This window comes from Elaeis guineensis, chromosome 8 (genome assembly GCF_000442705.2).
Source record: "Elaeis guineensis isolate ETL-2024a chromosome 8, EG11, whole genome shotgun sequence".
Classification (NCBI taxonomy): domain Eukaryota; kingdom Viridiplantae; phylum Streptophyta; class Magnoliopsida; order Arecales; family Arecaceae; genus Elaeis; species Elaeis guineensis.
The window spans coordinates 137,923,856-137,995,944 of NC_026000.2; the positions used below are offsets into that span (position 1 = coordinate 137,923,856).

Here is a 72,089-nt window from a genome sequence, read left to right on the forward strand (position 1 = left end):
CCTTCAACCATTACCAGGACTTTGATCAGTTTGATCCATAGATAGGAGCACAGAGAAACAAAGACTGAAGAAAGAGATGGTTGGAATATGGCTAATGGTGGGATATGAATGAAGAAGACCAGACTCAGATCTTTCCTTTTTCTTTTTGGTCTTTTTCTCCGGTGGGCCGTCTGACTTATACTCCTCATCATGGTGACATCATGTCGACAAACCAACCTAAGCTTGTTAATTATCTCTTTGATAGAGTTAGCTATGTCCGTAACAAGAATCACACCATTAGGTTAAGCTCAGAGGATGAACAGTCGTTGGCACACTCTAATCACCAGAGTATAATTTTATTGTTTTCCTATTTATTTGATATAACCATTCTTTTTTTTATTATTATTATGCAGCCAAATGTTCATTCGTTCCAATCTCCAATATTATGCCTCCTCAGATGCATGGTTGGGTGCACACACGAGTGCACGTCTATTGAGCACATGCGTGTGCATGGCTGCATGTCCCCCTTTTTTGCTTGCGCACGTGTTTTAATTAGAAAACTCTAGCTAACTTGTTCGACAATACGCTCGACTCAAGAATAAAAAAATCTCTCAAAAAAAAAAACTTAAGAATAAAAAATTAAAAAGTTATTAAAAAAGTTGATGCTTAAATACTTTTACGCATTAAATTAACCAAAATGTGGAGTCGCTATTTTTGTGTTTGAGATCTATTGGGCAACCTGCCGGCAGCTTTTGATGGTTAGCTTTTCTGAATACTAGTTTTATAAACAACAAATCTATGTGCATGAGAGCAGATCTATGAATATCTTGGAAGTTGATCTTGTCTGGAAGGAATGAGATGATGGCTTCACAATAAGAGACTCGTTTTCCTCTGAAAGATGAGTTTCATATAGCTTGTAGTTGATTTTGCCAACAATTAACACTATTTCATAGTTGTTTGACATCATCTAGCAAACCGATCCGAGAAAATTTTCAAACTCAATTTATTATTTTCCTGATCATTGTCGCTAGACAGAGTCTAAGTTAGCAACCAAACTTGGGATTATATATTTAGTCGTACACGCAAATAGATAAGCATCCACATAGACAAGACGCATACAATTGTTTATCTCATGTAGAATAGATAGTCAAGTTGTTGGTGTGGTCCCTCCTCATCTGGGACCCACATCATTTAAAATAAAAAAATATGGTAGTTTTCTTTGCACAAACCCCTTTCCCTTCTTGGAGTGCAGAAACATCGTCAGCGAGAAAAACAGCAGGACAACAGGGATGAAGAAAAAAAATCTAAGATCATTGCCCTATTTTGTTGGATGATCAAAGAGTTGATTATATTCTGATTTTTGCTAAAATTTTAGTATATTATTTCCAGCACTGAGAGATATAAATTGAATGGTTTGGATCATTGAAAACCCTTTTCTATTGGATATTTCAAGCATCCAAATTTGATGAAACCATTCCTTTATTTTGTTGTTTATTGTTGAAATCTATCTTATTAGTGATGGATATTTTTATTGTGAAAGTCAAGATTCAATCTTGATGATATTTGTATGGCCTATATATAGTTGAACTAAAAAGGATTTATTGCAATCTCATTACTTTAAATATATAGTAAAAGATTTTGGCTGAACTACATCTCATGATTTTTCTCTTAACATCAAAGGATTTTTCATGTTAAAAATTATGGTGTCTTTTGTTTACATAGATTGCTTGATTATGTTGCTTGTTAATTATTCAGATAATTAAATTGTAGAAACTTTTTTTGTTTAATGAATTATAGTGATATCTCATTTAATTGAACAAAGAGAGAAAAGAAGTTTGTTGTATATATTATTATATTTCTTGAATGCAATTTCCAACAAAGTGGTATCAAAGTAATTAAGGTTGCTAGTATCTGAATTTTTTTTATGTTGATTAAATAAAAGAACATAAGGTTGACGGTATGATTAAACCCATATCTTCCAATTATTCAATCCCAAAGCCTCAAATGAAAATTTTACTATTTTACAAATACTTATATGGTCTTATCAAAAGAGATAGTGCATGCCAAACTAGGTGATAAAATTCAGCAAGAGTGAAAGAAAATAAATAAGAAGACAACTTTAGTATATTGTTGCTGTCGAGGTGGTCGATAGATAACACTATTTTTCATTATGTTGCTATTGAGGCTAATGCCTATTAGTTTATACAAGAAATTGGAACCTTTACAAGCAAAAGACTATACCGAAAGGACCTATTACAATCTTAAATAGTGGAAGATTTTAGATGGATTAGATTCCATGATTTTTCCCTTCGCATCAAAAGGTTTTCCAAGTTGACTAGAAAGGACCTATTATAATCTCAAATAGTGGAAGATTTTAGATGGACTAGATTTCATGATTTTTCCCTTTGCATCAAATGGTTTTCCACATTAAAAATTATGTGTCTCTTGTACATGGATTGTTTGATTATTTTTTGTTAACTACTTATGCAAATTGTAAAGATTATTGTTGCTCGGTGTATTATAGTGATATCTCATTTAATTGCACAATGAGGAAAAAAAATTATAGTATTATTATTTCTTGATTGTATTTTTTCAACAAAATTATATTAGAGTAAGGTTACCATTGGTTGAAGTTTTTTTTGTTGATTAAATGGTAGAACATATGGATGGCAGGGTGGCAGTGTGGTTAAATTCTTCTAGTTATTCAATTTGGAAACTTCAAATGGAAAATTTGCTATTTTGTAAAGAATTATATGATTCTATTGAAGGAGATAGTGTCAAACCAAGTGACAAAATTTAATAAAAATAAAAGAAAATGAATAGGAAGATAGTTGAGTTAATCAGGCAATGAATAAATGACAGTATTTTTCATCATATTGCCAATAAGATTAATTATAGTTTATGAAAGAAATTGAAGTGTATCTATAAATAGAGAACTACATAAAATAAGGTATTCATGATTAGAAAATTTATGAATATGAAGTATAAAGAGAAAAATTTAATGGTCGAGCATTTGAATAATTTTCAAGATGTGATAAATCAGTTAGCTATTATGAAAATAATATTAGATGATGAGTAACGAATGTTATTATTACTTAGTTTCTTATCTGACAGTTAGAAAACTTTAGTTGTATCACTCAATAATCAACTCTTAATAGTGTGATAACATCAAGAATGGTAAAAGATAATATGCTTAACGAGGAAACCAGAAGAAAAAAAATAGAATGTGATTTTGATCATAGGAGTAATATTAAAAAACTTACAAAATTCTAACAACCGTGACAGGGAGAAGGTCCAAATTCAAAAAAGTGATAAAATTTTTGGATAATTATGTATAATCCAATAGAATCATAGGAGCAAAGGCCAGACCAATCCTATGTTCATAAAATTCCTAGAAATAGTTTTGGAGTAGGATGGCCCAAATTCTATAGGCAAAAAGAAAAGAGACCTCATTATTTTTTTTTTTTCTTGCTGCAGATATAGGCTATGAAAGGCTAATCCTTATATTTTGAAATAATAAAAATTTTGCTTCCAATACTATAGCTCCAATAGGATTTTTCAAATATGTTCTAAGGGTATCTTAGAATTACAAAAATTTTCACCAGAGAAGAATGTCATTTTTATATAATTTTAAGATAAGATAAATGATGGCATCTGTGGTGCATACCTGGAAGTTGGATGAAGGATGAGGATGTGTCACTCATATATTGGATTGGTATCTTGGGACCAATTATTAGTGAACTTTATACCTAACCTTAGGGCACATGACGGTCAAGTCAGAGAGGTGACCGGGCAACAGTAAAATGAAGACAGAGAGCTCAATCGAGAGAGAGAGAGAGAGAGGAGCAAGCCTGTGGTTTCGAAGTCGAGAATGGAGGTCCCTTGCACTGTTGCCTTCTCCGATTTATATAGTGGAGCATGGTATGGCGCCGCCATTAATGGCACGGACAATTGAGGAATTGTCAACTCACTGTAGACTGTCAGAATCGCCGTAAAAGTATCATATCACCGTGGGGCTGTCAAATCACTAGGGTTGACAATGCCCTAGGCGGGATAATGCCCCTAGGTGGCAGTGCCGCATGTTGCTGTCAGGACTGACAAGCTCTGGCGGCTGTACGGCGATCGGAGGAGTCGACCGACCCTGGGTCGGTGGCCAGCTGTGTGGCGTCGAGTGGAGATTCGGGCCCCTTTGTTGGTCAGCGAGTCTTACGTGAGTCGGCCATCAGACTTCCAGGTTCAGTCGGTCGGAAAAAGTATGCCCGACCGACACATCCTCAGTCGGTTAAGGGTCGTGAATTGGCTGGTGATGGCGTTCGTCGGTCGATCGCTCCGGCCGTCGGTCGGTCGGTCGGTCCCTCCGGCCGTCGGTCGGTCGGTCGGTGGGTATTCTCCAACAGTTGCCCCCCTCCACTCCTGAGTCGGACGGTGAGCTGGCCGATGCATTTATTTGGGCAGCAACCCCGGGCGAAAAGGAGTGGATTCGTCGTATGCCAAATTTCGATCGTACCGCCGGTTGATACGATATCAGGCATCTCATGAATGCCGAGCGATTCGCTGGCGTCAGATATCTAGTCGGTGTCAGATGCCGGCAAGTCGGATCCCGATACCCTTGTGTCGGGTACCTGTACTGCGCCTCGTGATATACGGGGGTAAGCCGGATATCTTTCGGCCGACCGTAGCTCGGTCGGTGAGTCATGAATGTGACTGAGGTCGCATTGTGCGATAGACGGTGGCAAGCCGAATATCCTTCGACCGACCGTAGCTCGGTCGGGAGTCGCGACGTCGGTTGCGCAGGCATTCCGCCTTTCTTTGGTCGGGGCTCGATCGGCATATTAGCCGATGGTCTGGCCCGAAAGTTCGATCGTAGGAGGAGTGTCAACTCCCGTCAATATAGACGTATCGGTCCTCGTGAGAGTCCGATGTATCGTCGACCGTCGAAGGAGTGTCAACTCCCGTCAATATAAATATATCGGTCCTCGCAAGAGTCCGATGTGTCATCGACTGTCGAAGGAGTGTGACTCCCGTCAGTGTAGATATATCGGTCCTCGCAAGAGTCCGATGTATCGTCGACTGTCGAAGGAGTGTGACTCCCGTCAGTGTAGATATATCGGTCCTCGCAAGAGTCCGATGTGTCGTCGACTGTCGAAGGAGTGTGACTCCCGTCAATATAAATATATCGGTCCTCACAAGAGTCCGATGTGTCGTCGACTGTCAAAGGAGTGTGACTCCCGTCAGTATAGATATATCGGTCCTCACAAGAGTCCGATGTGTCGTCGACTGTCGAAGGAGTGTGACTCCCGTCAATATAAATATATCGGTCCTCGTAAGGGTCCGATGTTTCGTCGACTGTCGAAGGAGTGTGACTCCCATCAATATAAATATATCGGTCCTCGTAAGGGTCCGATGTTTCATCGATCGTCGAAGGAGTGTCAACTCCCGTCAATATAAATATATCGGTCCTCGCAAGAGTCCGATGTGTCGTCGACTGTCGAAGGAGTGTGACTCCCGTCAGTGTAGATATATCGGTCCTCGCAAGAGTCCGATGTGTCGTCGCCTGACGAAGGAGTGTGACTCCCGTCAGTGTAGATATATCGGTCCTCGCAAGAGTCCGATGTGTCGTCGACTGTCGAAGGAGTGTGACTCCCGTCAGTGTAGATATATCGGTCCTCGCAAGAGTCCGATGTGTCGTCGACTGTTGAAGGAGTGTGACTCCCGTCAGTGTAGATATATCGGTCCTCGCAAGAGTCCGATGTGTCGTCGACGATGGTGCGGTCGGTCTCAGGCGGACACCGAGCCCGAGTCGGTGCGTCGGGGCTCAACCATGGTGAGCGTCGATCGTCAGTCGGAGAATTAAACTCCGATATTTCAAACTGGATTCGCATTCCCAATGAACAAGTACAAAGTTTATTGGTGATACAACTTCAGGTTGTCGGCGTTTCATGTTCGGGGAATGGGTTTCCCTTCCAGAGTCTTCAGTCGGTAGAGGGCCGTCGGTCGGCCACAGGTTGAGTCGGTGGGTTTCTTCGAAATTTACCGAGATAACCCCGGCGGATGAGAGCTTCGATCTCATCCTTAAGCTGGATACATTGCTCGGTATTGTGGCCGTGGCCCCGGTAGAATCGACAGTACTTCCATCGGTCGAGGCCTTTTGCCTTCAGAGGCGGAGGCCGTCGTAGGTACTCTTCCCCCTCGATCTCCATCAAAATCTGCGCACGGGGGGCAGAGAGAGGGGTGTAGGAATCATACCTGGGGCGTGTCGGCCTCGGAGTCTGCCGCTGGGGCGACTTTTGGTTCTGTCGTGGCGTCGAGACCCGACTATCGGTCGGGGGCCTGCTGGGTTCGGCGGGTTCCCGACCCTTCCTCCGCTTCTCCATCGGGCCTCTGGGTTCGGCCAAGCATCGATCGGAAGCTCCTTCATCCGCGCGCATGTACTTGTATGCGCGCTCCAGCAGCTCGGTGTACGTCCGAGGGAGGGTCTTGTCCAAAGAGTAGGTAAATCGGGACGTTCTCAGCCCCCGTTTCATGGCTGAGAGAGCCATGTCTTCGTTGAGATCCCGGACCTCAAGCGTGGCCGTGTTGAATCGCGCCACGAAGTGTCGGAGCGTCTCGTTTTCTTCCTGCTTGAGGGAGAAAAGGCTGTCCGACGTTCGCGACGGCCTCCTGCTGGTGCCGAAGTGAGCCACGAAAGAGTGCTCGAGCTGTCCGAAGGAGTGGATACTTCCCGATCGAAGACCGGAGTACCAGGCCCTGGCAGCCTTGCGGAGTGTGGCAGGGAAGCCGATGCAAAAGAGAGCGTCGGTTGCCCCTTGGATCATCATGAGAGCTTTGTAGCTCTCAAGGTGATCGATTGGGTTGGTGGAGCCGTCGTATGGCTCCACGTGCGGCATCTTGAACCGACTGGGGATCGGTTCATCGAGAACTAGTCGGGAGAGAGGTTGGGCGGTTTAGAAGTCGACGTCGTTCGAAGACTTCTGGCCGTCCACCTGCAACTGCGCAAGCCGACGGTCGATTTCCTCGAACCTGCGCTCATAGTCGTCCGTCCATCGGTGCTGAGAGACCCCAGGGGTGGAGTCTCCGGAAGATTCCGAGAGGGAGGCGGATGGTGTTCGCGGTCGCTTCTCCTTCCTCGCCCGTTCCAGCAGGGAAGGAGAGAGCTGCTGGGACTGTCGGTCATCGCGCCATGGCCGTCCCTCCTCCTCTCCGTGGGAGCGCTGTTGCGGGCGCTCGCACGGAGGCGACGGGGATCGGCGCGGGCGTCGGCGGCTGCTCCTGGAGGGCATCGGACGGGCCGCCGGTTGTTGCTGGAGGCTCTTGACCGCGTTCGTCAGTACAGTCATCTGCCGTACGATGGCCGCGATCTGCGCCTCCGTGGTCACCGCGGGGTGTGGAGAGCTGGGCTCCGCCGCTGAGGGTGGCGGGGAGGCCTCTTCCCGGCGGGAAGAGCGCCTCGCCGACCCGGTGACCCTCGATCGCTGGGCTCTTATCTTCGTCATCAGTATCTCCCGCTTGGGGAGGCTTGGTGCCATATAGCTTGCTTGCCCCTACCTGGCGCGCCAATCTGTTGCGGCCAATCCCCTCGTCGTCTGGTCGTCGGGAACGAGCGCCTGCAAAAAGGGAAGTCCACACTGACCGGAGGCTGCTCCGGCGGGGACCCTCCGACGGTCAAGTCAGAGAGGTGACCGGGCAACAGTAAAATGAAGACAGAGAGCTCAATCGAGAGAGAGAGAGAGAGGAGCAAGCCTGTGGTTTCGAAGTCGAGAATGGAGGTCCCTTGCACTGTTGCCTTCCCCGATTTATATAGTGGAGCATGGTATGGCGCCGCCATTAATGGCGCGGATAATTGAGGAATTGTCAACTCACTGTAGACTGTCAGAATCGCCGTAAAAGTGTCATATCGCCGTGGGGCTGTCAAATCACTAGGGTTGACAATGTTCTAGGCGGGATAATGCCCCTAGGTGGCAGTGCCGCATGTTGCTGTCAGGACTGACAAGCTCTGGCTGCTGTACGGCAATCGGAGGAGTCGACCGATCCTGGATCGGTGGCCAGCTGTGTGGCGTCGGGTGGAGATTCGGACCCCTTTGTTGGTCAGCGAGTCTTACGTGAGTCGGCCATCAGACTTCCAGGTTCAGTCGGTCGGGAAAAGTATGCCCGATCGACACATCCTCAGTCGGTTAAGGGCCGTGAATTGGCTGGTGATGGCGTTCGTCGGTCGGTCGCTCCGGCCGTCGGTCGGTCGGTCGGTCCCTCCGGCCGTCGGTCGGTCGGTCGGTCCCTCCGGCCGTCGGTCGGTCGGTCGGTGGGTATTCTCCAACAAATCTCCATACTACTTTAGAGAATTTCCAATGGTAGAAAGTACACGGGTATCAATATATATCTTTTTGCTACACATTGCAAAACCCTGGTTCTTAAAAGGAGAGAAAAGAACATAAGAAGAAAGAAGGGAAATAATCACATATTTAGGCACTTTAAAACTGAATATGTTGTCAACCTTTTGCCGCACAAACTCAAAAGTGGCAGGTCATCCCAAGAACAGTCACTCTCTTTCTGTCTGAAATCTTGTGACCCGATCATTCTAGGAATGTGATCATAAGCTAGCATGGATACCACAATGCTTCTCTAGAGAGAGAGAGAGAAGCTCCTGAAGTTTGTGCCCAGAATAGAAGATTTCAGTGCTTTCAGAGGGAAGCTGCTGAAATCTAAAGCCCGGAAATGGAACGAACGAATGTGCCATCAAGAGCCCACCATAATGTGCTGTATATTTATTTGCTTGCCTCATTCTCGCTGTTGATGCCACCTTTCTTAAGGTGATCTCTGGCTCCTCAAGCCGATGGAGTTGTGGTTCTTTGAAGGGCCCGAAGGAGGAATAGGGATAGCCCTCGGCAAGAAGCTGAAGAGTTTGCCATCTGCTTGCTTCGCCCTCGCCGGCTTGACGTAGAAAGCTTGCATGTCCCCTGAGCCATGGCAACGTATGATCAAGAGAATAACAAGAAATACTAAAATCTGCCCTCTAGAGGGGTGGCACATTGGGCTAAAACAATAAACAAGGATTGGAGGAAGGAGTAGAAGGTGATGGGAGAGAAGAGGGAGAAATCTAGAGTTGTGCGAAGATGAAAAAGGGCAGCGAGGAGGAAGGAGAATGGATACACATAAATAAGAGCACTTTGGAGGTATTAAAGTATGAAGAACGGGGTGGTTATTATAAGTTCGATGGGACATGAGAGGCAGATGGTGAGGTGAGGACAAGGGAGAACACGGGTGGGAATAAAATGAAGGGTGGACTGGGATTTTGGCTTGGACTGGAGTTATAATGGGGGTTTGAACGTTTGAATACGTGGAGGGAGTAGGAAGGATCCATTGGAGGGTGGGGGAGGGAAATGGGATAAAGGTCATGGGAGACAGAAAAAAAAGGAAGTAAAAGGAAGGCAGCAACTGAGGAAGAGAGAAGAAAACAAAGGCAACGAGGCGAAAGCAAGGTTAAAGGGGAGCTGCGTTTTCTGGGTACTTGGGAGATCAGGGCTACAGGAATTAAATGGCCGAACAAGGAGTGGGGACTGTTGTACCAGACGCGGACCCGCCAACCCATGTCATGGATTTTTGTAATGGTCTTCTTTGTTGTGATGGGATCGATGCTCGCTCTTTCTCTCTCTCTCCACCCGTTTGCAAATTTGTGCAGATGTTACATGGAAATATGGAATTGGCAACGCACGTATGGTCAGTCTTGTATGATATTATCTGTATTTAGAAAAATTAAAAAATTTTCTTTATTTTTTTTTTTTCCGAGGGAAACTTTCTTTTGAGGGAATTTTTTTTATTTTTTTGTGGCTTATGATAGCTTATACACCTTGCAGCAGGATTTAAGTAAAATTAAAAAATTAAAAACTTTTATCATACAGTATAATATATAATTTTTTCAGTAACTAATGAATCTATATCCATACTAATTTTTATCTTTGATGGCCTCTTCATTTAAATTGAAAATATGAACATCAAAAAAGTTTATAAAATATTATCGAATTGAGAAGGTTTCTTAATAAAAAAATGATTGAAAAAATAAGTGATAATATTTTAAATTAAATTATATCCAGTATGATCTTTTTATCCTTATTCCATTATTTTGAATCCACGTAACAAATAAAATCTAATGATATTCTTTGTGAATCGAAGCTAAAATAGAAGTACAAGATATAAAAGCTTTTATTATAGAATACAAACATACAAACAACATAAATAGATCAACACCATAAAAAAATATTCAAGAAAATAAAATATTTATAATAACCTTTTTTCATATGAATATAAAATATAAAATCATTCTACTTTAATTTTTTCAATGTCAGTCCAATACTGAACCGGCCCCTAGCTAAATGGATAATATACCCAAATTGATTACTAATTTTTTGACCCATTCTATAGGATAACAGTAAACCTATGCAGCCCAAATGTCTTGACCAAATCAAGCCCATAAATAGATTATTTATTATTAAATCTCAAAAACCATCAGCAAATATAATCCATAATTTTAAATTTATTTTTTTAATAATTAATTTTTTAAATTAAATATGTATGTATGTGTGTGTATTAATTTCATAAAACCAAACGATCAACTTTATTTATTTCGATATTTTGATATTTTTCGAACCATATATAATAAATTTAAGTATTTCTATATGTTTCGATATAGAATCCTAAATTTAATATTAAAAATCAAAAAAATCATTTTTAATGAATTAGGATCATCTAATTAATACATTCCATTTTATTTTTTAAATTTTTTAATAATTTTTTCATTTGTATATAATAAATCAAGATATTTTATATATTTATACATAAATTCTTAAAATTTATCTAAAAAAATTATGTTAAAATACAACATATAGACCTAAAAATGTAATGGGCCAATCTTGCATCTAATGCTACAATGGGATCAGTGAGGGAAGTTAAATGATTTTTTTCAGATATTCGATCTATTTTAAATTTTATTAAGATCCATTAAGCAATATTCTATAATATTTAAAATTAATTTAAAATTAAAATTTATTCTCATGAATCAAAATTAACCACATTATTAAGAGGATGAGAGGATTCAACCCCTAAATCTTTGGATAATATTCAGCTGCTCCAACCCTCCCACCCGATTGAGACTCCTAAGAACAGAAAAAGGAAAGGAGATATCCAATGCAAAACCCCAAGCCCCGTCTAACCTTCCCTTTTCGGTCGCTCCAAGCTTCCCACCGACTTGAGACTCATAAGGATGGAAAAAAAAAATAAAAAAAAATCAAAGGAGAACATAGAAAAAATTGAGGAAAACAAAATAAAGATGGAAAAAAAAATTTTATGCTATTAATATTAGTAAATTCAAAAATCAAGGATGCTATAAGGTAGGTTTATAGAATACATTATATAAGCATAAAAAATAAAATATAAGTTGTTTGATATAAAGAGAAAAGCTTTATTTTTTTGAATTTTATCTTGACAATTCTAACACATGAATTTCTAGCATAAAACTTAGATGTAACAAGAGAAAGAAATTAGGATTCTTCAAAAAAAAAAATAGAAGAAAAAAATTGAAAAATAGAAACTTAGTAAGTCTATTAAAAAAAAGAAATTAAGAAAAGAATGAAATAAACTATGATATATGATAGCTTTTGAGGTAGTAAACTTTACACATTTCGAAAAAAAAAAGAACATATGTAGATACAATATGGCTATCGAGACCACTCAACTGAACTTATTGAAAGATGAGTTTAAAGCATCGACAGAAATTACTCACAAAATATGATTAGAATCCTATATTTTCTTAAAGTCTCGATCATTCTTCTATATTGGTTATAGACTGCCAAACTTACCATGTCCAACTTATCCAGTCTTAGCATCATGCAATATAGTAGCAACTCTCATACTCCTACTCAAGAAGTGAGTCGAAATGTTATGCAGCACTCTCTCTCATGAAGGGATTTGAATTCATTTTTTATGATTACTAAAATACATATGAAATAAAACAATAGACATTAAAGTTAACTATTATCAATAACAATCTTTTTTCTGTGATATAATTGATAATGATTAGTTCCTGATCTATATGACATTTAATCTAACTAATATAAATTAGTTAAACAATTGGAATGGATTCCAGCATAATGGTGACAAGGATTAATCATTCACAGGTCAATAGATATAAGGTTTAATTAGCAAATCAATGTCATAGACTATCTAAACTGTTCATATAACATATTTGTTCAATTGCTTGTTTTTAGAACTGAATGCATGTAGTAAAGGATGTTTCTTCTAAATAAACCACAGTTCAGAAAAAAAAAATCATGATTTTAGAGAACTTATTGAGAACCAGTCATTTGTCTGTGATTGATAGTTCTAGATGCAGACACTTTCAGAATAAAGACTCATCAAAATCCTGCAACAAAAAGATCAATGCATGATTTTATATTCGTATACATGCACTGAATTCCTGCAGAATCTCAATTCTTGAATATTAGAAATGGCAAATACAAGTTTGTTTAAAATATATTTAAAACAAATCAAATCAAGAATGAGATTACCACAACTCTGTTGGATGTAGATCTATGGATTTTAGTCTTTCTGACCTTTGTGCAAGTTTCCTTTGATACAAAGAACAATGAAAGCAAATTTGACATAAAAAGACACTACAAGAAAAGATTATTTTTGCGACAGAATTATTTACGATGAAAATATTTTCATCATCATTAACTATATTTATGATGAAAAAAATATTCATCATAAATAATATAATATTTATGATGAAAATAATTTTTCATCGTAAATAATCACGTACCAACGATGAAAAAAATATTCTATCATAAATATATATTATTTACGATGAATATTTTTATCATAAATAATATCTTATTTATTTTAATTTTAAATTTTAAATATTAATGATAAAAATATTTTTATATTAAATAATTTAAGTATTTATGATGGAAACTATTTTTCATCATCAATAACAATATTTCCAATGCAAATATTATCATCATCAATATTTAAAAAAAATTAAAAAATTTAAAAATTATAGATTATTTATGATGAAAATATTTTATCATAAATAATTAAATAATTGAGATGAAAAAAAAATTTATCATAAATACTTAATTATTTATGATGAAAATATTTTCATCACCAATAGTTAAAAAAATTAAAAATTTAAATAAATTAAAAATTACTTATTATTTATGATGAAAATTTTTATCGTAAATAATTAAGTATTTATGATGAAAAAATTTTATCATAAATATTTAAATTATTTATGATGAAAATATTTTTATTGTCAATATTCAAAAAAATTAAAAATTTAAAAAAATCAAAAGTTGCTTATTATTTATGATGAAAAATTTTCATCATAAATAATTAAATATTTATGATAAAAAGTAGATTTACATTATAAATACTTTATTATTTATGATGAAAATATTTTTATCATCAATATATAAAAAATTAAAAATATAAAAAAATCATAAAATTTAAATTTTTGATTTTGTGTAAGGTAATTGTATCTATTTCTTGTAACAGCTGTATACATCTTTTATCCTCTTACATGGTAAAGAAGCAAATATGAGTTATGATTCAAATCAAATTTTTTGTATAAAAAAATTCTATGAAAGTGGGTGATATTCAGAGATTAGAATGAATAGATCCTTTTAAATAAAATAAACTATATATTTATTTATGATATAAAATTTATCTGTTCATCGCTATCACTATTACTAGTGATATCAATGAATTTTTCTGATGGAGTGTGTGCCTTAAGCTGCATGAAAGAAGGCTTCTTTCATACAGAAACTATATAGTTAAGCAACGCATTCTAATATAACTTCTACGATCTCGAAATGTACTGTACTTTCCATATCAATCGATGCTCAAATATATCTTTGTAGGAGTTTCAATCATGAGAAGACAAATAATACGAGCACTCATCTTTCCAGCAATGCAAAGCATAAATATGAGCTTGTGCTTTATACATAAATTGTACTACCTGTAGGTCTACTTTGATTCTGATTAATTACTAGATCTTTGATGTTCACATAATTTTTTTTGAATTTCTCAAGCTCGATCCTCACACGCATGCAATATACGAGCATCTAGACCTCTAACTTCCTGTCCTATCATATCCTCCAAATCTTAATCTTGATGAATTTCTCTCATGATCTAAGAATCATCACGATATTCTCGTACTCCGACTTTCAGAATGAGGACTTCAAGAAAAAGATGAGCTCCTTGAAGATCGAAAACCTCAAAGCTATCGATCTTCTATAGTGTCCATTTCATTGTGGAAGCCGAAGAGCTATTTTTATAACAATTATTAGCGACATAAATTAAATTTTTTATCATAATTATATTTTTTATGTACGTAATTTTTTTTGAAGAAAAAATTTTTTTTTGAAGAAAAAATCATAAATTAACTATTTATATAAAATTTTTTTGATTAATAGAAAATTAATTTTTTTGATGAAATTATTTTAAAAAAATTTTTAGACCAAAAATTTTTTAGATTAAAAAAAATTAATTTTATTTTTCATCATGAATATTTTTTAATATCATCTTTTTGTTAAATTTTTTGAATAGAAAATTTTTTTGGTGAAAAAAATTTAAAAATATTTTTTATGAAATTATTATTGGAAAGATATTTTTCTAAGTATTAGCGACGTAAAAAAATTTTCATCATAAATAGTCTTTAAATTTTTTTTAAATTTTTTAGAAAAATTTATTTGCAAAGTAAATTTATTTTTCATCAGTAATCATGTTTTAAAAATATTATTTTAATCAATTTTTATGAAAAAAATTTATTAATGAAAAAAATTTATTAGCAATGAAAAGAAATTTTTGTTGGAAAAATTATTTTCAAAATATTTTTTTATTTTTTGAAAAAAAATTATTAGAGAAAAAAAAATTTTGGACGGTACTTATTAGCGACAGAAACTATATTTTCATCGCTAATAGGCTTATTAATGATCAAAAATTTTTTCTATTGTTAATAATTTATTTCATAAATTTTTTAAATAAAATTTTTTAATTAGAGAAAAAAAATTTTAGTGAAAAATTTTTTAGCAGGACATATTGGCGATGAAAATCATTGTCCATTGCTAATAATCGTATTAGCGACGAAAATTTTCGTCATTAATAGTTCTGTATTTATTGGACATCCACTCGATGTCCCTTCACGCAAAACCCACTTCCCCACCCCCCATCTCCCCTCTTCGAGCTCTCCCCTCTCCCCTCTCTGACCGAGCTCTCCCTCTCCCTCTCCAAGCTTCCCCCCTCTCTTCCCACTGGAAACCACATCTCCACCATCGCCGCCGCCGCCATTGCCATCCGTCGAAGGTAAGAGTTCTTCCCATCTTTTTTTTTTTGGTTGATCAAGCCACCGGGGGGTGGAGGGGGTTACAGGGGTGGAGGTGGGCGGCCGGGGGCGACACGGGGGCCGGGGGTTCGGGGGGCGGAGGGGGTTGCTGGGATGGAGATGGGCGATCAGGGGCTACACGAGGGCGGGGAGGGGGTCAGGGGGCGGCCGAGGGCGACATGGGGGTCGGGGGGGCCGTGGGCGATCGGGGGCAACACGGGGTAGGAAGGGGGTCGGCCGGTAGAGGGGATTACGGGGGTGGGCTACATGGGGGCGGCAAGGGGGTCGAGGGGCGGTCGGGGGCAACACGGGGGTGGAGAAGAGGTCGTAGGCAGCCGGGGGCGACACGAGGCTGGAGAAGGGGTCGGTCGGGGAGGGAGGAAGGTCGGTCAGGGAGGGAGGAAGGGAAGAGAGAAACGTGGGCAAAAAAAATATTAATCAAATATTTTATTATTTGATTAATAAAAATAAAATTTGGATCATGATCCGAATTGGATCGAGATCGGGATCTGAGTCGAGATCTCGATCCGAATTGAGATCCAGATCGAGATCTGATCAGGATCCGAGTTGGGATTCGAGTCGCAGGGGGTTGGAGAGAACGGCGGCACCATGGGGGGTGGGTGACAGTGACGGTGCCACGAGAGCGGAGGTCGTGGTAGTCGAGTCCGAATGATGTGATGGGCCTCCTGGTGGTCTGACCCACTTTCAACCCTATCCGTAGGACTGCCTCCACAGTGCTGCTTTTGGTGAATTTGAAAGATGAGGAAGAGGGAGCGGAGGATATTCGACGTGGGATTAGATTTCGTATTATTATTTTACGTTAATATTATTTTACATGTTCAACTACTTATAGTTTATTTTATATTTATTATATAAATTTTTTAGTGTTACTGCTGAAATTTATAATTTTTTTATTATTCCACTAGCATAATGCACGTTGCTTTTGCTTATTACAATTTAATTATTTTGTGTGCTATTTTATATGCTTTTATTTATTATAATTAAATATAAAAAAATATTTTTATTTTAAAAAAAATTATTAAAATTTTTGATGAAAAAATTTTAATACAGAGTTACTCTTTTTTGATAAATTAGAAATCTATCTTTGAATGTATGTTCAGAGATGGTGGTTAAATTATATTGAGCCATAGATTTCTATTCAAGAGTCGATCTTGATCAAGATCGACTCTTGAATATCTCGTATTCGAACTTTTTGAAAAGTAATAATCTTATTATTGTTAATAGTTGATATTTTATTTTATTATGTGGTACTCAGCAGTTATCTGTCCATTGTTCTCCAAGTATATGGTGGATATGGTGCGTAGGCACCATATTCACATCGTATACTTGGAGAACCATGGAGGGATGCTGTAAAAATTTTTATAATAATAAAATAAAATATCGATTAATAATAATAATAAGATTATTATTTTTCTAAAAGGAATAGGGCCATACCTATTAGTAATGATTTGAAATAGATAGGATCATGCATTTTTGTTTTATTAAATTAGTGGAAAGAGATTTTCTATATTACTATTTAGTCTATGTTCTTTAATGCGTGCTATTTTGTATAAAATGATCTGTGTCTTGATCCAGATCGAGATTTGATCTAGAATTCGGATCGGGATTCAGTCCAAAATTTGGGTTGGAATCCAGTTTGGATGAATACCATTGAAAATTTCTTTATTGTTAATGATTTTCGTATTTGTTGTTAGATGGATATCAATAAAAATTGGATGAATGCCAGATATTTTTTTTTACCTGAATATCGAAAACGTATTCGAGATTTTATTGAGTTTGCACAACATAAGGCTGACAGTGCCAGTCGGATAAAATGTCCATGCAAGAGATGTGTCAATATGGTATATCGTCATGTATCCATGCAAGAGATGTCCATGCAAGAGATGTGTCCACTTGCATGTTATTCACTGTTTGGTGAGGAAAAGAAGAGTTTCTGTGGATGGTTCAAAATCGTAAAATTTTCTGACGCATATGCTTCAAACGTATCGCGATGTGTTGGCAACAACGACGGCAATATCTCTGGTATAAAAAGTTATGACTCCCATGTGATGATACAATGCTTGCTTTCTGTGGTCATGCGTGGTTATTTAGGTGGTGATATTCAAACTGCATTGATTGAGTTGGGAGTATTCTTTCGAGAACTGTGTTGTCGAAAATTGAAGATTAACTTACTTGAAAATTTTGAAAAGAATATCGTGCTTATTCTTTGTAAGTTAGAAAAATTTTTTTCATCATCATTTTTTGATATTATGGTGCACCTGGCTATTCATCTTCCAAAAAAAGTTCTTTTGATCGGACCGATATATTATCGATGGATGTATCCTATTGAAAGATAAAGAAATTGTATGCACTTTGTCATATTAGTTATAAGATATAAATATATTTCTAAAATTTAAATTTATTTTTATTTATAAATTTTTGTATACCCTAAAAAAGTATATGCGCAATAAAGCACGGCCTGAAGGGTCTATAGCGGAAGCATATGTAACTACGGAGTGTGTCATGTTTTGCTCAATGTATCTTGACGATATCGAAATAAGATTCGATTGTACAGATCATAACGCATATTGTGAATGGGGTGACAATGAACCGACACTGTCTATATTTAACAAACAGTTCAATCTATTGATGGAAGGAGATATGAATTTATGGACATGAATGAGCTATCCAAGGCACACTTCTACATTCTCAATAATTATGAAAAAATTGAAGATTTCATTGAGTAAGTACCATCTTAGTATACTATTTAACGTTCTAAGCAATTTTTTTATGTCGATATAAAATTAAAACTCATGACTTGTTGCAGTGAGCACAAGAGTATACTATGCAGAGAGAATAATACAGATGCTGATGATCGACATAAGAAAAAATTTACAAAATAGTTTGGAGACCTTGTGAGTTATACTAGTAATATGTTATTTTTAATAATTATAGAAATAATTATTTGAACTGTTAGGATTTGACTCCTCAAGATTCAGCCCACATTGAGCCCACAGCGAGGTTCGCGATGAAAAACAGAGTCCAATGAGACCAAGATCACCTGAAACGGAGCTCGGATGGAGGAGATACGAGCTTTTGAAGTCGACACGAGAATCGAGGCGGTGGAGGACCGCCGGCGACCGGCGGCGGGCGGCAGCGGTGCGGCCGTAGGCGGCGGTGCGCGGGACGCGCGACCCAGGCCCGCATGGGATGCGCGTCCCAGGCCCGCGGCCCAGCCAGGCGTGCGGCCCAGCGGGGCGTGCGGCCCAGGCGGGCGCGCAGCCCAGCGGGGCGTGCCCTTGCCCCGGTCCACCGTGGACCGGGTGGTCCACGGCACGGTCTGTGGACCGCGTGGGCGTTTCTCATGCGATTCTCACGGTCCACGATACTATTCCGTGGACCGGAGCGCGATCCAACGGCCCAGAGGGCTCCCGATCTTGATCCGACGGTCCAAGGGATTTTTTGACTTTGTTTAGGACTCCTAATCCCTCTCTAATCAAGATTTAAAGTCTGTTTAACCCTTTAAAAGTGCCTGAGACGAACAGAGAAGGGTGGTGTTCAGATTTCTCGCTGTACGAAGGCCGTACGACCCCGATTGAAGAGAGAGGGGCAGACGTGCTGTGAGAGAAGGAGCAGAGGCTCCTGGATAGCGGTCGCCAGGCACTTCAGGGGTTCAGGGGGGTCTTCAATTTTGTGAGGGAAACTTCTAGTGAGAGAGAAATGGGTGTACAAGGGTTGAGGGTGAGGTCTCCTCTTGTAAAATTTCTTTTTCATAGTGAAGTTTGCATGCCCCGTGGAGGCGAGCCCTTTTGTGGCTGATCCACGTATTTTGATTGTTTTTCCTTTTATTTTGTTTCTTCTTTCTTCCTGCTGCATCGTGTGGTACTGAAAGGATCTTGGGAGGTGGTGTCCTGGCCAGACATCCACCCAACAAGTGGTATCAGAGCAAGGCGGTACAAGGACGCAGATTGCAGTGGTGGTGAGCAAGACTGAAGATGGAGAAAACAGGAACAATCAAGATGGAGATCAACAAGTTTGATGGTAAGAGCAATTTCTCCTTGTGGCAGGCAAGGGTGAAGGACATGCTCATCCAACAGGGGTTGATCGATGCTCTCTTGTGCGATGAGAAGCCGACCACCATGGAGGTGCGGGATTGGAAACGGCTACAGATGCAGGCAGTGAGTACCATCCGCATATACCTGACGGATGAGGTGGTGATCCATGTGCTGAGCGAGACTTCCCCGACGGTGCTGTGGTCGAAGCTCGAGGAGTTGTACATGACGAAGTCTCTCACCAACACACTTTTCCTCTGGAGGCAGTTTTACCAATTGCGGATGACTGAGGGACAGAGCGTGCAGGATCATTTGAGCCACTTCCAGAAGATCCTCACCGACCTTCTCAGCGTTGGCGAGAATGTTGAGGAGAAGACCAGGGTGCTGATTTTGCTGGCGTCACTTCCATCTTCGTACGAGTCCTTGGTGACTGCTCTTCTAGTGGAGAAGAGCACTATCAAGATGGACGAGGTCACTGCGGCGATACTCCAGAATGAGGTTCTCAGGAGGGAGAACCCAGCTTCGAGCTTAGGTGTCGATAGCTCAGCTTTGGTGGCTTTTGGAGGTGCAGGAGGTGGTAGACGGAGCGACAGGAGATTGCAACGAGGGCGGTCTAAGTCCAGGAGGGACTTGAGCAAAACCAGGTGTTACCGGTGTGAAGAGTTGGGGCATCTAGCCAGAGATTGCCCTCAACTAAAAAATCGAACGGTGGCTGCTGTAGCGACGGCCGGCAGTGATTTAGATGGAGATATCTTTAAGATATCTGACGAGGTATCTACTTCTTCCCAGCAGTGGATATTAGATTCTGCATGCCCCTATCATGTGTGTTGCAGAGAGGAGCAGCTTGACTCCCTGGAGAACAGTGAGGGCACTGTATATCTGCCGGATGGATCGAGCTGTGCGATCAGAGGCATTGGGACGGTCAGCTGGAGGACACATGATGGTGCAGTGAGGAGATTAGGGGAGGTCCGATACATACCCGATTTCAGGCGGAATCTTATCTCACTTAGCAGACTGGATTCGAGAGGCTACAGGATGGTAGCTGGTGAAGGAATCCTGAGGGTGCTACGCGGCGATAGGATTGTGCTGGAGGGGAAGAAGGAGAGAAGAGGACATTATTACCTGGCAGAGAGCCCAGTGCGAGGTGGAGCATCGGGAGCCAGGTGGAGCCCAGAGCGAGGTGGAGCTCCAAGAGGCGGATCGGGCACGAGACAGGAGACTCGGGAGGACGAGAGGCGACGTCGCAAGGTGAGATTCCTATTGCCGCAGGATGATGCCCCAAGCAGGTCTCAGATCAGGAGGAGCACAGCATACGACGGAGATGGGATCGAGCAGCCTGGCTCGACTCCCATGTTTGCCCATCCATGATCAGCAGGTGATTGCCCCAGGGCATGGGGGCGAGGAGATCCAGAAGCTCTCGGAGTTTGGAGGAGGCCAAATATCGAGTCGAGGTGGAGATTGTTAGGATTTGATGCCTCAAGATTCAGTCCATATTGAGCCCACAGCGAGGTTCGCGACGAAAAATGGAGTCCAATGAGACCAAGATCACCTGAAACGGAGCTCGGATGGAGGAGATACGAGCTTTTGAAGTCGGCATGAGAATCGAGGCGGCGAAGGACCGTCGGTGACCGGCAGCGGGCGGCAGCGGCGCGACCGCAGGCGGCGGCGCGCGGGACGCGTGACCCAGGCCCGCGTGGGATGCGCGTCCCAGGCCCGCGGCCCAGCCAAGCGCGCGGCCCAGGCGCGCGCGCAGGCGCGGCCCAGGCCTGCGCACGCGGGCCGGCCCAGGCCAGGGGCCTGCTGGCCCCTTGCCCCGGTCCACCGTGGACCGGGTGGTCCACGGCACGGTCTGTGGACCGCGTGGGTGTTTCCCACGCGATTCTCGCGGTCCACGATACTATTCCGTGGACCGGAGCGCGATCCAAAGGCCCAGAGGGCTCCCGATTTCGATCCGACGGTCCAGGAGATTTTTTGGCTTTGTTTAGGACTCCTAATCCCTCTCTAATCAAGATTTAAAGTCTGTTTAACCCTTTAAAAGTGCCTGAGACGAACAGAGAAGGGTGGTGTTCAGGTTTCTCGTCGTACGAAGGCCGTACGACCCCGATTGAAGAGAGAGGGGCAGACATGCTGTGAGAGAAGGAGTAGGAGGCTCCTGGACAGCAGTCGCCAGGCACTTCAGGGGTTCAGGGGGTCTTCAAGAGAGAGAGAGCTTTTGTGAGGGAAACTTCTAGTGAGAGAGAATTGGGTGTACAAAGGTTGAAGGTGAGGTCTCCTCTTGTAAAATTTCTTTTTCATAGTGAAATTTGCATGCCCCGTGGAGGCGAGCCCTTTTGTGGCTGATCCACGTATTTTGATTGTTTTTCTTTTTGTTTTGTTTCTTCTTTCTTCCTGCTGCATCGCGTGGTACTGAAAGGATCTTGGGAGGTGGTGTCCTGGCCAGACATCCACCCAACATGAACCAACATAATTTTTTATGTTATGGTATAGATGAAATATAAGTATTTCAATAAAAAAGAGGATGTGACCGATGAGTTATATGATTTAGCATGTGGCCCCGATCGAAGGGTTAACCACTATGCATCCTGTATCATTGGAGGAATGAGATTTTACACAAGAAAGTTTGAGATGCAATAATGGATCCAGAATAGTGGGATTACTACGATAGGATATGAAGGAGAAGAAGAGATTGAATATTATGATGTACTAATAGATATTATGAAACAAAGTATGGGTTCAGTAATTCTGTATTCTTATTTCAATATGAATAGTGGGATATTAGCAATAAAAAGATCGATATTCATATCGATCCATACTTTATCAGTATAAACTTTGCATGAACATGATACCAAAATGAGCTATATATATTAGCAACTCAAGCGAAATAAATAGTATATTTGAAGGATCTAAAGTATCGAGGTAATTGACATGTCGTACAAAGAATAATACCTAGAGGTGTATATGACATACTAATCCGACTAGAGATGGATGAAAATTTAGATTTACTTGAAGAGGAAGCTTTTCAAGAGGAAGAACAAACATTAGCTGAGCTTCTTGTTGATGAAGAACTTGTAACAGCATCTTTGAATAGGACTGATCTGTCATCCAACGAAATTGAAGCTGATTTTATATTTAATCTTGATGAGTCAGAGGACGACGATCAGTTCATAAATGATGATGAGATAGAAAATAATACATTAGTCGATTATTGTGATTCGGAGAAGGACCTACACATCGAGGAAGCTACCAATATTGATAAGTAGATCTATATTCTTTGTTAATTCTTCACTTATAATAATGGTATGCGATATAATTCTATTCATTAGAATATAATTTATTTATTATTATTATTATTTAATATTATATTCATTTATATATCAAGAATTGCAGGTATGGCATTGGGAGACAGACGATGATGTTCGCATTCGCAGTCTACCCTTGAGGTTGAGGTGCCTTCATCGATTTTCACTATCACACCAGCTCCATCGCTAGAAGATCCTCCACAAGCAAGTCCCAGAGAGGCAGATCCCAGTGAGGCAGATCTGAGTGGTATTATTATACTTTTTATATAATAAAATTTAATTTTTTTATTTAGATAGCTATCATAATAATGATTTATTTATTGTTGTTTCAGACCAATCTCCATCAGTGGTGAGGTGAGGACGAGGTCTATCGAAGAGCCTCACTCTAGAGCATTGAAAATGCGAGCATTCGAGACAGCATCTCCGTATTAAGATACCACCCGACTACACCAAGCCCATTAGGAGATGGTACGAGCTGTGGCAGACCAAGCTGGGCATCACATGCCACAGCTATGCCTCCATGATACTTTTCGATTGGCATCACGTTGTACGGACTCAGAGAGAAATTTTCTACATCCAGTTATAAATAAAATAAATTATATTATGAATATTTAATTAGCATAATATTCTTCTAGTATTTGTTATTGACAAGGTGTATTTAATATTATTGATTTTAAAGAAGATCGCGTGCAGCGAGCTGTGGATGCTCATTTATATTTGCATTTCAAGAAGTATCGCCATCGCATCCATAAGCATTGGTACCATGTGATGCAGGATCATGGGATAAAGGTAGCATGGTAGCGACCCTATGACAACATCACTATGGATGATTGGACTCTATATGCCGGCATTACGATGATCTGGTATATCAGGTTACACATCCAAACTTTTTTTTAAAAAAATTTTATGATTGAATCATTTATTCTTAAATTTAATTTGTTACCTACTAATTTGATTGCTAACTGTATTGAGATGATGTACCCAGAACACCGTGAATGAGCGAGACAAATCGTATCGCATTGTGGGGGTTCGAGATCGTTTGCTCATCATATGGAGCAGATGGTAAGTAATTTCTAATTAGTATATTTTAACTCTCTAACTATTTAATTTTTTTTAATTAATTATTTTTAAATTGTAGAGAGATGAGAGAGTAACGAGCTTTCTGGTTGGATCGATTTCTACTAGCGGACCTACCAGCGACGGTCAAAGGAGTGGACGACGGGGAGCCAGGAGTTTTTTGTAAGTTTTTTCAATTATTTTTTCATTCACAGTTTGATTTTCAGTATGAAATTAAAATAACTATACTTTAATTTTCAAGATCGTATGATAAGTATCAGATCTCAGCCTATCCGTAAGGGCTCGACCGCACCCACAAATGATGAGATAGGTCAAAGGAGTGCCCTAGATCCTATTATTTAGGGATCTAGGGATCTAGGGCATGGGATCAGTGCTCCCTCATCTTCATGCTCGTCCAAGGCTGACATCCATGCTGCTTGCAATGTTCGGTTGGCAAAGTTACAAAGGCAGGTTATTGAGCATCGACAGCGGGCTGAGCAGCGAGCTGATGAGTTGGCTGTATGCATCAACGAGTACTAACTGCTTCGACCCAAATGATGGAGCGAATAGTGCAAATGGAGTGGATAATGCAGCTGATGAGGCAGTAGCAAGTCGGTCCGAGCTTTTCCAAGCGCTCTCCTTCTTAAATTCGTTCCCTACTGCAGATGCCGACACTTAACGATCTCTTTATGTAGTTTTTTATTTTTATTTCAGATCTCTTTAATTTTAATTTAATATAATAAAATGATAAAATTTATTTATGAGTTTATTGTATAAATTTTTTATTTTAATTTTATATTTTTAATTTATAAAAAATATTATAAATATAAATTAAAAATATATATTTATAATTTTAAAAAAAATATGCATAAATTTTTAGTGATGGATTTATTTCCAACAAAATATTGGTCATCAAAAAACATATTAGCGATGAAAAAATTGATTGTAAATAATTTTTTTCATAAATTTAAAAATATTAAAATTTTATATTAAATTAATAATGATGAAAATATTTTATCATAAATAATTGATAATTTATTAGTGATAAAAATTTATGTCGAAAAATATCATATTTACGATGAAATATTTACGTCACTAATATTTTTTTAAATTTAAATTTATAAAAAATTTAATTAAATTAATAGCGACAAAAGTGATTCATCATAAATAATTATTTTTTATTAGTGATGAAATATTTTATCGTAAATTACTTTTGTTTATGACTAAAATTTTTATCATAAATAATTTTTGAAAAAAAAAAATTTAACGACTAAAATTTTTGGTCGATAATATCGATTATTGATGATGAAAATTTTTTCATCGTAAAAAATTATCAACGATGCCATTATTTATGACTGAATATTAGAGATGATAATTTCATCACTAATAACTATAATCGATGAAAATCAATTATTAGTGATAATTTTTTTGCGTCGCTAATATCTTGTTCTGTTGTAGTAAGAATTCAAGAATTAGAAAGATTTCAATAGAAAAATCAGAGAAAACACAAGATCCAAGCAATATTCATTGAAAATTTCACTGATGTCTGAGAGGAGTATCTTAATTTCTAGCCTGAGAGTCTCTTAAGCATTATCACGAGAACAAAAATAAGAAAAAAAGAAAGAAAAGTTGATTAGCATCCAAAAAATGCTTGGATCTCATGAAACATTCAAAGTCCTAACGAACAAAAACTCATCAAGTGAGTCAAACATTAGCCATGCAACAAATCTTTGTGTGACTATAGAGAATTTGAGCAATAAAAAAATATTTACTTAGTTGCTAACTTCGAATCAAAGAAATCTTGCGCCAGATCTACCACTCTCAAAACCTTCTGAGACCAACTCACACTGCCACAACTCACACAAAATCCCATATGCTTAAGGAAAAAACCTAATCAGAACCCAAGAAACCCATCTAATCTCTTCTCCTTTTCCACATATCTCTTAAAAAAATAATGAAATGACAAGAAAAAGAAGCAAAAAAGGAAAAAAATGATCATCTATGTGGAGGAAGTGTCTTACCCTTAATTTTTTTCCATTATTCCTTCATTTTTGTTGATTTTTCTTATGTTTTCCCTATTTTTCCTCTATTTTCCCATCTTTAGGGGTCCTAATTGGATGGAAAACTTGGAGAAGATGAATAGGGAAGCTTAGACGGTGAAAAGAAAAAAAATCCAACAACATATCATGCTTCTTTCAATATTAAGCTCTCAAAACATCTTGGGACCAACTCACACTGCCACAACTCGCACAAAATCCCATTTGCTAAAATAACCCAATCAGAACCTAAGAAGCCCCTCTAATCTCTCTCAAGTTCTCTCCTTTCCCATAGATCTCTGAACAGATAATGAAATGAAAAGAAAAAGAAGCGAAATGGGAAAAAATGATCATCTATGTGGGGAAAAGTTCTCACCCTTAACTTTTTTCTATTTTTTTTCATTTTCGTTCATTTTTTCTATGTCTTCCCTGATTTTCCTCTATGTTCCCATCCTCTGGAGTCTCAATCAGGTAGAAAGCTTGGAGTGGCCAAACAGGGAAGCTTCGACGGTGGCTGGCGTTGTGTTGGATTTCATTTCTCTTTTTTTCAGAAATATGGAAAGGAAAGCATCTGAGGGAGATCGGAAAGGAAAGCCGATGCTAGTGACGATGGGGATGAAGGCGACGGCAGAGACTGATGGGAGGTGGTAGCGAGGAGAGTAGGGAGGAGGTCGGCTTCAATTTATGGGAAGGAAAGCACTTAAGGGAGATCGGAGGGGAAAGCTAGGAGGAAGGTGATGGCGGAGAATGGCAGGAGGTAGCAGTGAAGAGAGTAGGGCAGGTAGAAGGTTGGTGTCCACAAAGGGTCGGGGATAAGGTTGGCATCTGCAAGTAGTTGGAAGCTTCAAGAGGGCTCGAGAGAGGTCTGAAGCCAAAAAAAGAAGAGAGAAAAAGAAGAGAATTCAAAGCTCAACACATGGCGTATTGGGAGGGCGCTGAACTTTTCTTCCATGTATAGTATAAATTATATGCATAGCTTAGCGTATTGACATGGAAGAGCAAACGATAGCTTGAGAAGTGCAGTGCTAAACTAATTAACAAAACAATCCTCAAAATATGCCTAATCATATCGGGATTAGGCTGACCCTAGGGGCAATTATTTTTGTGATAGTACTATTATATCACATTTCCATTTGACCAAGAAAAAGGATAATATCTGGTGGTTTATTTCCACAATTGAAGCTTTCTTTTTTATCTGATCTAACTTCTAAGCATGTAAACAACAAACATAATAGATATTCAAAATAAATAAGCTTTTATTTCATTTTAATAAATTGAAGTCCATTGATATCTCTCTCTTTTTTTTTTCTTTTTTTTTTTTTGTTTGGATCTTTTAAGAACAATGACATAAATCATTGAAAAATTATTCATGTCAAATACCTGAAAAGACATACGTAAGGTTTGAAGACAAAACCTCTAGGATTGTTTTATCTTTTGTGTGTGTGTGTGTGTGTGTGTGGACGGACAAATGCAGAAGAGCTTTTTTTGTAGCACTCAAAAAAAAAAAAAAATCAAAAACAAAAACAAAAACAAAAGAAAAGAGAAGAAATGGAAGATGAAGATCGTGGAATGGTCCCGAGTCCTCTAGATTTTCCTGTAAACTGGAAAACATTCTGCTTGGAAAAAGAGGAATGGGTCCTTGGGTTGAAGGACATAGGCATAATGAATTGGTCACTCTTTTAGCAAAATGCGCTTGGAGATATCTCAGAGATGGCTCATTGGAAAAATAAAGTGCATGGAGCTTACCATAAAAAGTTCAAACTCTCAACTAGATGAAGCATTAAAGAAAATGTTCCATCCTCTGTCAAGACACGATCATCATTCTTCCTCCCTTTTGGAGCAGTACTCACCATACAATCTGAAATGACCTTAACATGCACTATTGAATTGATAATTGGCTTTGTGACTCTTCCCTTTCGTATAACATTTATGTTGGAAAGAATTAGGGCTGTTGGACTTTCCATGGACCCAACCTGATCCAACCCATCAGCTAATGGGTTGGTCCAGATCCAAAATCATGACCCAAATATGAAATCAGATAGGATGGAGATCTACATAAAAGCAAGATGCTTGTATACCATCAATCTATAAAGAAAAGTATTATACAGGCAAAAAGAAATTTGATAGCTTTAGTCGTTCATTACAATTTAATATTGTGACCATTTCAATTGAGTAATAACAACGTTGATGAATTTTCTTAAAAAGAAAGAAAGAAAGAGACAACCATGTTGTTGAACAGTTGGGAAATGCCCAATGGATAGAACAAACTCGAGCATGTAATGTACTGCAAAAGTGGCTAGCTCACACGTTGGATGTGGGATTAAATATTTTACAGTGTCACATCTTTCAAATATCCGACCAACAAACCACAGATCTCATGCTAGACTTGGCGACCCTATTTACGAGGAAAAGAGCAATTCGAAAGTCGGCATTCGCCTCTCTCTCATTGTTGCCTCCACGTCGGATGACGAAGAAGATTCGTTGGAATTCTGCCATTTTATTGGAAGCGACATGGAGACCCTGAATCTAGTTGCAATGGGTGCTCTTTCCTTGCAAAAATTCTAGTCTCTTAGTTTGCAAGGCAAGACAACAAAACCACAAGACCTACTTTTGAATAAATATATATAATCTTTTAAAAAAAAAATAAAAAAGTATTTGATAAAATTTTTGATTGTTACAGCAGTTGCTAACTTGTCAAGCCAACAAAGCTCAAATCTTTGGTTGTCATATCATTGGCTAGCTTATCAAGCTGGTAAAGCTTTTAATTGCTATACAAGAGACCTAGGTCAATCCTCAAGCCCTCTAAAAAAATTATTGCCTAATTGTGGCCATTCATGCAGCCAATCGCGGCCACCGATTTCTATGGTGGTGCACCGAGATGGATGGTTGATGAATAGGGCCCACAGAAAACCAGCGGTCATTACTGGCTGCAAACTATGAAGGCAATTGCATTGCCCATTAGACCCCTCAACCTGCAGCTACCACCAAGAGAGCAGGTGCCAAGTGTCATTCAAGCATACGCTTAATAGATGGATTGACTGTATGCAAAAGGCAAGAAGATTCCCTAACACCAATCAGGCTGCCTGCCATCAACATATAATATCTACCCCAATAGTGTTGGTGAATGAGGTGGGTCAATTATTTTACTTAGAACCAACTTAGGAGATTGCATGGATTAAGCCAGAATGGGAAGCGATTATGTTTGTTGTTCCCCCCTCCTATGTCTTCCCATCAGAGGCCCCGGAAAGATTATTCCACAATCATGTTACAGTAGAAGAATTTAGACTGTGAACTATTGCAAGGATTACAGGACCGTTGCTGTCGAAACAATATAATTGCCTGCCAAAAATCACTTCTTAGATTATTAATGATACATTGGCTGAGCCTGAACAAATATGAAGAGGTTAGCACCTCCAGATGACAGTGACACCAATCACAGACAATGGAATTTGGTTATGCAAGCGCCAAATCTAGGGCGTGCAAATTTACGTCACCTGTCATTTATTCTTCCAACAACTGACATTGGGCCACTGGGTTTACCAGACCAGACAGTCTTTTCCCCAGATCTAAGCATATGCTTTAAGTTCACTGAACCGTAAAAGAAAATAATACAAACACAGACCATTATATTAACTTATATGATATGACTGTTTATCTCCACTATCATCAGTCTCAAGTAATTATCATGCAGAACATCAATAAGTTTCATGTGAGCTAAAGCTATGAGAAGGCAAAAGAACTGCCACATCACCTCCTGCAATGGCTCGTTCCTGATGCAATTGCTGCTTTGTCCATCTCAGATCTTTCATGTGCTGTTCCTGCTTCCTCATGTTTGTTTCAATATAAATAAGCAATATGGCTAGAGAGGGCTTCCATGGAGCTGGAGTCGGGTTGATGAAATACCCTACTCACACAGAGCAGAACTTCAATGAAGAAGGGTGAGAAGGGGTGGGGGTTTGTCGGTCTTGACTAGGATCTCACAACCATTTCCTAGAGGTTAAATCTTGCGGTCAAACAAATCTCTGTCATCTAACATACCACAGATAAAAATTCAGAATACTTTGTCACGGCTTTGACCAAGTCTTAATATCATCCAAAATGGACACAGATTATACGGCAAATAACAAAGGATACTATTTTACCCAAAAAAAAAGAAACAATACTAAGATGCCATGATAGAAACACAAGGCTTCCCTTGAAGGTATGATAGCTGACTGCTTTCCTACTTCTAGATTCTCCAACAATCAAAATTTTAAATATATTATTGCAAAAAAAATAGAATTAAAAAAAGCAGCTGAATCTGGACTATTCATTAATAGTATAGCATGTCGATTTGCATAATAAGAATCTTAAGTTTCTTCATGCTACGTGATTCTGTTGAAATATAACTTTATGAGTACTATTTTGTGAGAGATTTTGCCATATGGAAACGTATGTAAAAGAAGCACCTAGATACTTTTCCTGACAGATAGACGGCATCAGCAGTTGGTTTGCTGGTCAGATCAGATACATTAACGGCTGCTTTAAATTGATGCAACTCCACAAACTACCTTATACTTTGTTGAGCTGTAACTCACAGTAGCATCATTATCACAGTTAAATATAGCCATTAACCTTGATCTTAAATTATTATCAGAAAACAAGAAACTAGAGATATTTTGAACATTTGGTTTTCTCCTCAGGTTCTATAAAGCATGTCAATGTCTTTCACCACGAAATCCTGATAATAGTTAGAATATTATGGATTGGGAATCAATGGATTCGGAAGCAGTGTCTCAACCTGATTGGAAAGATAGGTCAATCGGTTCGGGAACTAGTGTGTCCCTCATGTTCTTTGGCTTTCACTGTTGCTACAAAATCTTTACAAAGAGGGATTTTCAAAGAAAAATGAACAATTTTATTATGCTACAAACTGTAATAATCACATGATCCTATCTAATCTACCACAGGTAATTATTGTTGCATATGTAACCTTAATTTTGTGACAGAAACAATGCATCAGAAACAAGAAAAATTTGAAGAAAGAAAAAACAAAAGCAAGTAATTGTTTTGGAAAAAGTAACCAAGTTAGTTAAAATAATGAAATACATGAACATAGGAAGTTAAGGAACAAATGAAATGATATTGAGATGAAGTTGTCTGCAGTCCCCAGCATGCTCCATAAAACATGCATTCTATAGAAGAGATTGGAGGCTTTGAATATTGAATTAGGACATTCCTGGCAGACTTTTGTTTTTGAAGCTTCACTAAAAACTACAGAACCATATATTGAGGGCAATTTTCTTTTGATACATTTTGCTGCTTCTCTTTTAGTGAAAGAAGATGACAGGGTGGAGTGATAGTGGTACATGTTCAAAAACCTACCACTTGGTTAATTTAGGAGGATATTCAAAGGTGAACACAGGTAGAAAACCAATTGGTGATAGAAGTAACTTCACGTCATATCTAAAAGCAGAGCCATGTGTTGGTAGTATTGTGGCTCAATCCAATGGAAAAACCTGTATTGTTATTTGTTTCTAAAGGCAGTTGCAGTATGCAGATGGCTGGGGAACTACCTTGGATGGAAGGTGGGGCTACTTTTGCAGATGCCCTGAATGGTTGATTTAAAAAATGATTATACACGCACGCACGCATGCACACACAAATTTAACCTGGAAATCAACATCAAAAACCAATTGTAAATCAAAGGAAACAAGATATAAACTAAGGGAACATTAAGGTTGGCTTCAATAAAAGACATCATATGCATGTTAGGCCCCTCATTTGAATCCACCCTATACATGGCCCACCCACATCCCAACTCTCCCAATTAATGAAGAGTTTTAGTCATTATAAAACACTAAAGTACAACTCACCAAAGAAAACACTAATTTTGCAACACTCTAATCTCACATAACATTCCTACCTTTCCAACTATTTCTTTAACAGCAGAAAATCCCAAAGATCAAAGTCAGGATGCGCTGTGCCTCTCATCCACTCCTGAAGACACAATTTAGGCACTAAACTTGATTACTGCCTATCTATTTTAAAACAAAAAAATATATCATCTCTCTCAAGGAATATTCCACATTAACTTAACAGAGTTTCCTTTTAGAAAAAAAATAACAACTACATCCTATCAAATCATTAGGTTTCAAAAGTCTCCTATCAATAACAACTTGCACAATCCAACCCTAACGTTGGTGCCATTGCTTAGTCAAATATCTTTATTTACAACCCATAACTCTCCTCATTCCCAGATTCAAATGGATCAGCCACCGAATCTGAAAGCATCAAACTTGCTTGCCATTGTTAAATTTTTCGGTGCTTAATACCGCATCGATCCCCCAAGCGCAAGAACATGCCACAGCCCAGCGACCATTGCTCTCTTCTCTCTCCGGTCTCCATCTCTATTTCTAAGCTCCATTGGAGTGCTCTTTCTTGAAAGACATGGAGAAAGAATGGTGGCAAAGGCAGAGGGTCCGTAGAAGTGGTTAGAAATTAGAATATGCATGTGCATTGAATTGACATTTAAACCAATATATCCATGGAGTACTTATATCCACTAATACATGGATGATAACTAGCTAGAAAATTAATATATACAGTCCGTATGGGATATACTTGCATGTATGCAAGGGTAAATATGCATTGTGTCAATGCCCTGTGTTAAAAGGCCACATCAGACTAGTCACTTAAATGCTGGAGCCCTTATTGGACCAACCATTAAGGAGGTAAAGAGGAAAGGGGCAGGACCAATGGACACCCCACTCTTGGACATTCACAAGGTTCCATCTCTCCCCCCCCCACAAGCTTCATAAGTGACCTGCAACCATTTTTGAGCATTGCAAAAATAGGTAGTCTAGTTTTATTTTAAAATTTATATTTTCCTATTATGAACTGAGAAGCAGTTTTAGGATGATTGAGAAAAACGATTGGGCTTCTTCACGAACAACCACCCAGTGCCTTATCTTTCCTTCTTTTCTCTCTATTACTCTTCTTACTTTCTCATTACTTTTCTTTTACTACATCCTCCTTTTTCTTTACTCCCCCTCTTATTATTTATTTAATCACTTGTTTATTTGTTTGTTTGCTTGCTGATTGCACAATTTCTTTTTTCTTCTTTTTTTTTTTTGCAAACACCATCACTATAATTCCTATCTATCTAGATGTACGGTTCCACTCGGCCCACTTTTATTGTTTTATTACTCACTTTCACAGCAGATTATTGCTTGATTGCACTTGTCATGAGTTTAACCACTATTTTCTATAGAAACCTTTGCTCGATCTTTGACATGAAGCACCTGTTATTCGTCTAGTTGCTGTCTTTGGCATCAGATATACAAGATCAAACCTTAAGTAATCTATTTGCAAAATCCCCTTTTTGCTCCAACTTCTAGACAGCACCTAGAAATACCTTAAGAAACCTGATATTTTCATCAAATGGACCTTTGTATCCATATTTGCACAGCACTAACCTAGAGCAACAGCAGAAAGTAACCCCCTGGAGTAATTCCATACTCATCGATAATTCATTTACAATCACTATGACAAGTTATGGCTATTGGCTTATGCATTCTTCTAAACACAACATCAATTCATAAATTCTAACAGTACATGATCAAATAGATAAGTTTAAAATATCAGGCAGTAGATCATGAGGCTCTTTTTGTGAGTAAAAGATCATGTATAAGAAACTCAAGAGGTCATAAGATTTGACCATATAAGATACTTTCTTTTTAATTCCGAAACATAACATACAGACATATCAGAAATGTCAGTACGTGCATTTTAATTGCACATCTAAGTCCTCCCAAACCAATTCATAAATGTGACATGATAGCACATCAATTAATATAACAGACAAAGATTTGGCAGGTCAAATCAATATCAGATGGTTTTCCAAATGAGATAGAACAAAGAAAATTGGACACAAATATTTTAATTGTAATTTCCACGATACAACAACCTCAGTCCATCTAAACTCATTTACATTATGTGATGGAAAACTATGGCTCGTTGACTCTTCCACTGCAACTTCAGGCACTTCAACACATTGTTGAATGCTCCTTTAATTTATCCAAAGTACAGATATCGGACATCCATTCATCTTTTATCACAATTATAGCTATTCCCCCCCCCCCCCCGCTTCTGATAAAGTTGGAAGTAAACTTCTCATTAGGAAAGCAAAATACTGTGCCAACAAGATGCTTCATAAAACAGAATGTCCCAATAATAACATATATATTTGCACCACAAATATTAATCATATATATAGCCTATGAACAAATTGAGATCAATTTCATATTTGGGGTTCTTTTTTTTAAAAAAAAAAAAAAAAAAGACAAAACAAATGAATGGCAATCAAACATTAAATCACCACATTTTTGGGCAAAGTTCAGGGCAAGCGTTGCCAACCCAAATGGCTGGGATAAGACTTGATGATTATGGATATCCTGGGTTGGTAAACAAGATAATTGAAGCTAAAGATGACATGTCTACTGGCTTGTAAATTAGGAGCAGCCACCCCTGATTTTTTGTCAATAAATGAGAGAGATTCTTGGCGAACACTAAGGTCATGTTATTGTACATTGTTCTATGTTGCCATTCACAATGATCTCAACAAGGGATCTTAATGCCAATACATATATTTTAACATCGACAAACACCATCAGCATTTGTACTCAACATATGGCATGTATGAACTTTATTGTCATATTGACAATACAAAATTTTTATTTGTTATAAAACCAAAAACCACAATGCAAAGGCTTGATCAATTAAATCATTAGTGAATTTACACAAATAGATCCACTTTTATCTTTGCAAAATTCCAGATTTGGAAAACCCTGTGCCTGTTGGCCAAGTCTAGATATCTCACCTGCCTTGATTAACAATATAAATTTTGCTCACATCCATTATGTAACAAATGGAGTGGCAAATTTTACATGTCTCACTGAAGCTTTTTGTACCCTTCTTCGTGTAAATTATTTCCCACTTTTATGGGCTGTTTGGTTGATAAGTTTTATCTAACATGTATATAAAAAATCAAAAAGAATGAGTTTTACAAAAAAAGTTATCTGGTTGTTATCCATGATATGTGTTTGGCCAAAACTGACAAGTCATAATTGGGTTTTATAAAAACAGGTTTTTCCTATTTTTTATAAAATATTTCTTTACAGAGAATCATATTTTATGAATATATGTTTTAATAAAATTAGCCGGCAATCAAACAATCCCTTAATTTTAGCATTCTATGGCTTCACTTCTTATTAAAGGCCAATGTATATTAGTTTCCTAAAAGTGAAGTTTTTAGTTCAAGATTGCATACATCCAATTGGCATCAACTGTTGTCAGTTCATGAGAAACAAATTAACAGGATAGGATAATCCTTTTTTTATCTTCTTGACTCTTAAACATTTTTATACACTACCTACCAAGAATAAGTGGCAACCTGTAACATCTTCCCTTTGTATATAAAGAAATTAGTTCCATTCTCGAAATCTTAGTTGCCAAAATCAAAAGCAGATATCAGCACAAGTGCAAGAGTGGGAAGCAAACGTATTAAAACACTTAATGTAAAGAAGCACTTAGTTGCATGCGCGATGTCAAGCTTCCAAGGAGTTTCTGAATCAGTTAAGTCATCCTAGGTAGATTTTTCCAACTACTATGCTCCAAAATAAGCATCGACAATGTTAGAAAACTTTCCATTCTCATTTAATTTTTGCATTTACATGATTTGAATAAGTTTTTTTAATTAAGAGATTACTCAACTAGCTGCATGGCTTGATGGCATAACAAAGAGAAGCTTTAACCTTGGAAGAGAAAGAATAAAAAGACCCAACATTTATGTATATAAATATCTACTGGATACATTTAATAAACGGGTAAAATGTTCAACATACTAATGTTAATCCAACTAAAATTGCAAGAACTAATTGCATCAGTCAAACAAATTTGAAACATGTTCCTCAAACTTAATTGCCACAGTCTTAAGTTTGTTTTCGCGGAAAGATTAGATATACAAGAGCATCCCCAATTTTGATATATAATGACCAACACAGCGTTGACATCAAACAAAAGCCTGAACTTGGATTAAAATCTAGGGGGAATCAGTAAACAACAACGAACCAGTTTCATGATCGGTTCAGGGCATGGCAGTGAATCCAGCATCGAACACGAATCCTCTGTACACCCCTTCATTGTAACCTGGAACACCATCCACCCACCTCCACCCACCAATGGCCTCCTCCTCCCACATCGCCAGTTTTCCCCTCACCCTCTTCCCCGAGAACCAGACCCTCCCATCCCCGCCGAACACCTTCACCTTGTTATTCCCCACAGCAGCCGCCGCCGCCGCCACACCCAACGGCCCCGGCCCTACGCCGCTGCCGCCGCCGAAGCACCGGTACATCTCCGGCGGCATCCTGCCGGCCTCATCCCACTCCAGCGTAGCCAGATCCAGCCTCAAGATCAGGACCGTCGAGCACGGCGCGTCGAGCGCGAACGACGACCGCAGCCCTCCGATCATCAGGATCTGCCCGCTCCCCGCCCCGGGGATCAGCCGGGGCCGCTTCAGGATGTCGAACACGTCCCCCCACTCGTGCCGCTCGATCGGGGCCCACCCGCGGGGCCCACCGAGGTCGCGAAGACCGCAGGAGAAGAGCTTCCACTGGCTCCGCCATGGCGTTCCGACGTCGCAGAGGGTGTAGACCGTGCCGCCCATCAGAATCGGGCTCCGGGGCTTCGATGGGAGGTTGAGGGAGAACTTGAGCCACCGGTCGGCCCCGGGGGCGTAGGCGAGGGCGGCGAGCTCTGTGAGGACGAGGGCGGCGCCGCCGGGGCCGGCGAGGACGGTGCCGTGGCGTGACCACGCGGAGCCGAGTGGGGGAGGAGGCGGTAGGACCGGGCGAGCGGGTTGCAGAGGACAAGGGACCTGGCGTTCTTAAGGTCGCCGGCGGTGGAGGAGGCAGGAGAGGTGTCGGCCCAGAGGTAGAGGAGGGAGGAGGAGGCCGTGACGGGGGAGGAGGAGGGGAAAGGAAGGAAAGAGAGCGGGAGGCGGAGCCAGTGGCCGACGGCGGGGTCGAAGGCGTGGAGGGAGGGAGCGGGTGAGGCGGCGCGGGGGTGGCGGAGGGCGAGGAGGCGAAGCGGCGGTAGGGCAGCGAGGAAGGGCGGGCATGAGAGGGCGTCGCAGAAGAGGCGGCACACGGGGCGGCAGGCGATAGCCTGGCGGAGGGGGAGGCGGCCGAGGACATTGTAGAGGGCGTCCGGCGGGAGGACCAGGATGGGGGGGCTCACCGACGGAGAACCCGGCTCCTCCTCCTCAGCCTCCGCCGCCGCCGGTGGCGGGGCGTCAGACACGCGGAGCAAGTGACTCAGGGGCATCGCCGCCCGGGGGAGTCTCCGAGTCTCCTCCGCTACTGCTGTTGGTGGTGGGAAGAAAGGCTAGAAAACTGGTTGGTGAGGTGTGTTCAAGGGGCAGTCGACCGAGGCTAGATTTACGGAGTTGCCCTCCTGATCTGTTTTATGTGGACCGTTGGATGACCGATTTTCTCTGATGGCTAGAGAGAACGATTTGATGTGTGGTTACCGTGAGGTGAGATTATCCAAAAAAAAAAATGTAAAATGCTTTGCAAAGTGACCCGTCTGCAGCACCCATCCCGAACATGGCTGAAGGTGCGGGTGTGGGTCGATCGGGGGCGTCTGTGTTGTGGGTGGAAACGATATAGTTGGTTTGTTCGCTAAAGAACATAGCCACGCGGTTTGCCTGCGTGTCGACAGCCGGGTATTCCCTTTGAACAAAGTCATACAGGGCGGGCACAAGGGGATAAAAAATGGGACCGGCTTCATGTGATACCCACCCTGAAGTAGAAGCTCAAAAATTAAAATTTTTTTATTCATAGAGCCGCTTGGTTTTATAATAAAAAAAAATTATATGTATGATATATTTTTTTTATTTTCAAAATAATAAATATAATATTTTAAAAATTATATATTAATTTATTTAAAAATATATATTAAATTATTATATAATTAATTTATTAAATATATATTATTTAATTGTATATTGTACATCGATGAATATTATATGTAAAATTATATATTAATTTATTTAGATATGTATATTGGTTTGGTAGATGCCCAATTTATTTGATAGGAATATATTTTTTTAATTTTATATAAATAAAAAAATAATTATTATTATTATAATATTTTTTATAATTTTAAATTTTATAAAGTTCTTAATTATATTTAATGTTTATCATGCATGCTTTTTTTTCTGGCATTTTAAACGTATGGTCTCTTCTTTCTGTGCAATGATGGGGGACTGTGTGCTAACTTTTTAATTTTTGGTCCCTCCCCATCCATCACGATCGCACGTCCATATACTTTAGAGGGATCAGAAATTAAAAAAAATTATTGCCGGTGGTTCGAATATTAGAATGATAACCAATATAGATGCATTGTTAGAATCCGGTTCATAGGAACGAGTCATCAAGTTTGCCAAATTTCTTGTGAGATGGCGTGGGATGCCAAGAAATCCCCCTGGTCAACAGTCGAGGTTGGTGGTCAAGTCACGTTTCACAACATTGGGTATGCAGTGGCATTGGACATGCGACAAGTTGCAGGGTTGAAGACTACAGCATTGATCCTTATATCATGGGGTCATTTTCCCGGGCAAGGTACAACGACTGACCAAATGCTGGAAATCTCGTTGCAAAACTAGTTACCTTGGCATATGAGGATGTTATACATTGCTAAGACCATTTGACACCATAAGTTTCTCAGATATAATGGAATAAAATGTCGTGAAAATATCTTTAAAATGGCTGTGCTTTCATATATATATATATATGTAACGGTAACTCGGCATGTAGTTCTGTGCAACTGCATGGAGGAATCGTGTTGCTAATAAGTTCACAATTTATGAGGGTATACTCCATATTTTGTATGCACGACAATTCAAGGGCAGGCTCTTCTGCAAAACAGTGTAAGGCCACTGTAGGTATTTGGTATCAGGTAAATGGGTCATAGAGGTCATTTTCATTCCACCTATGCATGTTTCTTCTATGGCTAATGCCTTTTGACTATTGGGATTCAGTTAGGAGCTCTAAGCCGGTTGGGAGATTTCTAATCTCTATCAGCAGCCTTTGTGTGTGCGTGTGTGTTTTTCTATTTTCTTTTTTCTTTTTTTTTTTTTTTTGATAGAAAATGGAGGAAGTGAGGGACTTTCCCCAAACTTTGTTAAGATAAACTATTTTGATGGTATAATTACATGGGGATGTGGAGAACACAAAGCAACCAGTATAACTAGGAAAGATTTACCACCAAGGGAAAAGTGATGTTGCAAGCATAGCATGACCACCCAAAGAGCATGATGGCGTAGCATATAGAAAATGAACCACCCAAGGGGAAGAACTTCTTCTCGGAAAAATGTTGAATTGCTCACAACAGTGCCATTAACAGTTGATCCCAACCCTTTTTAAAGTTCTTGCGAATTTTCTTCGACCTTGAAGATGTCCAAGGGCATAAAGGTTGGAAGGTAGCCCACTCAACCGCAGGCATCTTATAATAGAAGCATATAGATTTTGTAAAAGGGACATCCCATGAAGATATGAGTTGTATATTCCACGCCACCTACACAAAGAAGGCATCCTGATTTCACCGTCCAACCTTTTCTTGCCGAAAGCTCTCGAGTGTGCAGCCCATCCTTGGGTGCAAGCCATATAAACACAGTTTTTTTTTTTTTTGCAGGTACCTTAACCTTCCAAATAACTTTGAAATAAGGGCTATAATGAGAGCAAATATGCATGATATCGATTCCAGACAGCTTGAGTTGGAACATTGGTTTGCTTGCCTTTGGAATTGCAGAAGAACAAATAGTGGAAGAGACATTAAAAATTATGATCTGAAGACGTTTTAGACAGCATTTCTTGTCAGTTGGTCAATTTATCTCATTAATTGAGTTTTTGAGAGTTCAGAGGAGGAGGAATTTGTCTGGTGACTGCAGCTTGCTTGTGAGAGCAAGGTTGCTGGTGTTGTTGTGATGTCCAATGTCACCCCTCTAAAAAAAATGTTGTCAATTTGTTGAATGAATTGGCGAAGAAACACTCAAATCTTCGCATTGTAGCAAAACGGGAAGAAAAATCTGAGCTTGTGTTCCACGTAAGGTCTAATGCATTAGCATGTGGCCTATTTTGTGGCTGACTATGCTGAGATTAATTGTATTATTGGTAACAATAGAGATGGAAGAATGGCTGTAAAAAAGTATTTTCTTTTTTCCTTTTTTTTTTTTCTTTGAGGAATCATGGAGGAAGTGACAAACTTCCCCAAGAATTTTATTGAAAGATAGATAAATTACAGAGGATGGCACAAGAGAGTAGGAGTAGATGAGGATGGAAGAAAACTAAGAGCAATAGCTTTGCGACTATCCAAAGCTTTTCTGGAGCACGAACTTGCCCCACAAAGAAAAGGACTGCGCAACTTCGTGGAGAATGGAAGAAACCGAAGCATTTCTTTCTTGCCAAATGTACCACATCAGAGCCTTTACCAGTTGATCTCAACCCTTTCTACCGCTTTGCTTGGACCTTACGACGTCTCCAGTGGCTCGACAATGACAGGGTAATTGTTCTTGGGCATGCGAACAAGCGTTGGACGGACCGAGTTATCTTCACATAGAGGCCTCCACCTACGACACAAAGGTGCATGTCAGCTTAACGTAAAACGAAAAAACGAAAAAAAAAACAAAGTTCTCCATCACTTCTTCTCAGTTTACTTGAATCTGCAAGTAAGATGATGGAGAAAAACGCAAATCTCCAGCTTGGCCAAGTTTATTCCCGGGCACATCCGTGGTCCACTGCCAAACCCCAAGAAGCTGAATGGTTTTAATGGATTCTGCAACAACACAAGATGATGAGTCATTTTACGCCAACTCCAATATATTAAGCTGTAGGCTATCATGAAGAAATTTAAACTTACATCAAACCTGGATGGATCGAACTTCTCAGGGTTGGGGAAGACATCTGGATCATGGTGAATGGAGACTACATCCAGATTCACCGACCAACCTTTCTTAATGTCACAACCTGCATGGTCCAAGTAATTTGGTGTTAGCTTCAGCAATTTGTTTTCAGAGAGGGAATTGGAATGTTAAGTTTTCAGCTTCTGACCGTCGATGCTAAAATCCTGGGCTGCTTTTCTTGAGAACCAAGGTAAGATGGTGGCTTTTCGAAGTGTTTCACTTATTACCTGGCCTTCACAATATTCCAGATAAGAAAACTAGAATCCATGTATTAGAGAACTCGATGTGACCATTTTACCTTGATGGTATAAGGCATGTTGTTGACTTCGGACCAGGTAAGATGCGAACTACCATGTCTTCTTTCTTGAATTCCTATATGCTCTTCCTGCCAATATGGTGTCAGCTGCTAGCACTGATTGTGAACTGATGGATGGAATAGTTTCAGGTTATTGAGCTCATCATTACCCTGAGATTTTGAAGAACATCGGGGTTTTCTCCTAGAAATTTGATAAGCCATGTGAGAGCTGCGGTCGTGGTGTCATGCCCTGCAACAAGCAGAGTTAAGATATTGTCCTTGAGTTGTGCATCCGTGAGTTTATCTGAATCATCATCTGTTTCTTCTTTGCTATGCTTTCTTAGGAGTGTCTGCAGGAAATCATGGTGAACATCCTTTCCATCCCTTCTCTTGGAGATTATAGAGTCCAGCATTGCATACATCCGGTTCCGAGCCTGTTCCATTTGAGCACCATTAGAAAGCATTTTATTTGTTCACTGAGGTATCATCTTAGATTGATTTCAAAGCATTTGCTTCTTTTCAGACTGATGAAAACAAATTCATGAGGAAGCCACAGAGAAAAACATGATCTGCGCCTATTTCGATAACACCGGACTTCTCATGATTGATCGAGTTCGGCGAAATCATGATGTGTTATATAATTTTTCCAGGGAACATGTTGGGGACATCACCTCGAGACCACGGTGGAATGCGCACCCCGGGATCTTGAAAGGCAAGGATGCAAAGGAGGATGATATAAGCTTGAAGTTGGCGCGAAACTTCTCTTGCTCTTCTCCATATGGTTCCAAGCTCATTATCATATGGGCTATCACCTTGAGTGTGAACTGCAGATCATTTAAGCAGTAGAAGATTAGCGAAAACTCATAACAAGCCTCAACAAAATTGCATCAGCAGTATCTTCACACACAATAGAAGCCTCCTCTAGCACAAAGACTCTTCTCCCAGCCCATCCATCCAGTGTCTTGATGGCCAGATCATCAATGAATTGAAGGTATTTCTTGAGTGCATCTATCGATAGGGGCTCGGCGATCAGTCGTCGGAGCCGCTTGTGCTCTTCGCCACTGGTTGTAAGCAAGCTTGTGGGGCCTAGCACCTGCTGCCCTGTATAGAACAGGTTCAAGCTCACCATTCCATCTTTTCCAGACAGCAATATCTTGCTAGCTTCTCTTCCTGTCATGAAGACAGTAAGCCTCCCCAAGACTCTTGTTTTGAACACTTTTCCATACCTGAAAGAAGGAAGCAGAATTTAGTGCTGAAAAAATCATTTCAAATTAATGTTTAAAGAGTATACTCAGTTCTGCAAGATTTAGAGTTCGATGCTAACATTTGCTGTCTCTTATGCACGAAGCTGTATATTCCCGAAGCGCTCGAAAATTCTGAGATAAAAGAGAATGTCTCTCCTATGAAGGCCAACCCAAGCAGCCTGGGATTCTTCTCATCTGGCTTGTGGATGCCCATGAGTGCAACCATATGAATCCTGAAACTATGAGTATGGAGAGAAGCACAAGGATCTGTAGGCTGCTCAAGTCCATCTCTATACACTAAAACTGCAGAGAAAAATAACACCCTCAGGCAACCAAAGTTATATATGATACGATCTCTAGGTATTTTGTTCCCTTTGCTTCTGAGCATATCCTTTTATAATTGCTTCTGTCATTCTGCAGATGATGTGCCAATTTTCGAATTTTTTTTGATGAGAAAGAGGCATAATGCCCATGGAGGTTTCATCCAAGGACAGAAGCATTTGGTAGTCAATTGAGAAATTCAAAGCTTATTGAATTTGGAGTTTCTCTTTTCTTTCTTATTTAAATTGTCTTTTTAAACATGGTTATCCAAATTACATTTGTTTCTTATAACCGATGATGCCTCAGGGAATGAATATTCATTTTGTAGCTATTCTTCTTGGTATCTAAGAGTCTATCTTGATATCATTCTATTGGATTATTTGAGTTTGGGTCATTGGGATATTCCCACAAGTTGTCTTTGGGATATTCATTTGTTTCCATTTGATCTGTCTGCTTTTGAAGTTGACTGGAATGGTATTTAAGACACCAATGGCTACAACTTCTATGCGTCATAGGAACAAAGCCTGAATATGTCCAACTTGCTAAATACAAAAGGATTGTTTGAAGGCCAGCAGATGAAGATGATTGCCATTACTATGTGATGATGGCAAGACAATATGATCAAGAACATAAGCGATGCACAGCTGTGGCCATTTGCTATCAGACAGCAGTATTCAAGTTATTGTGTCGAAGGAAACAATAACCACATGCCTTTTGCCAGCAGTAAAGCAGGACACTACAAGAGAAGGTTCATCATTTATATGTAGTTCATAGCTTGTCCACAACTGTGGAACCAAGGATGATGCATGGAAACAGTGCCAATAATCTCCGAACATGTCTATCCAATTCTGTGAGGATAGTTAATAAACTGATTTTCAAAAAAGAGAAGCATGACAAGAAACAATTCCATCATGTCAACTATTAAGTGCAATCTGCATAGGTTTAGTCAATTTGAAGTTTATGGCACAAGCTGCACTCACCAATATATCCGATCATTTCAAAGTGCCGCAGCTAAAGTTTCCTAAAATTATTCTCGAGTATTCTTACTTTCTCCAACATCTTAAAGGTACACAGTTGTTAATCTCTGAGCAAAAATATCCGGTCTGATGATACAAAAAGTTATGCTAATGCATGCACATGTACACATTAATTTAGCCTCTACACCACTTCGTTCATCTTCTATTTAGAAGCATATCAAGCAAGTACTAGAGAGGTTTATGGTTTCCATCTACAATGAAATCCATGGGATCTGATGGGGTCCGTGCATTGAACGATTGGATATTAAAAGATGGCTGAGACCCATGGAACTGCTGAGAGTTTGATTAGGCAAACTACTGTGGATGAGAGATATATGGTATCTACTAATTAAGCGTCCTTTCTCTCGCAGCATTTGGACAGCTCTAAAAGTTCAGCTAAAGATTTGGAGTCAACCTTCCAACTTGCTTGATGCTTGGACTAGCTGGAGAAAATCTTCTTTTGACCTTTCTATTAGGAAGGCTACTGACCAGCTCCTTGCAGCCTTATTTTGGGGAATTTGGAAAGAGAAAAATAAAAGATTATTTCTTAGAAAGACATGCTGTATCTACTCAGTGCTTCAGAAAATTTTACATACATTTAAATCTTGAGAGAATCTCTCCTCAAAAAGTTCGGCCGATGGTCATGAGAAGGCTTGGAACAATCTGCTATCTTTGGTTGGAGCCGTCTCTTCATGTTAAAGCTTGGACTATGATCTGTATCTTAGCCCACACCTGTATTGCTGCTTGCTCTTCCTCTTATCCTCTGTTCACTTCAAGTTTCAGCTGGAACTTAAATGCAAGTACTTAACTTTCTTTTTGATTTTCTAGCATCTTAAATGATGGCTAGACTCTTTCTTTTTTGATCTTCTATAGCTTGGACCTTCTTTCACTTTTTCCTTCTGTACACTTTCTGTAATTATACTATTCAATAAAAACATACTGGCAGTTCACCTGCCTCCCCTGTCATCCAAAAAAGAGACATATATGGTGGCACCAACTGCTGAATTTCTCTGTTGAACGTATCGCCATTAACCTTTGAGACTTCTCCTATTGCTATCTTGAGCTGCTGAATTACTTATCTCAGCTCCTCACTCAGAGCCGTAAGAAACCCAAAAATGTTTGTTAGTTAATTGTTACAGCAAGCACAAATATAGAGTACACACAGATTCATAGAATCATACAAAATAGAGAAGAGAAGAAAAAACAAACACAGGATTTACGTGGTTCGGCTGAAAAGCCTATGTCACGGACAAGACACGAGAGAAAAATTCCACTATGATGAAAAGAGAGATACAATCACTCAAGAACTCTCCAAACCCTAGCCGCAATTTGATTTCCCAAACTCTCTCACAAAACTGTCGAGATTGGCAGAAAGTACAATATTATATTGATCCGTACTGTGGGGGTGTTGCCCTCCGCACCCCCAATGAGGTCAGTGGTGGGCTCCATCCCCCATGCCTCCGCTACCATCACAGGCTTCCTAAATATTTCATTCAGGTCGCAACGCGGCTTTTCAGATTGGATCATAGTTCGAGTCCATAAAAGATATTCAAATTCAAACCATATTAATATTAATTTTGATGTATAATATATGGGTATATAACTGAATGGAGAAGCATAAGCAAGAAACCTCATTTAAATTTGGTGTTTAGCACATGCAGTTCAGATTGCTATGGAACCCAGGCCCCAAAAGCCGTTCCAATATGAGATTTCACATACATGGACTTGAACGGAATTGTTGTCCAGGTCCACCTATGTCGCTCAGTATTTGACAGAAGATGTTCAACCGTAAGATTTTACTGGTTTAAAACAATTGATGGTGTCACACCTTATATGATAAACAAACTGGGTTCTACAGCCCGTATATACCCAGATATAAAGTAATTATAGCCTAGATATAGGGTAAAATAGTTCACAGATGAAATCATAATCATCCGAGCTTTTCTATCACATGCATTGCATTTCTGTTGCCAAAATATATATATATATATATATTAAGATTTTTGAAGGTGATTCTTCCATCCAGATTTTATAGAAAATAGTTAATTTTATAACAGATAGGGACTCTTTGTGTTGCTTTGGTCCAATCAAGCTTAGTTTGACAGCTCTTAGATCAAACTTGATATTACCATCATTTTGAGCTCAATTCTAGCTCAATTTGGATCCATGTTGGACAAGAGGCTTACGAATCAGATTAATAAGCCTAATTTGCATTAAAAACAATTTGATATTAAACTAAGTGTAGTTTGAACTTAAAATTATAGCTTAATTAAAACTTGATTTCTATTGGTTCAAGTCCACATCAATATTTTATTAGATATAAGAACTAATAAATTACAATGGTTATATAAATAATTTGCAACATTTGTGATATTAATATGTATATATAAATATACATACATTCAAGCTTTGCTCAAACTAGGACTGGAACTGGGCGGAGTTATGTCCTATCAGAGCCCAACCTGAAATATATTTTCGAGCTTTGGGTCTAGCTTAAGTCTGAATTTTTTAAAAAACTCAAGCCTTAATATAGTTCGAATTCAATTGGGCTAGCCCTGATTCATTAAGCTCGCATACTCTCTAGCAACCTCTTCTTCTCTATCTTCTCCTTAATCTTCAATATGCTCTGGTTCATGGAATGCTTCTCATTTGGATTCGATTTGAAATTGGAATTCACATTCGAATCTAGACCCAAAAATCTCTCACTCTAAGCCAAGCTCAGCATGTCGTGTTCAAAAAGATGAAATGTAAGGAATTCACGTTACTCCATCTACTCTTGCACACCACATCCTATACTATAATTCAATGCTTGAAGTTGTGGTAGAACCATCCGCCGCCATCATTCGTTTCTTCCAAAATCGACAAATTTGGCTTCTCCTTCTTCCATTCCATCTTCCAAAAGCTACTTCTGGTGCTAAATCTTGAGGAGCCATGGTGGCTACTATTGTCACCGAGCTACATCTTGATGAAGAGCTTAAGATATTTTCACAAATCTTCTCGTCAGAAGGGGGAATAAGAATATGAAGCTGGTGGAGTACTTGAAGAGGGTGGTGTTCTTGATGGAGACCTTGCAACGACAGACAAAGTAGCAAAGGGGGCAGTTAGGATGGGCCTTGAGCCGAGTGGAGGTGAGGGGCCAATCATGATCAAAATGAAGATGAAAGAGATTGAGAGGACTGGAGAGAAATCATAGTATCTTAGGAAATGATGGCTTAAGATTGATGACCAGTAACCGATGAAGTGATGACAGACAATCTTTAGAGCACATCGATGATCAGCGACTGATGAATGGTGATAAGAGACTATTAGATTGGACTTTGGAGTAGTTGACTAGTGCCGGAGATGGAGAAAAAAAATTGAGAACCCTAGGCTCCAGCCCCCAAGCTTATGGACAGATATTTTGATTTGAAATTTTATTAACTCTTTAATAGAAGAAAAATCATTTCCAATTATATTGGTCAGACCATCTCAACTGAATGAAATCAACTTAAGCCTAACTTAAGCTTTAGCCCTTAAGTTTTAAATCTGATGAATATACTAAACCTAAGTACTTGGGTAAGACTAACCCGGGTTGACTCAAGACCAAATCAAAGGTATATTCGAGCTTGATCTTAAAAAAAAAAAAAAATTATATTTAAGCCCAAACATGACTTGATACTGTTCGGGCCTAGTTTGTTTCCCGATCCATAGACAACTCGGCCCAATAAATTTTGGACTAGCTTGAGTCATTTCTAACCCTAGCTCAAACCGTGCTCAGGCTGATCAATCCGATTGACAAGCCTCCTTGTATTCTCTAAACATGTAAACTTAACTAGGTGGATTACTAAAAACAGTAATTAAAAAAAATCAGGAATTTAGAGTTACATCATCAAAAAAAAAAAAAAAAACTGCTCCTGGGGGACTCGAAACATCTAAACATTTTCGGCGCCGGCTGAACCGAGCCGAGCGGAGCCGAACTCCTCCGGGCCGCCAGCGGTTGTTGGTTGGCGTGAGGGCACGCCTGCTGATGCCGACCAGCATGCCTTTCTCCCCCATGCTGACGTGTTCCGAGTTCCGACAACCACCGAAAGTTTTCATCCGACGGCTAATGTGGAACTCGGACCATCCGACGGTCTACCTTCAACGGTCCAGGTCATTCCCTGCCGCTTTTCCTCCCTCGTGGTACGAATGATTCCTTCCCCCTCGATGACCGCTTCATCTCCTCCGCCCATCACACCAAACACGGAAAAAACCATCATCAGCGCCATCATTGTTCGCCACGTACGCACCATCACTCCAGCTGCCGCTAAACACAGTGGCTTCAACAATATTAAATCCACCTGTCAGGCGGACGATGGGCGCATCTATTTTCAAACTTGAAGTAGCCCACTATACATCAGACCTTTTCCTCTCTTCTACCGCTATTCCTCTCTTTCGCCTCCGTGCTCTGGTTCTCTGAAGTCTCTCCTCTCTTCTCCGTGTTTCGAAAGCGGAGGAAGCGGAAGGGAAGCCCGGCCTCGATCTGTTCGTCTCTTTTACTCGAAGAAGGGTAAGAAGCTTTTCCACTTCTTCTTGATGTCTTTGTGATCCCGATCTCCTGATTGTATGCGTGGATTTGAGTTGATCTGTCGATTTTGAGGGTTTGGTCGGTGATCGGCGATCATGGTGCGGGTTCTGTTGGGAGATCTGTGAATTGTGGACCACAGTATGATGGTTTGTCGGGGTCTAAGAGGAGCTTCTGGCTTTGTTGTCCTTTTGGGCTCTAGAGTGGGGGATTCTGTTTGTTTTTGGGGTGTATGATTGGATCCAGGATTTCTTTAGCTTTTTTTCTCGTTTAGGGTGATTGGAAGTTAGATCTATAAGATTTTTCGTTGCAAGTAGAGCATGATATATTTTGATGTCCTGATCAGCGTAGGGAAGAGGTTTTTGATATTTTTAGATTCTTTTTTAATCTTTTCTTGTTGTTTTCAATTTTACATGCTTTGATGATATGTTGGATGTTTTGGTGGCTTGATCTGGCAGTAACTTATCTTCTTTTATGCATGCGTGTGAAATTTTTCATTGATACACTAAGCTATTATGTTAGATAGTTACGATTTCCCACCTTTGGACTGTAATTATGGTTTTTCCTCCTAACTTTTTTCTAGCAATTTTATTGTGAAGAAATATGCAACAGCTGACTTGGTAATCAGTGAATTCTTTCTGCGTCGTGCTTTCTTAGTTAAGGAAAGTTTTACATTCTTGTTGTTTGGTTTATTTTGCCAAGGTTTTTCTTTCATTTTTTTTTTCTAAAAAAAGAATATAATTTTAGTGGCTCATAGAATCTCCTGACTTAATAGTTATAATGGACAGGTGATGGATAGAACGAACGTTAGTCCATCAAAAACTGATAGCTTTCTTGTTCTTGCCCTATACCATGTCAAACTAAATGCAAAGCGGCCATTTTTGATGTGTTTTGAGTTTTTTCGTCTCGTAATCGCTTCCACTGGGTTTCCCATGCCTAGTAATATGAAAGAACACTGATTACTAAATGAAAAATAAGGACCAAATTTTGTAATGCTTTAGAAGATTTTAGGTATTGGTGCCAATAGATGTACTGCTCGCCTGCTGGCATGGTATGCGCATGGCAGCACCCACGCCGCAGTTCACTGAAATTTAAAAAAGGAAAGGATGGAGGAATTATAAATATGAACCCTCTTAAGTAAAAATTGAAGAAAGAGTTAAACAGGTGCCATGCTGGTGTGTGCTGGCACTGATCTGGTAAGCCCAGCACTTGAAACCATGAGACTGCAAAAAGATGTCAGTTTTATCATCTTTATCAGGGAAAATAGAAATCCCTTTTTAACATAGTTATATATGCATTCTGGAGCATTCATAACAACTAGAATTACGAATTTTGCCACCACTCCTGTCTTTGCGATGATTCACAGCACTGCTAGAATCTTTGTTGCAGAAATCGAGAGTTTAAAAGTTGAAACTGAAGATGTTAGTTATCATGAGCAGGGCTACTGTTTAAGATAAATGACCTGCTTTTCTTTTATTGGCAGAACTTTAGAAAATGGCTGAGGCCGAGGATATCCAACCTCTTGTATGTGACAATGGTACCGGAATGGTCAAGGTCAGATATCGCATATATCTGCTAAAGTCCGCAGCACTTGTTTTCGACAATCTCTGATTGACGATGTTTATGTTTGTTGACTGTCCTATGTCACAGGCTGGATTTGCTGGTGATGATGCACCTAGGGCAGTATTTCCCAGCATTGTAGGCCGACCTCGTCACACTGGTGTCATGGTTGGCATGGGCCAAAAGGATGCATATGTTGGTGATGAGGCCCAGTCTAAAAGAGGTATCCTCACCTTGAAATACCCCATTGAGCATGGTATTGTTACTAACTGGGATGACATGGAGAAGATCTGGCATCACACTTTCTACAATGAGCTCCGTGTTGCCCCTGAGGAGCACCCTGTGCTTCTCACTGAAGCCCCTCTCAACCCCAAGGCGAACAGAGAGAAGATGACGCAAATCATGTTTGAAACATTCAATGTACCGGCCATGTATGTTGCAATTCAAGCCGTTCTTTCACTATACGCCAGTGGTCGTACAACTGGTATGCAACAGCATGAGTTTGGTCTGAATCGAATCCTTTATATCCATATGCATGCTAACTGAATTGGTTACACTCTTCTAAACAGGTATCGTGCTCGACTCTGGTGATGGTGTGACACACACAGTCCCAATTTATGAGGGATTTGCCCTTCCTCATGCCATCCTTCGTTTGGATCTTGCTGGCCGCGATCTCACTGATGCTTTGATGAAGATACTTACCGAGAGAGGCTATTCTTTCACCACTACTGCAGAACGTGAAATTGTTAGGGACATAAAGGAGAAGCTTGGTTATGTTGCCCTCGATTATGAGCAGGAGTTAGAGACTGCCAAGAGCAGCTCCAGTGTGGAAAAGAGTTATGAGCTGCCGGATGGGCAGGTCATCACCATCGGGGCAGAGAGGTTCAGGTGCCCTGAGGTTCTCTTCCAGCCATCCCTGATTGGTATGGAAGCTGCGGGTATCCATGAAACCACCTACAATTCCATCATGAAGTGCGATGTGGATATCAGGAAGGACTTGTATGGTAACATCGTGCTCAGTGGTGGATCCACCATGTTCCCTGGTATTGCTGATCGGATGAGCAAGGAAATCTCGGCCCTTGCTCCAAGCAGCATGAAGATCAAAGTTGTTGCCCCACCTGAACGGAAGTATTCCGTTTGGATTGGTGGTTCCATCCTTGCATCCCTCAGCACCTTCCAGCAGGTAAGATGCTTATTAGCAGCTTCCTTTCATAGGGTCATTATATTAAGCGTGGTAGTTGTCTCAATAAACACGAGAACTTCAGATGCATCACCCATCTACTTTTCTTTCGATAATAAAGTTCCGATTACAGATTTTTTATGTTAAGCAATTACAGATTTTTTATGTTAAGTAATTGCTGCTGATGTCTGACTAGCAGCTCGGTCATTACCTGACTTTGTGTTAAAATTCACAGATGTGGATTTCGAAGGAAGAGTATGACGAATGTGGTCCTGCAATCGTGCATCGGAAGTGCTTCTGAGTTCCAGGGTGGGTGAGTCATTTCCAGGCAGTTTTTGAGTCCTAAGTCATGTAGGATTGCTATGTTGAGCTGTGGCTTTCCTCGTAATATGGCAGTATTTTCTCGAGTCGTGTGTGAATTTTGCCAGCCATTGGTGGAGTGAAAAAGGCTTTATTTTTTTTTTTTTTTTTTCAAAGGAAAGAAGAGTAGGCTCTTTCTCTTCTTATCCATGTCATCAATATCGTAGATTGTAAGGTCGGTCTCCTTGGATTTTGGCTTGGTTCATGGAATAGTCATAGCAGTTGGAATGTTGTTTGTTTTATTTGATTTGTTGGTACCATACTGTGTGAGAAAATTTGATTTTGTCTCGTCTTGAGACGGATAAACTTTATCTTGTATATTTACGGTCGTGTTTGCTGGTCATTTCTTATCACCTTGTTATGCCGTTTGAACTCTTTTTTCTTTTTCTTTTTAGATTTCTTTGTAGAACGTTGTTTGAACTTTTAAATCGTGATGATAACTTTTGCTTGCCCTCTATGTGCAAAATTGAGACATTGAGATGGATTTCACACATTAAAGCATCACTTGTAAAGTCCTCTTTTTTCATATGAGTGTGCTTCAAACTTCAAAAAAAGGGGGGGGAAAAAAAAGAAATTGGCATAAGCATGGTCACCAACCACAAAAGCTTGTCTTACAAGTATATCTTTGCATTTAAACTATCAGTCTGAGATCCAAAGGTCAGCTAACTCTTCTCTGGTGGTGAACAATCGGAAAGTTGGATATTAACGGGAATTATATCTTTATTTGTTTAATCCCTTTTCGCCTAAGCTTTTACGCATTGCTGAAGTTAAGCTTTTAAGCATTGAGAAGTTTGATAACGGACGGTGATGCTAGGTGGGTCAGCCTTGTTAGGGGATGTCGTTTGACATGGAAAGCATGAAAAGGGAACAGAAAGAGTACACAATGGAAGGCAGCCATGTAGGAGGGTACAGGAGGCGCTGAGAATTAGCAGGGGAGCTGTTGGTGACTGTTGCGGCCAATCGCCTCGTCGTCCGATCGTCGGGGAGCGTGCACCTGCAAAAGGAAGTCCGCACTGACCGGAGGTGGCTCCGGCGGGGACCCTCCGATGGTCAAGTCAGAGAGGTGATTGGGCAACAGTAAAATGCAGACAGAGAGCTCTGAGAGGGAGAAAGAGAGAGGAGCGAGCCTGCGTATGTGGGAGAGACGGGCGGATCGACCTTTTGCACTGTTGCCTTCCCCGGTATATATAGTGGAGCGCGGTATGGCGCCGTCATTAATGGCGCGGACAAGTGAGGAACTGTCAACTCACTGTAGGCTGTCAGAGCCGCCGTGAAAACATCATGTCGCCGTGTAGCCGTCTAATCACCAGGGTTGACCCGGCTCTCGGCGGGACAATACCCCTAGGTAACTGTGCCGCGTGTCCGTGTCAGAGCTGACAACGTCTGGCGGCCGTACGGCGGTTGGTGGAGTCGGCCGACCCAAGGTCGGTGGCCATCAGAGTGGCGTCGGGCTCCTCCGCGGTCGGCGAGCTTCAAGTGGGTCGGCGACCGGACCTCTGGGTTCAGTCGGTCGGGAATAGACCGTGGGACGGCCGTGGTTAGCCGCTGATGGCGTCCGTTGGCCTGCCGCCGACTTACGATCGGCCAGTCGGAGTCGTTCGTCGGGCCGTCGGTTAGTCGGTCGGGCCGCTAGCCGGTCGGGCCCTCCGATGGTCGGTCGGTCGGTCGGGGCCCCGAGGTCGGTCCCTCCGATAGTCGGTCGGTCGGTCGGTCGGTATCCCCCAACAGTTGCCCCCTCCACTCCTAAGTCGGGTGGAGAGCTGGCCGTGCCTACATTCGGGTAGCAGGACCGGACGACTGGGAGTGGATTTGTCGCATGTGCAGATCCGACCGTACCGCCGGCTGATCCGTTGTCTGACACCTCACGAACCCCGAGAGATCCGAACGTCTAGTCGATGCCAGAAGTCGCGCCGGCGTCCGGTGCCGGACACCGCGTCTTGTCGTCGCCAGCCGTCACGTCGGTGTCAGAAGATCGGGTGCCGGACGATACGGCGTCAGTCGATCGGATTATTCGGCGCGATCGTGGGTGAGGCGTCCCATCGGGAACGCGGACCGGCGCGGGCGGCCGACTGCGGAGCCAACCCCGCGCGCCGCGTGTCAAGGTGGTTGGCCGGCGCCCGCTCCGGCATTTAATGCGGGCGGTGCGGGCGTCCCGGGGCGATGCGCGCCGAATCTTTAGCCAATCGGCAGGCGCCACGCGTCGCGCATCTGGAGGGCTTGGTCGGCGCGGGAGCATCTCGGCCGTCGGTCGGCCCTATATATATAGGACCTCCCGGACCCTGACCCACATTTGCCATTTGCTGGGGAAACTCTGTCCGGGCGATTTCTCGGTCGTCGCGGGCAGAGCTTTCTCTACTCCGGAGGGTCCATCGGGTTCGTGGTCCTCCTTCCCTTCTTGCTTTCTTCTCTTCTTTCCTTCTTTCGGTTCCTGCATAATGACCAGGAAACCGACTCAGGGAGCTCGGTCGGGGAACCCGACCGACGACACCCGATCGGCTCCGGAAGATGAGGCCTCCTCGCTTTCGGGGCCGAACGTCGATCAGCTTCGGGAGCATATCGCATCCCGGAGCAGTTTCGGCTCTATGCTCCAGGGGCCGGCGGTCGGGTCAACCACCCTCCGCCCGGCGACCTGGCGCTGTATGTTGAGGACCTTCGTGCGGGTCTTCGACTTCCGATTCCGGAGTTCGTCCGGAATCTACTTGATTACTACGGACTCTGTCCGGCGCAACTGGCGCCGAACTCTGTCCGCTAATCATTTCTTTGCGCTGTTGTGTCAGCTCTTGCCGACCAACCCTCGCGTTTCCCTCTTCCGGGCCTTCTTTGTGCTCCGACCCCACCCTAAAGCCCGAGGGTGGTGGCTCTTCAATCCCCGGAAGGGTCTTGCCTTCATAACCGGTCTTCCATCGTCCATTCATGGATGGAAGAACCAGTTTTTCTTTGTTTCCTCTTCCTCCTCTTGGGGCTTTCCTTCTCGCTGGGGTGTACCCCGAACTGAGGCCAACGACAACAGTCGGGTCGACGTGGACGACCGGGAGGACTTCCACCGACTCAAAGATATGTCGGTCCCGAAGCAGAGGGAGCTTGTTACCGAGCAAGCTCTCTATGATGCGGCCTGAGTCTGGTCCCCCGAATAGGTATCGCCGATTCCCCAGTTTTCTTTTTATTCGGCTTTAGGGTAGTTCTGGTCCGGCCTTTGACATTGGTCGGTTTTGCAGGGACACCGCCGAGGATGAGGCCGACCGACGCCGAAATTCGTCATTTGCCGCCGCGAGGAAGAGGCCAGCGTCGGGGGCTGGCCCTTCGCGCCCTTCCAAGAGACAGCCCAGTTCGCCGACCGTGGAAGCGTCGGCGACCGAGGGGTCGGAGCCAATCATAGCCCTGCGGCTCCGACTGTCCGAGTCGAGGAGAGGCCGACCGAGGAAGTGGCCGAAGGGGTGTCGGCGGTTTCGCCGCCGCGGGGGAGCCGGATGACGTTCGGGAAGCCGAACATCGTCCGGAGGCGTCCGCCGGCGCAACGGGGGGCGCCGGGTCGAACTCCAGCGTCCCATCGCTGCCAGCCCCGTCGGTCGGGGCAGCTGATCGGGGGAAAGCCCCGATGGAGCCCTCGGAGGAGGAGAGGTCAATGCCCCCCAGCGCATACTACCCGAGGGTGCGTCGGCCTTGGCCGACCACAACCTTGCGAGGAGGTTGTGCCAGGGGATTTCCTCCCACCGACGTTCAGTCGTTGCGGTCTCGGCAAGTGACCGAAATGCTGTCGCGGTTCTACCCGTCGATGGTGGAGGTAAGCTTCGCGTCACCTTTTCTTTAGAAGAATTTTCGTTTGCCACATAATTCTGACAAAGCTTCTTTCTGTCGGCAGTTGATCTTCACCATGTCCGAGCTGGAGGCCGGATACCGAAGGTTCGGCGACGTTCGGGCAGCCTTCAAGGAAAGGTCGGCAGCGGCCGAGGCCGAGAGAGGGAGGCTGGTCGACCAACTGCAGGAGTCGGTCGACCGGGAGGCCAAGTTGACGGACGAGGTCTCCCGGCTCATGGCCGAACTAAAGTCGGCCAAGAAGGAGGCCAAGCACAAAGGTCGGGTAGTGCGTCGTCTTCGACGCGAACGGGACAGTGCCACCTCCGAACTCCAAGGGGAACGCGAGCAACTTCGGGTCAGCCTGGGGAAGCTCGCGGAAACCGAAGAGGACTTGTCCATCGCCCAAATCGACGCCGAAATTGCCAGGGCCGAGGCGGAGTTGGCGAAGGAGGAGCTGGCCCACACTGAGGACGAGGCACGGTCGGCGAGGGAGTCGGCCGATCGTGCGGTTGAGGACTTCCGGGCCTCCGACCGGTACAAGGAGGAGATGCTCGAATCGGGCTTCGCCTCCTACCGGGTCGGGTTCGAGGATGGTCGGGATGCCGTCCATGCCTTGTACCCGGAGGTGGACGTCAGCCGAGTCGTCCCGCTGTTCGCCGAGGAAGGAGCCGAAGAAGAAGGAACGGAAGAGATGGCCGACCATCCGTCGGGAGGCGTCATCGTGGTGGAGGAAGCCGTCCCGGAGCAGGTGCCGGCGAAGTTCCTTTATCGACCGAAGCTCATCTCTCGGCAGCCGATCAATCGTTGCTTATGGCCGAGACGCCGATCATCCCTGATCCTCCGTCGGTCGAAGAGATCGATCAGGACGGGTGATCGGCGCCGCCGACCATCTTTATTTTGTCTTTTTTGAAAATACATGTAATCGGGCTTCGGCCCGACTTTGTAATGTTTTTTGATCAATGAGTGAAATTGTCTTCTCTTTTGCTTCTTGTTTGCAATGTTTCTTATCGCTGTAATGTCGAACCCTAGTCGCCAACTTAGAGAAGTCGCCAACTCGGGTAAGTCGGTAGGACTTAACCGGCTTGCATAGCTCCGAAGTAGCTTGTGTCCCGACTTTAGGTCGGTTTCCGAAAATTGTAGTCGCCGTTCGGGCGCATCTGTCAAGTAGGGAGCCGACCGAACCTAGGAAGGTTCGGCGGCCGGACCTCCGTAGATGCACTTAGCCGGTCATCATCCGGCGCAGTGTCGGGGGCATGATAGTAAGTCGGGTTTCGCGTCTTTTGACAGACGGTGGCAAGCCGAGTGTCGTTCAGCCGGCCGTAGGTCGGTCGGCGAGTAGTGGGTGCGACTAAGTCGCGTCATGTGATAGACGGTGGTAAGCCGAATATCCCTCGACCGGCCGTAGCCTGGTCGGAATGTCGCGGCAACAGCCGCGTGGGCTTTTAGCCTTTCTTCGGTCGGGGCCCGATCGATCAGTCGGCCGATGGATATGCCCGAAAATTCGACCGTAGAAGGAGTATAAACTCCCGTCATCGTAGATGCATCGGTCCGTGTAAGGGGCCGAAGTGTCGTCGGTGCCAGGTCCGCGTCGATGCGTCGGGGCTGAGCGCCGATCAGTAGTCGAAGGGTTAGAACTCCGATTTTTCAAACCGAACTTGTATTCCAACGATTGAATTACAGAATTCACTGGTAATACAGCTTCAAGTTGTCGGCGTTCCAAGTCCGGGGAATGGGCTTCCCCTCAAGGGTCTCCAGCCGGTAAGCCCTCGGCCCGAAGGTGTCAGCAACTTGTAGGGTCCTTCCCAGTTGGGAGCCAACTTCCCTTGGTCCAAGGGCTTCGACACCTCCGCCTTCCTCAAGACTAGGTCGCCAGGTTTAAAGAGCTTTAGTCTGACCTTGGCGTTGTAGTACCGGGCAACCCTCTGTCGGTAGGAGGCCATTCGAATTTGAGCCTCATCTCGCAGTTCGGGGAGAAGATCTAGGTCGGCTCTCCGGCTTTCGGAGTTGTCCGGCTCGCGGTACTGCTCGACCCTTGAAGATGGCAGGCCGATCTCGAGCGGGATCACGGCTTCTGTCCCGTAGGCCAAACTGAACGGCGACTCTCCGGTTGGGACGCGGGGGGTCGTTCGGTAAGCCCACAGGACGGAGCCCAGCTCGTCGACCCAGAGGCCCTTGGCTTCGTTCAGTCGGGTCTTGAGTCCATGGAGCAAGGTTCGGTTCGTCACCTCAACCTCACCATTGGACTGTGGGTGCCCGACTGAAGTTAGTCGATGACGGATGTGGAACCTGGCGCAGAAGTCCTTGAAGTCTTGGTTGTCGAATTGCCGTCCGTTGTCGGTGATGATGGTGTGCGGCAATCCGAACCTGAAGATGATGGACTTTTGGACGAAGTCCTCCATCTTCCGCTCGGTGATCTGCGCCAAGGGCTCGGCCTCGACCCACTTCGTGAAGTAGTCGATGGCGACAACGATGAACTTCCTTTGGCCCGACGCCGGTGGGAAGGGCCGAGAATATCGACTCCCCACTGAGCGAAGGGCCATGGAGCGACAATGGGAGCGATTTGGCTGGCCGGTTGGTGCTGAATATTGGCATACTTCTGGCATGGCTCGCACCTTCGGACCAACTCCGCCGCATCCTTCCTCATGGTCGGCCAGTAGTAGCCCTGTCGCAAGACCTTGAAGGCTAAGGACTTGCCCCCCAAGTGATTCCCACAAATTCCTTCGTGAACCTCTCGGAGAGCGTAGTCAGCGTCGGTCGGTCCCAAGCACCTGAGCAGAGGGAGGGAGAACGACCTCTTGTAGAGTCGGCCGTCCATGATCACATATTGTGACGCCGACCATCGAAGTCGCTTGGCCTCCGCGGGATCTTCGGGACTGGTCCCGTCGGACAGGTACCGGACGATCGGGTCCATCCAACTTGGTTCAGACGTTAGCTGCTGCACTTCTTCGACCCGATCGATGCTCGGTTGTTGGAGGTTTTCGACAAACGTCCGACCCAAAGAATCATAGGCCGACGTTGCCAACTGGAGAGAGCGTCGGCACGGGCGTTCTCCGTCCTGGGGACGTGGGAGATCTCGAAATGCACGAAGCGGGCCACGAGATCCTTTACCTTCTGAAGATACTTGATCATGGTCGGATCTCGCGCCTCGAAGTCGCCCTTGACCTGCCCCACGATCAGCTGAGAGTCGGAGAATGCCCGAGGCTGTCGACGCCCAATTCCTTCGCCATCCTCAAGCCCGCGAGGAGTGCCTCGTATTCGGCTTGATTGTTGGAGGCCTTGAAGTCGAACCGGAGGGCGTATTCGGTGACTACCCATCCGAATTCGTGAGCAGGAGCCCGGCCCCGCTTCCCTGAGCGTTGGAGGCTCCGTCGATGTGAAGTACCCAGGTGGAGATCGGGTCCGCTCAGAGACCGAATCTCGTCCCGGGCCTTCAGCTCCCGACCTCTGGTCGGTCGTCGGGCATTCGGCGATGAAGTCGGCCAAGACCTGAGCCTTCAAGGCAGGCCTTGGTCGGTACTGAATGTCGAACTCGCTAAGCTTCATTGCCCACTTAGCGAGCGTCCGGATGTGTCGGGTCGGCGCAGTACGGCCCTCAGGGGCTGGTTGGTGAGTACCACGATGGCGTGGGCCTGGAAGTATGGTCGGAGCGTTGCGCGGAGACGGTCAGGGCGAAGACCATCTTTTCCGTCTCCGAGTATCTGGCTTCGGCGCCGTGGAGCACTTTGCTGATGTAGTAGATGGGCTGATGGGTTCGGCACTCGTTTTCCCGAACGAGCACCGAACTGATCGCCTCAGAAGATGTGGCCAAGTAGAGATACAAGGTCTCCCCGATCTGCGGCTTTACGAGCAGCGGCGGGGAAGCCAAGTACCTCTTCAGGTCTTCAAAGGCCTGTTCGCATTCATCCGACCAAGAGAAACCGTTCGCCTGGCGCAGGGTTTTGAAGAACGGGAGGCACCTTTCAGCTGATCGGGAAATGAATCGGCTAAGAGCGACGATTCTCCCGTTCAGTTGTTGGACCTCCTTCTTGGTGTTCGGATGACGCATGTCGAGGATCGCCTTTATTTCTCAGGGTTGGCCTCGATCCCTCTCTGAGAAACGAGGAATCCGAGGAACTTCCCCGAGGTCACCCCGAAGGCGCATTTGGTCGGATTGAGCTTCATTCGGTGTCGTCGAAGGGTGCGGAAGGTCTCCTCGAGATCCTGAACATGGTCCGGGATCTGCGTGCTCTTTACCAGCATGTCGTCCACGTACACCTCCATGTTACGCCCGATCTGGTCTTTGAAGACCTTGTTGACGAGTCGCTGGTAGGTGGCGCCGGCATTCTTCAATCCAAAGGGCATCACCCGATAACAGTAGAGGCCCTTGGGGGTCACGAACGCGGTGTGCTCCTCGTCTTCAGGCGCCATCCGGATCTGATTGTACCCGGCGAAGGCGTCCATGAAGCTGAGCAGTCGAAATCCGGACGTCGCATCCACCAGCTGGTCGATCTTCGGAGTGGAAAGCTATCCTTCGGGCATGCTCGGTTGAGGTCGGTATAGTCGATGCAGATCCTCCATTTCCGTTGGCTTTCTTGACCATGACGACATTGGCGAGCCAATCGGGATACGTGGATTCCCGAATGAAGCCCGCCTCGAGCAGTTTGTCCACTTCTTCGTCAATGGCCTTCTGCCTTCTGGGGCGAAGGACTTTTCTTCTGCCTCACCGGCTTCATTGTCGGGTCGATGTTGAGTCGGTGAGTCATTGTTTCCGGAGGGATGCCCGACATATCTGCTGCCGACCATGCGAATACGTCGGCGTTGGCCGTCAGCAACTCCGCCAGTCGGTGGCGTTCGGCGTCGGGCAATTGAGACCCGATCCAAACTTTTCTGTCGGGATTTTCTCCTACCGGGATCGCCTCGAGCTGCTCGGCCGGCGAACCCCGCTCTTCCTCCTCCCGTTGATCCAGTTTGTCATTGTCAGGGGATCCTTTGTCTCGTCGCTTTGGGCGGAGATTTGAAAGCATCGTGGGCGAGCTGTTGATCTCCGCGCATCTCCCCGACTCCGTTTTTGGTCGGGAATCGAACAAGGAGATGGTACGTCGAGACGATCGCCCTGAGGCATTCAGTCCGGGTCGCCCGAGTATGGCGTTGTAGGCCGAAGGAACTTGGACGACCGCGAAAATGAGGGAGGCCGTTCTTTGCCGTGGTTCGGTACCGACCGTCACGGGCAGGGTGATTTCCTTCTGTCGTGACGGTGTCTCCGGCAAAGCCGATCAAGGGCGTGGAAACCCTACTAAGTCGATCAGTCGGTAGTCGCATTCGGGAGAAGGTCGAGTAAAACAAAACATTTGTCGAACTTCCATTATCAACAAAAATTCGTTTTACATCATAATTGGCTATTGTCGCCGACACAACAACAGCGTCGTCGTGGGGAGTCTGGATGCCCCGAACGTCGTCTTCCGAGAAGGTAATACGTCGTCCGGGCGTGGCTTTTTCGTCGGCTCCCCCTGTAGACGTCCCCGGATCCCAGCCGCTTGGAGATCATATTGATGACTCCAGCCGTCGGCTGGTTAGTCGGTGCCTCTTCAGTCGCTGGGGGCGTCGATCGGCATCGGTCGGGTCGGCGGACCCTTTCGGAACTTGCCGAGATACCCTCGGCGGATGAGATTTTCGATCTCATCCTTCAACTGGATGCATCGCTCGGTGTCGTGGCCGTGGCTCCGATGGAACCGGCAGTACTTCCGATGGTCGAGGCCCTTTGCCTTCAAGGCGGAGGCCGTCGCAGGTATTCTTCCCTTCGATCTCCATCAAGATCTGCGCACGGGGAGCGGAGAGAGGAGTGTAGGAGTCATACCTGGGACGCACCGACCTCGGAGTCTGTCGGCGGGTGATTTTGGATCTGTCGGGGTGGAGAAAGCCGACTACTGGCCGGGGGCCTGCTTGGTTCGGCGGGTTCCGACCTTTTCTTCGCTTCTCCTTCGGACCCTTGGGCTCGACCAGGCGTCGGTCGGACGCTCCTTCGTCCGCGCGCATATATTGTATGCGCGCTCCAGTAGCTCGGCGTATGTTCGGGGGAGGGTCTTGTCCAGAGAATAAGTAAATCGGGACGACCTCAGCCCCTTCATGGCTGAAACGCCATGTCTTCGTTGAGGTCCCGGACCTCGAGCGTGGCCGCGTTGAATCGCGCCACGAAGTGTCGGAGCGCCTCGTTTTCCCCCTGCTTGAGGAGAAAAGGCTATCCGACGTTCGCGGCGGCTTTCGGCTGGTGCTGAAATGGGCCACGAACGAGTGCTCGAGCTGCGCGAAGGAATGGATACTGCCGATCGAAGACCGGAGTACCAAGCCCTGGCAGCCTTGCGAAGTGTGCGGGGAAGCCGATGCAAAAAGAGCGTCGGTTGCCCCTTGAATCGTCATGAGAGCTTTGTAGCTCTCGAGGTGGTCGACTGGGTCGGTGGAGCCGTCGTATGGCTCCACGTTCGGCATTTTGAACCGACTGGGAATCGGCTCATCGAGGACAGTCGAGAGAGAGGCTGGGCGGTCTGGAAGTCGACGTCGTTTGAAGACTTCTGGCCGTCCATTTGCAGTTGGGCGAGTCGGCGGTCGATCTCCTCGAACCGTCGCTCGTAGTCGTCCGCTCGTCGATGCTGGGAGACCCCAGGAGTGGAGCCTCCGGAAGACTCTGAAGGAGAGGCCGACGGTGTGCGCGGCCGCTTTTCCTTCCTCGCCCGTTCCAACGGGGAAGGAGAGGGCCGCTGGACCGTCGGTCGTCGCGCCGAGGTCGACCCTCCTCCTCCCCGTGGGAGCGCTGTTGGGAGTGCTCGCCTGGAGGCGCAGGGGTCGGCGCGACCGTCGGCGGCTGCTCCTGGAAGGCATAGGTCGGGCCGCCGGTTGTTGCTGGAGGCTTTTGACTGCGTCGGTCAGTACGGTCATCTGCCGTACAATGGCCGCAATCTGCGCCTCCGTAGTCACTGCAGGGCGCGGAGAGCTAGGCTCCGCCGCCGGTGTGGTGGAGAGGCCTCTTCCCGGCGGGAAGACGCCTTGCCGACCCAGTGATTCTCGATCGTTGAGCTCTTGTCTTTGTCATGCTGTCCCCTACCTGGCGCGCCAATCTGTTGCGGCCAATCGCCTCGTCGCCGATCGCCGGGAAGCGTGCACCTGCAAAAAGAAGTCCGCACTGACCGGAGGCGGCTCCGGCGGGGACCCTCCGACGGTCAAGTCAGAGAGGTGACTGGGCAACAGTGAAATGCAGACAGAGAGCTCTGAGAGGAGAGGAGAAGAGAGAGGAGCGAGCCTGCGTATGTGGGAGAGACGGGCGGATCGATCCTTTGCACTGTTGCCTTCCCCGGTATATATAGTGGAGCACGGGTTGGCGCCGTCATTAATGGCGCGGACAAGTGAGGAACTGTCAACTCACTGTAGGCTGTCAGAGCCGCCGTGAAAACATCATGTCGCCGTGTAGCCGTCTAATCACCAGGGTTGACCCGGCTCTCGGCGGGACAATGCCCCTAGGTAACTGTGCCGCATGTCCGTGTCAGAGCTGACAACGTCTGGCGGCCGTACGGCGGTTGGTGGAGTCGGCCGACCCAAGGTCGGTGGCCAGCAGAGTGGCGTCGGACTCCTCCGCGGTCGGCGAGCTTCAAGTGGGTCGGCTACCGGACCTCTGGGTTCAGTCGGTCGGGAATAGACCGTGGAATGGCCGTGGTTAGCCGCTGATGGCGTCCGTTGGCCTGCGCCCGACTTACGATCGGCCAGTCAGAGTCGTTCGTCGGGCCGTCGGTTAGTCGGTCGGGCCGCCAGCCGGTCGGGCCCTCCGATAGCGGTCGGTCGGCCCCGAGGTCGGGCCCTCCGATAGTCGGTCGGTCGGGCCGCCAGCCGGTCGGACCCTCCGATAGTCGGTCGGTCGGTCGGTGGGTATCCCCCAACATATATTAATACCGTACTGTAGTGATTACCGGCCAATACGGGTCCCAATACTAATCCAAGGGGTTTTGATTATATCAAATTGCTAGGAAGAACTCTAAGAATAATACGTTGTTGTACTTTTTTTTTTCTTCTTCCAGTTATTAAAAAATCTTTAAAGTTTGCATTCAAATAATCTTCTAATTAATAGCTTTTAGGGTGAAAATCTAATATTTTTGTTCTCTCTATGTGCACCAAAGAATGTCAGGTAATTGATCCCATTCATGGTTTTTTTGTAAAAAAATCCATACCAGCAACATATATGATTTTTTAAACAATTCTTTCTCTCTTTTTTTTTTTTTCTATGCTATCTAGAATCTCTATTTTATTATATTTATATTTTTCATATATTTCTAAATATGTGCCTTTTCCAGATTTACCATACATTTGAATATTTCAAAAAGGAAATAAACGTTACTAGGACTATGTTTCTCTTCCTCTTTTTCCTTTCCTATGGACTTCTCTGTTTCTTTCAGCTATGACATTTGGTTCAAGAACATGAATGAAATCAAGATCTAACCTCTAATAGGGTTTGCAATAGGTCTCTATAAGTTGGTTTTTAACCGGTTGGATCAAATAATATTTTGATTAATCTGATAAAAGGTTATTTCAATAATTTGAATTTAGCTTAAATATAAGTACACTTATATTCAACTGCGAAGGAGTTGCAATTAAACTTGAACATAATAAAAGTTTGTCTCGGTTTTTAATTGAAGGCTACTTTAAGTCGAATTAGATATAGACTTGATCTAAAATTTCTTAACAAATCTCTTTTTCTTTTATTTTTTGATAAATCGTGCTTTATCTTGATGGTCACATCCCTTAATTTCAAGAACTAAATAATCCATATTTGAATTTTGGATGGTGTATCCAAGTACTTGAACTTGCCTATTATATTTGGGTGTGCCCCTCCATTACGAGTAAAATAATATCACATACTTAAATTTATTAGCACATACAATGCATGATGTATATTTAAAAATATGAAAGTAAACTTAGATTTAAAAGTAACTAATATAAAAGTAAATAAAGAGTAAAATTATGCTAACAAAAATAGGAAATTTGATATCAATAAATGAAAAATGGGCATGGACTCTTATATTTGAAATTTTTATTTGCTTGTTTATGTCTATACATTGCTAACATATCTTTTTTTTTTATATCTTTTGTCCACAAAAGAAAATAAATCTAAGAAAGCACAAATAAAGTATGGGGCATAAACTTTACCAAGTACAACAAAGTGAGAAATCCATTCAATTTGATTTAAATACAAAAAGCCTTTATGAAAACTAAAAGTCACAAATAATGAAATAAAAATTTATTATAATAGTTTAATATTGAGAAAAATCAAAAATAAAATATAGTAAATTATGCAAGTTAGTAATGATCCTTAGAGGGCATTTAGTAGCATGTAATTCTAACAGGATTACATGTAATTATAACAGATAAACAGATTACATTGTTTGTTTCGTTACTTTCACAGATAATGCTTCATTACATGTAATGCAGTATTATCTCAAAAAGAGATAATTTGATTGTCTAAAAGGAGGTGGCTATGTAATTATATATAATCTTACAATCTTGCAATTTTGGAATAACATAATGTTAGAACCAAAATATCTTCATCAAAATAAATTATGGATAATCTCAGTTGGTGAAAATAGAAAAGAAAACATAATGGGTGATATCACGAAAAATGATTAATCTCAAAATTAAGTTATTTCTTTAAAAAATAATAATAATATCAAAAGTTAGTATGAGAATATTTTAGAAAAATTAATTTATATTTCATGTAATCTAAATTGTATACTAAATATTGCAATATAAAATTTTTATAATTTTACAACAATTATTACACATATCAAACACATAATATAAAATTTTTTATAATTTTATCAAATAATTATATTTTTTTACAATCATATTATCATAATAATATTACCTATGCAATGCATCAAATCTCATCTTAAACAAAAGATGCTATATAAGGTATACGTTAGATGCAAAGAAGATACGTTAGGGACCCAAAGGCGAACCCCGCCCAAAAGATACTATATAGGGTATACGTTAGATGCAAAGAAGATACGGTGGAGAGCAGAGGCATAACAGAGACCTCGCCCTAGGGACCCAAAGACGAACCCCGCCCACCAACGATGGTTTGGGTCTGTTTTGGTTTCACGTCTAGATCGCCGTAAGGCTGCTCTCGGTCTAAATCTTTTCACTTTTTTCCTACTCCTACTCCCGTCCTCCCCCCATCGATCACCAACCCATCTCTCTCTCTCTCTCTCTCTCTCTCGACCAGCTGCGCGGACGGTCGCTGCCCGTGCTCCCCTGCCGCCGGATTGATCCAAAGGCACAGGTCAGTCGTCGTTCTTCAAGGATTCGCAAAAACGACAATGTTCTTTTCGTTATCCCTTCAAGTTTTTGCTTTGGTCCAGGATTTGATCGACGGTGCCTCTCGTTTTGTTTGGTTGGAGTTTGGTTCTAGAGATTACTCCTCTTTAGATCTCGAACGTGATTTTTACGTTGAGATGTGTTCTGGGTAATGCAGGGCGGCCCTTGATCTGGTTAGTTTTTTAGTAATGGAGGATAATTCGAATCTGCAGTGTACTAATGGTATTCAGAAGAGCCTTTTTGTTGATAAGAGGATTGAGAGACCTAAAGATGAATTCTTTTAATAGGTTTCTTGGATTTAGGGAGAGTGAGATTGGATACAGTATTAGGTAGGATACAGTACTAGATAGCCTTGTAAGTTTCAAATTTTGGATGTGAATTGGATTTTGGTTAGAAGGCACATCTGCTGATCTTTGCGAATGTGATCCATAGCTTGGGCAAAGGAATGTTCTAGGTTTTGCAGTAGCAGTTCTGGGATACATTGGATCATTGATGGTATATGAAAAAAGAGATCAAAGATTACATGTTATCATTTTCAGTTTAGTTTTCTTAGGCTGCGTATGAGCGGGGAGTTTGGGAATGGCCTGGGATAGCATGAAACAGAAGGATGGTGGTGTAAGTTCACAGCTGGGCTTTGAGACATATCTGGCAGGGATTCATGCTAAGGAGGGAGAAAACCGCTGACAGGACAGAGGAGGAAAAAGTATGGTGGTGTCGAGAACAAAGAATTATGATGAAACAGATAGTAAGCATTGTTGGTCGTTTCTTTTTCCTTTTTTTTTTTTTTTTTTTTTAATAATTTTGCTTCAGCATTTGAATTTTGTTGGGAATAGTAGTGCTTAATGTCCTCACCTTGGCGAGGTGTGGTAGTGGCGGACAATGCCGTGGCAGAGATGCTGCCTGAAGGTGTTACACTCGTAATTGGAAAGCTGACTGGGTTTTGTACTGAATGTTACCCGAGGATTTATCAAATCAACAGTTTTGTGAGTATCGAGAGATGCAAAAATGATTGAATTGAAATTTGTGGCTAAGTTGTATCCTGCACTTAATGTTAGCTCACTCAAAAGTGGGAGTACAGACCTTTAAGATGCATGTCCCATGACTTTTGGTCAAGAAGAATAGGTAGAAGGAGGAGAATTTACAGCATTTGACTCATATAGTGCCAATCAATATTTTAAATCCCGAATAGATAGCGGGTGTCCCGGCCATCCCGTCCCATTTTGTGGAAAATAGGACTGGTACCGGGATAGGGGTGGGACTCTAAAATCCATCCATCTGGGAAAAGAAGAAGAAATGGGAATAAAAGGAAGGAAAAAGGACGAAACAGAAAAGAAATGAAGGAATGGAGAAGGAAACAGAAAAGTAATGAAGGGAATGAAAATGAAAGGAGACTTAGAAGGAAGGGAGAAAAAAAAAGGAAGGAATGAAGGAAAGAAAGAAGCCGAAAAGAAAACAAAGAAAGGAAGGAAGGGAGAAGAAAAGAAAGGATGACAGGAAAGAAAAAAAAAAAAGGAATCAAAGAAAGGAAGTAAGGAAGAAAAAAAAAAAAAGGTAGAAAAGAAAGAAACAAAGTAAAGAAGATGGAGAGAGATAGAGGGTACTATCGTAATGCTTGACCAGATAGATGCCCAACAGCGGCTTGATAGCAGGGCATTTCTTTCCTTGGAAAAATCAGGATACCTCCGTCTTGTAGGATTTAAGACATTGATGTCATTGTTGTCCTTTGGCCCATGACTCCATGGTCATAGCATCATGTATATGATGTTCTAAGAAATACATTTTTGAATGGAATGTACCATTTCCAATGGTGATGAGTGATTTTTGGACAAAATGGACATTCATGCTGATGCTTCTTGATGTGATTAACAGGGAAAGTGAAACAGCAAAGTATTGAACTGGCTATAGCTAAACATACGTATACTCAAGCATGGCACCAAATCTACATGATTATGCAATTCCACATATGTGTGCTGATGAGAGGGCCTTCACCATGTTGGAGGAGGTAGTGGTGGTAGAAACAGTTAAGAGGGTTGTCAAACAAAGAAATAAAAGGAAAAAGAAATTAGAAAGTTCATAATTATGTGATACTTCATACATATTATATATAAGTGTGCTAATGAGAGGGGCTCATTATGTTGGAGGGAGTTATGGTGGCATAAAACCTTAAGGGGGTTGTCAACAGATAAGTAATGGAAGAAGCAATTAGAGAGGTAAAATAAATGAATGGGGCTTAGCTACATAATTACATGATAATTCATGCATGTGCCGATGAGATGGGCTTCATTGTGTTCGGGAGGTAGTGGTGGCATAAACTCTTGAGAGGGTTTTCAACAAAGCAATAAACAGAAGAAATAAAACTAGAAAGAGAATAAATAGATGAAGGGACTGAACAACTGATAGCTTGCCATCTTTTCTAAGACAAAGGTTGGAGTTGACACTATTTGATTATGGTAGTGGATTACAAGTTCTGGGCTCATAAATGCTATAGACCTGTGATCAAGATATGTATACTGGATACGCTAGGAGCAGTGTGCTAAATCTGGAATAGGAGAAGGCCTAGATTTCAGGTTCCAGACTCGATAAGGTTTATGGAATCTAGGATTAGGGTTTTGGATGAAGAGAATGTGCTTAAGTAGAGTTCACTAATTAGGGAATCTTTTAGACATACCATTTTTCATGACTTCTTTTATTCCAACTGCCAATCCAGCATTAGTTCTCCACTAGCTAGCCTGGCAAGGGAAGTGAATTAGGCAATTTAACCACTCAAGAAGAAATAAAAGTTGCTTTTTCTTTTTCAGGAGACAATGTTTATGCCTCAAATTATGATGCCTGCATAAACTTAGGTTGTTGATGTGCTGATGTCAGCAGTGAGGGTGATAAGGTAGATGAAGGTGAGAGAGAGCAGTTGAAACTATTTGTTGATAGCCTAACCATGAGAGCTTGTTTGTATTTGTTCCAGTGGCCTTTTGTTGATTTTTGAATTGAAAATGGAAAGTTCTGTATGCTATGTTTACAAATTTGCACTATATTTGCAGCACTTTTATGATTAGCCTTTGAACCCAAGGATAATGGAAGCTCATTTGATAAGCTGCTCTGTGTGGAAAGTGACACCTCTATTGAGTTTATGGAATAGCCAGCTGCCACCTGAGACTCCTCCTTGGTGTCTCATCCATATTCTCATAAGAGAGAATTATATCATCTCATTTCTAATAACCTGTTCCATGATGGAAATGACACCTTTATTGAGTATATGGAGTAGCCAGCTCCCCTGATGCTCCCTCTTGGTGTCTCATCGATATTCTGATAAGACAGCATTACCTTCGAGGCGTCTAACTGCATTTGAACAGTTAGATTTCAAATTATTGCTTGAGTACTCAAAATATAGAAATTAGGCTTTCTTGTGAAATTTATGTTACTTGATTTATGCATTATGTTGTTCTATGCTTGTAATCCATTGTTTGACCAAAATATTATATCTGATGTTGGTTCACTATTATTGTTTACTTCTCTGAGTGGCAGTTACAGGTGCATTCTTTGAAAAAATTTTTAACCTTTTAGATTGCATTATTATGTACCAACGAATAACTCTTCTAGTCAAGCACTATTAAACTTTTGCTTGTTTGACAGAGCATTTATTTACTGTTTCTGAATGCTATCAGGAATTTGAATTTTATTCATGCTGTTTGTCATTTTTTTAGTCACTGCTGTTAGTATTTACTGGATAGAGGAAATGCTGATAATATTTTGTGCCACGTGTCCCGATTCATTATTTTTTCAGACATACAAATACGAGTTTCTGGAATTTCTCTAGACGATTATCGAGTGAAGAAAATCAGCTTGTGACAAGTGCAATCCAACAAGATTCCTAGTTTCTCCATGTAATTTCTTGTCCTAGCATGCCAAAATCATAGTCTTGGCTTCACTCAACCACAAGAGAAAACCAGCATGCGGCTTTCATCATCTCCATGAACTGCCAACATTCTTGAAAGTAAATCCGGTGGAGGGTGACATTGACCCTGAAACTGTTAGAAGTTATGGCCATGCAAAACCTCTTCGTGCTCTAGTGAGAGAGGGTGCTACTGGATATAGCCTTTCAAAGGAGAAGTCCTCTCTAGCAACCCCAACTAAAAGAAGGAAATGGATACGGGCAGCTGTAGGTGTTATTGCTATTCTCTTATTATTTATTCATTTACATATGTTCAAGATATCTCAGTACTTATTTGTCACATGAAACATCGGAGTATCATCATACTTGATTGCGGAAGTACTGGTACTCGAGTTTATGTCTATGAGTGGTCTATTAATGGAAATAAAGGCCGCTTAGCTTACCTATTGTCTTGAGATCATTACCTGAAGGTCCGCAAAGAAAATTTAGTGCACGAAGTGGCCGTGCTTATCAGCGTATGGAAACGGAACCTGGTTTTCATAAACTTGTCCACAACGAAACTGGGTTGAAGGCTGCAATAATGCCACTTCTTCAGTAGGCTGAGAGACAGATACCCAAGCGCGCTCGCAGAAATGCCTCTCTCTTTCTTTATGCTACAGCTGGGGTTCGCAGGCTACTGAGTTCTGATTCTGAGTGGCTTCTGGACAGGGCATGGAATATTTTGAAAAGTTCATCATTTTTGTGTAAGAGAGATTGGGTCAAGATCATAACTGGCATGGAAGAAGCTTATTATGGATGGATAGCTCTTAATCATCATATGGGTTATGCTAGGTTCGTCACCAAGTAAAAAGACATTTGGTGCACTTGATATGGGTGGTTCATCATTGCAAGTTACTTTTGAGACCGAGAAGCCAATGCATGATGAGACTAGCATAAATTTGAGAATTGGAGCCGTGAGTCATTATTTAAGTGCATATTCTCTGTCTGGATATGGACTAAATGATGCATTCGACAAATCTGTAAGCCATCTTCTCAAAAAGGTTATCAGGCACTGCTGTCGCTGGCTTAGTAATGGAAAACTTGAGCTTAGGCATCCATGTTTGCAGATCGGACAGAGAGGAGTATACCTGTTCTCGTTGTGCTACAATTAATCAAGAAGGAAGTCCTCTGATTGGAGGGAGAATCAGTTCTGGGCATGCTGGAATGGCTGGAATGGTTGTTGAACTGCTTGGTGCTCCTAATTGGAAGAATGTAGTGCTCTTGCAAGAATAGCATTAATCTGTCTGAATGGTCTAGTACAAGTTCTGCAGTTGATTGTAAACTCAAGCCATGCGCTCTTGGTGATAATTTACCTCGTCCACATGGAAAATTCTATGCGATGTCTGGTTTCTTTGTGGTCTTTCGGTTTTTCAACTTAACTTCCAAGGCTACCCTTGATGATGTCCTAAAATTGGGTAAGGAATTCTGTGGGAAAACATGGGAAGTTGCAAGGAACAGTGTTGTGCCACAACCTTTCATAGAACAGTATTGCTTTCGGGCACCATACATTGCTTCACTATTAAGAGAGGGATTGCAGATCAAAGATAACAAGTGGTCATTGGTTCTGGTAGTATTACTTGGACACTGGGAGTTGCATTAGCAGAGGCTGGACAATCATTGTCGAGCAGCATTGATCTTCAGAGCTATAAAATATTCCATACAGATATAAATCCATCTTATCTTCTTCTACTTCTTTTGGTGTCAATTATACTCTTGCTTGGTGCACTATCTTGTGTTAGCAAATGGACCCCAGGATTTTTCCAGAGATCATATCTCCCACTTTTTAGGAATAACAGTGCAACCAACTCAGCTCTCAATAAGTCATCTCCATTCGTTTTCCAACGATGGAGTCCCATAAATTCAGGTATGCTTTTCCAATAGCATGGTCACCTGCCCCTGTTGTGATAACTTCTTGGTTCCTCCAAAAATTTACTTCATGCATTGAGGCATTTGGTTTTCTTTGCATGTCTAATGATAAAGTGTACTTGTTTTCTTGATTTCACTATCTGAAGTTGAGCAGTGGTATGCCTCAAGTAGCAGCTGGTCCATGGATGAAACAAACTTACTAACCTTTTCATGTCGAAGGCCTTTCTTCTGCTTTGTTAAGAAAAAGGGGGCAACCTAGTGCATGAGGCTCTTGACATTGCTAGGTTTGGGGAGGGTCATATGTGCACAACCTTAACCTATTATGTGGAGAGGCTATTTCCTTGTTTTGGACTCGTGACAACCAGGGCACCATAGTCCAACCTTATTGTTGCGCCAAAGCTAGCCCTCACCTCTTTTGCATCATTACATGAGGAAAATCATATTTTCTGTCTTAGAAATGGGACCAAAGTTAGCAACAAGGTTTCTTTGAATACCGTCTGCTTATAAGGAGGTCTGATTTATCCATCTATGAATAAATCCTGTTTGCAATTGTGGGACTTTTTTCTGATAGGCCAACTGAAGCCATGATAAATTTACCATTTTTTATCCATAAATATGAATTGGACATGTAGGGGCGGATGCAGGATTTTACCCAGAGGGAGCCTGTATCAAATATTCAAATAATTAAAATTTATTGATATTTTTAATTATATGGGTGTATCGACATTTTATGTGCACCTGATTTTTTAAAAAAATGAAAGGAAAACCTATTCATTTGTGTTATAATGTTGTAACTGGAACTTTTTTGTTTATTTGGGAGAGAAAGGTAAGAAAATCCAACATGCTTCATTCTTTTTAC

The 72,089-nt window shown here is 42.3% G+C and overlaps 4 protein-coding genes and 1 pseudogene across 4 annotated transcripts in view; 3 read left to right on the top strand and 2 right to left on the bottom strand.

Moving 5' to 3' along the window:
* LOC140851058 (uncharacterized) overlaps positions 1-382 on the top strand; it is a 2,045-nt gene extending 1,663 nt beyond the window's left edge. The window contains exon 1 of the mRNA XM_073242446.1: positions 1-382. This exon is cut by the window's left edge and continues 1,663 nt beyond it. Coding sequence (XP_073098547.1) covers positions 1-41 — 41 coding nt within the window. The 3' untranslated portion in view covers positions 42-382.
* Positions 383-29,393: 29,011 nt separating this feature from the next.
* Positions 29,394-37,455, bottom strand: LOC105049496 (SKP1-interacting partner 15-like). The gene is given in 3 exon segments (XM_010929153.4): positions 29,394-29,821; positions 35,903-36,658; positions 36,661-37,455. Coding segments are annotated over 2 exon segments (1,236 nt in total). The 5' UTR covers positions 37,157-37,455; the 3' UTR covers positions 29,394-29,821; positions 35,903-35,918.
* Positions 37,456-40,057: 2,602 nt separating this feature from the next.
* LOC105049441 (abscisic acid 8'-hydroxylase 3) lies at positions 40,058-42,620 on the bottom strand. Its single transcript, XM_010929079.4, is given in 10 exon segments — positions 40,058-40,460; positions 40,548-40,666; positions 40,751-40,857; positions 40,942-41,020; positions 41,092-41,178; positions 41,259-41,522; positions 41,760-41,912; positions 41,996-42,314; positions 42,413-42,494; positions 42,497-42,620. Coding segments are annotated over 10 exon segments (1,434 nt in total). The 3' UTR covers positions 40,058-40,360.
* A 5,390-nt stretch (positions 42,621-48,010) lies between these two features.
* LOC105049442 (actin-2) lies at positions 48,011-51,421 on the top strand. Its single transcript, XM_010929080.3, has 5 exons — positions 48,011-48,197; positions 49,696-49,766; positions 49,863-50,256; positions 50,342-50,955; positions 51,188-51,421. The coding sequence occupies exons 2-5, from the start codon at positions 49,707-49,709 to the stop codon at positions 51,251-51,253; spliced, it is 1,134 nt and encodes a 377-aa protein (XP_010927382.1). The 5' UTR covers positions 48,011-48,197; positions 49,696-49,706; the 3' UTR covers positions 51,254-51,421.
* A 17,963-nt stretch (positions 51,422-69,384) lies between these two features.
* Positions 69,385-72,089, top strand: part of LOC140851249 (probable apyrase 7) — a 6,880-nt pseudogene continuing 4,175 nt past the window's right edge.

Excerpts from the sequence above, each read along its gene's own strand:
- LOC105049442 (XM_010929080.3), top strand. The coding sequence starts at position 49,707 with ATGGCTGAGGCCGAGGATATCCAACCTCTTGTATGTGACAATGGTACC. Across the intron at positions 49,767-49,862 it reads ATGGTACCGGAATGGTCAAG|GCTGGATTTGCTGGTGATGA; the intron begins GTCAGATATCGC and ends CCTATGTCACAG. Across the intron at positions 50,956-51,187 it reads CCCTCAGCACCTTCCAGCAG|ATGTGGATTTCGAAGGAAGA; the intron begins GTAAGATGCTTA and ends TAAAATTCACAG.